The 71,426-nt window shown below is 39.6% G+C and overlaps 7 protein-coding genes across 19 annotated transcripts in view; 5 read left to right on the top strand and 2 right to left on the bottom strand.

The window, feature by feature from the left end:
* Positions 1-7,262: 7,262 nt before the first annotated feature.
* LOC111200066 (CLAVATA3/ESR (CLE)-related protein 2-like) lies at positions 7,263-8,279 on the bottom strand. Its single transcript, XM_022690743.2, has one exon. The coding sequence runs from the start codon at positions 7,684-7,686 to the stop codon at positions 7,447-7,449; it is 240 nt and encodes a 79-aa protein (XP_022546464.2). The 5' UTR covers positions 7,687-8,279; the 3' UTR covers positions 7,263-7,446.
* A 6,431-nt stretch (positions 8,280-14,710) lies between these two features.
* On the top strand, positions 14,711-16,966 carry LOC106360908 (adenylosuccinate lyase). The gene is given in 10 exon segments (XM_048749853.1): positions 14,711-14,812; positions 15,231-15,413; positions 15,506-15,714; positions 15,806-15,865; positions 15,867-16,037; positions 16,039-16,075; positions 16,150-16,180; positions 16,183-16,250; positions 16,327-16,395; positions 16,473-16,966. Coding segments are annotated over 10 exon segments (1,143 nt in total). The 3' UTR covers positions 16,686-16,966.
* A 2,571-nt stretch (positions 16,967-19,537) lies between these two features.
* LOC106358859 (ras-related protein RABA1e-like) lies at positions 19,538-21,227 on the top strand. 5 transcript variants are annotated; one of them, XM_048751278.1, is made up of 3 exons: positions 19,538-19,770; positions 20,136-20,252; positions 20,490-21,227. In XM_048751278.1, exons 1-3 carry the CDS (start codon positions 19,730-19,732, stop codon positions 20,914-20,916), a joined length of 585 nt encoding a protein of 194 aa, XP_048607235.1. In that variant the 5' UTR covers positions 19,538-19,729; the 3' UTR covers positions 20,917-21,227. The 5 variants fall into 5 exon arrangements, with proteins under 5 accessions (XP_048607235.1, XP_048607232.1, XP_048607234.1 ...); XM_048751275.1 differs by having other exon boundaries at positions 19,550-19,770; positions 20,046-20,252; XM_048751277.1 differs by having other exon boundaries at positions 19,555-19,770; positions 20,484-21,227.
* A 1,463-nt stretch (positions 21,228-22,690) lies between these two features.
* On the top strand, positions 22,691-25,699 carry LOC111212745 (protein DMP4). Its single transcript, XM_022714327.2, has one exon. It carries the CDS (start codon positions 23,747-23,749, stop codon positions 24,389-24,391), a length of 645 nt encoding a protein of 214 aa, XP_022570048.2. The 5' UTR covers positions 22,691-23,746; the 3' UTR covers positions 24,392-25,699.
* Positions 25,700-34,291: 8,592 nt separating this feature from the next.
* On the top strand, positions 34,292-49,752 carry LOC125583771. Of its 9 annotated transcripts, XR_007320847.1 has the most exons (12): positions 34,294-34,553; positions 34,652-34,706; positions 34,815-34,874; positions 34,973-35,075; positions 35,152-35,260; positions 35,348-35,430; positions 35,544-35,623; positions 35,706-35,809; positions 35,890-36,026; positions 49,077-49,159; positions 49,260-49,324; positions 49,408-49,752. XR_007320847.1 is itself a non-coding variant. In XM_048751268.1 (9 exons), exon 9 carries the CDS (start codon positions 38,098-38,100, stop codon positions 43,249-43,251), a length of 5,154 nt encoding a protein of 1,717 aa, XP_048607225.1. In that variant the 5' UTR covers positions 34,292-34,553; positions 34,652-34,706; positions 34,815-34,874; positions 34,973-35,075; positions 35,152-35,260; positions 35,348-35,430; positions 35,544-35,623; positions 35,706-35,809; positions 35,890-38,097; the 3' UTR covers positions 43,252-43,941. The 9 variants fall into 9 exon arrangements, 6 of the variants coding, with proteins under 6 accessions (XP_048607225.1, XP_048607228.1, XP_048607227.1 ...); XR_007320846.1 differs by having other exon boundaries at positions 34,652-34,874; XM_048751268.1 differs by lacking the exons at positions 49,077-49,159; positions 49,260-49,324; positions 49,408-49,752 and having other exon boundaries at positions 34,292-34,553; positions 35,890-43,941.
* An 11,026-nt stretch (positions 49,753-60,778) lies between these two features.
* On the top strand, positions 60,779-61,285 carry LOC106360913. Its single transcript, XM_013800589.3, has one exon. It carries the CDS (start codon positions 60,944-60,946, stop codon positions 61,133-61,135), a length of 192 nt encoding a protein of 63 aa, XP_013656043.2. The 5' UTR covers positions 60,779-60,943; the 3' UTR covers positions 61,136-61,285.
* Positions 61,286-70,541: 9,256 nt separating this feature from the next.
* LOC125583219 (meiosis-specific protein ASY2-like) overlaps positions 70,542-71,426 on the bottom strand; it is a 3,277-nt gene continuing 2,392 nt past the window's right edge. The window contains exon 5 of the mRNA XM_048749852.1: positions 70,542-71,426. This exon is cut by the window's right edge and continues 276 nt beyond it. Within this exon, the coding sequence (XP_048605809.1) occupies positions 70,542-71,426 (885 nt within the window).

The raw sequence follows: 71,426 nt of genomic DNA, 5'->3' as shown, positions 1-71,426 counted from the left end.
TTAAAAAAAAATTACGTTTTGAAACCCCAAACACTAGTTCGTCGGAATTTCCTCGGAATATTCCGAGGAAATTTCGAGGAAGAAGAGGGTTTCCTCGGAGTTCCCTCGGAATAATCCGAGGAAATTCCGAGGAAATAGGGTTTTTAAACCGAAAACAACGTTTTGCCGTTTGAATAACACCTATATAACCCTTATTAAGTGTCTTACGTTCATTATGAAGTCAAAATTTTGTTCCTTACCGTATAATTAACACTTTTCCGATTGTATGAACGAAATCTCGCAACATAAGAGAAACACTTATACCTTTTAATGAACGGTAAAGGGAATACTTTCAATTAGTTTTGAAATTTGTTATTTCATGGTTTATGCTCATGTATACAAAGAATCCTCAATGGTATGCATTACAATTGTATAAGAAATGAAATACGGCAAAAAAATTGATGTTTTGAAACCCCAAACACTAGTTCCTCGGTATTTCCTCGGAATATTCCGAGGAAATTCCGACGGATATTTTACTATCTGTCGGAATTTCCTCGGAATATTTTCATTTTACCGGGCAAATATTTCGCGAAAATTGAAATTAGAATTCCGACGGAATTCCGACGGATAATGTCCGTCGGACCCTAGGTTTTATAACCACGAGCCCCTTCTTCTTCCCCATTTCTCTCTTCTTCCTCTGCGCCTCCTCTCTTTCTCTCCGGCGATTTCCCCCTGAAATCCGACGATATCTCCGGCGATCTCCCTCTTCTCTTACACAAATCATGTAAGGACCCTATCCCACTCTCTTAGGTTCTATTTGTTAGGTTTTTGTGTAGTTTTGATAGATTTTTGTTAGGGTGATTGGTTAGGATTGTGATTTGGTTGTATAATAGGTTTAGAATTGTGATTTGGTTGAATAATTTGTTTTGTTGAATTGATTTAGAATTTTTTTATAATTTTTTATTTTTTGTATTTATAAAATCGATTTTTGTATATAAAATCGATTTTTGTATTTTACAAAACGATTTTTCTATATAAATTCGATTTTTTGGATTTTACAAAAAAAAATCTATATAAATTCGATTTTTTGGATTTTACAAAACATTTTAAATATCTATAAAACTTTTTTGTGATTAAATACTATTATTTGGGATTTAAAAATATTTTCATATATATATATATTATTAAAACTATTTTTTTGTAATTATTAACAATTTTTATTTATTAAAACTATTTTTTGTTTATTAGAACTATTTTTATATATTTATTAAAAAATTTAATATATATAAATCTTTTTCTGTGATTAAATTATTTGGGATTTTTTTTTAATAAAAAAATTAATTTATATATTTCTGTATTTATTAAATATATTTTTTTAATTTACAGGTCTCATGATGATCAGACCCGGCCTCGACAGCGTCGTGGTCGTGGTGGTACGGGGAGCCAGTCTCGGGATTCCAGCCATTTTCAGGATTCCCCTTCGCCCCACAGCTCCAACCATACATCTCCCTCTGCTGCACCCGCTCATGCTCCTCTCGCTCCCGCTGCTGCATCCGCTCCTGTTCCTCCGGGTCCTCCGGAGTGATGAGGGTTGCGGAGTTGGTTCAACAGCCCGGTCGTGACCATCTTCCGTATCTCACTCCGTATCCACATGGACGGGGTCAAACATGGTAATTAAACATTTTTTTTTCTTTAAATTTGGATTCATTATTAACCGTTTGTTCTTTTAATAAGGTTCAACCGATCCGGGAACGGGATCAGCGCATGGATCAACCGTATGATGTACTCGGCCCTCGACAGTGGACATCCGACTTTCACTCACTTCCCAACCGACAAGCAGGTTCTGTGGTTTCGTCAGTTTTGCGGTAAGTATTCTAATTTTTTACTTATATTTTTAATCTTTAATATAAATTTTCTACTAATTGTGTTTTTTTTCAGCAAGAGTTCAACTGGAATTCCGATGAGACGCTCTTTATCTATCACCACTTCGTCCATAAAGTAATGGACAACTATGGGAAGCAGATCCACGAGTGGAAGAAGAAGTGGGAAATCAATAAGGTTCGATTTAATTTATTAAACAATTTTTTAATTTATTAAACTATTTTTTAATTTATTAAACTTTTTCTTTTTTTTAATTAAAAGGTCCCAAAGTCGATGAACGACACGGTCTGGAAGGAGTTGTGTGCGCATTGGGATAAGGAGGAGACGAAAGAAACTTCTTCCACCAACTCCACCAACCGCAGGAGCGACCGTAAAGGGAAGGGCATCTACAAGCATAACTTGGGTGCTCAATCTATTGCCACTCTCGGAGATCGCATGGTAAGTTCAACCGCTTTTTCTTCAATTATTTGAGTTTCAGAATTTAAATTTATTGTGCATTTCTTCTAATTTCTAATGTTTCTTTAATTTTATGTTTTTTTTCAAGGCGGAAGAAAATGATGGCGAGCCGGTCGATGATCTCGCCCTAATGAGGAGGGCGTATACCAACAAGAAGACCGGCCAGATTGATGACGGTCTTGTGAGGGACGTGGTCGACCTGGTCCAAACTCAGGTGGTAGACGAAGTGTCTCAGCTTCAAACCGAGGATGACGCTTCGACGGCTTCGACCAACTTGTCCCGGTTTCGAATCAACGAAATCGTTGAATCCGTAAGTTCTTTTTTTTTAAAGTTCAATTCATTTATTTCTTGGTTTAAATTTCTAAATTTGGCTTTTTTCTATTCAGTCGGTTCCAAAGAAGAAGGGACGTTTGTTCGGTTTGGGTCGTCGCACCCGGTCGGTTCCTCCTTCTTCTGCACCACCGCCCTTTGTTGATCCAGAAGTACTTACGGCTCAGTTGAAGGACAAAGATGATCGAATATCTTTGTTGGAGACCCAGATGGCGGCTCAACAGGCGGGCTATGAGGCACAGAGGAGGCTGAACCAGCAAATGATGGAGATGATGCAGAGGATGTACCCGAACGAGGTGTTCCCGGACGTGCCAGACCCGTAGTTTTTTTTTTCCCCAATCTCGGAATGTTTTATTTTTTTTGTGAAACTTTGAATATTAATTAATATGATTTCAATTTTACTTTTAATTTCATATTTTCGAATTTAAATTTCAGAAATTTTATTTTTTCAAAAAATTAATATTTTTTACATTCCGAGGAAATTAATTATATTTTTCATCTAGATCGATCGATGCGTTTTTGAACAAAAACGCATCGATCGATCCGTTTTTTTTTAAAATATAGCGAGGGACATTTCCCTCGGAATTTTCCGAGGGACAACTCCCTCGGAAAATTCCGAGGAACGGATCCCTCCCTCGAATATACCGAGGGAACCTTTCCTCGGAATAAACCGAGGAAAAAGTCCGTCGGTATACTCCTTCGATCGATGTATATATGTCCAAAAAAAACACGCTCGCGTCGATCGGTGAACTTCCGAGGAATTATCCCGACGGAAGTTCTACCTCGGTATCGGGAGAACTCCGTTCGGATTCCGAGGACTTTTCCGACAAAATTCCGTCGGAAATTCCGTCAGAGGATTTCCACAATCGTTGGAGGTGGGTCTGCGGTATTCCGGTTTCCTCGGAATTCCGTCCCTCAAAGCGTTGCCGATGGGGGTAGTTTCTACGAAATGAAACAAGAAGATTTTTGGGGTTCCTAGGAATTAGTTCCGACGAACGAGTTGGTGTGGTCCGGGGGTACGGAAACAGGACTAAGGTGGCCTTACGTGTGAACCACCGGGGAAGATACATGGTGGTTCCCTGCAATGAATACCTTCAGGCTTGTTGGGCTTTGATGGAATGGGGGCTAGGGGTGTGGGAGGTGAGGTGTATGGGGTTGTGATAATTGGGAGGGTGACAGAACTAAATAGGGTTGTGGGGTATGAGACTACAATGATATTGACCTCGTCACTAAATATATGTGTATGAGGTTTAGGTTTTGTTTTAACTGTGAGTTTTATAGAATTGGATTTGTTAAATGAAGAGGGAAGTGATTTTAAAAGGGATATGAACTGGTGGGTAACATGGGTTTCATTGTCGGATGTTTGTTTTAGGTTGCTCTCTTGATAGAGATAGTGTTAGGGATTGTCGAACTGCTTGGTAAACACCGATGTGCAATATTTAGTTGCTCTCTTGTATTTAGTGGTTTTCTTTGCATAGTTGGATAGTGGTTAGGAGTTGTAGATTAATGAGACGGGGTATTTATTTATCATGGCATTCAGTCACCATTGTTTCTAGATTTTTATAAAATCTCTAGGAATTTACGTGTCTGGTTGGTTTTGTTTTGTAATGTTTTTTTTTGATAGAGTGTGTTAATTTGTTGTGTGTGTATTCTATGAATAATAGAAATGTTAGTGTTTTTTTTTTAAGATGTCATTCTATTAAAAAAAGCATTACAGTCCAGCTCATTTCAGTGTTTTCTTAGTTAAATCCAGGGAAGCCCAATTAGTAATCATTACAGCAGCCATTACAAAAAGATTACGAAAGTTAAAACAGATTTTGTTAAGACATGCAGCCAAGGCGGTGAAAGAAGAAACCAGAGAATCATGGGATGATCCATCATAGCGTCCTAGCGATCATCAATTAGTTTAACTGGAGAAATAGAGAATCAGAAAGCCTTCATAGTAAAGTGAGTGGCAGATCGAGCTTACAAAATGTTTTGTGTTTGGGTTAATATAGAAGCGGTTACTATCAATTCTTCAGTCATCCCCATCTTCTCCATCCTTGCTGCAGAGTTTCTTCTCCATGTTTTCTGCCTCTTCTTAATCTCTTCCCCCTGATTCTACTGCTTGTTTCTCCTGACTTCACCAACCACATCTGCATAGGATAGGGGGAACAAAGATTTTTTTACAGCAATACCAAGAGGACAGCGTTGGAAAAAAGGTAGGAGACAACCTAGTAACTCGGTGTTGGTGATGCAAGCGAGGAGAGCAGCTGGCCATAAGAACGGAACCGGAAGATCTCGCCAGGGAAAGGGTTGAGTTGTGCTGCAATCTCAGTGATTTGTGTTTTGTCGTTGAATCGGATGGAAACATGTATCTCTGTCCTCTTGGTATAAAGCCCTGGGCTCCACTCTGGGCTTCATGCACAAATATTATAAAGCCCAGTTCACACTTCCCTATCAGAAAACGTAAGAAACAAAACCAAGAAAAAAAAACACAGAACAATCAGGTGTTGACACGTGGCGCGATTTGCCCCTCCCTCCATGGTGATGTGGCGCAAAGAGGATGGAGAAAAGCCCCCTTTATTGTATAAGATAAGTGTGAAATGTTCGGTTACTCTTAATTAATTTCTGTCATCGGAATCTGTCTTTTTCACTTATGACCTATCATCCATGGGAGATCATAGTATTAGGTGTTTGGTTTACTGCAAAGCATGATTTACATATGATTTACGTACATAGGAATCTGTCTTTTCCACTCATGATCCAGCATCCATGGGTGATCATAGTATTAGGTGTTTGGTTAACTGTAAAGCATGATTTATCAAGATAAACAGACCTTTCGATAAATATTATTTTTAAATCTATTTTTGAATAACTGATGGACCAAATGCTCAGAAAAATGATGGACAGAACTTAAAGTCTGTATATAGACAATATAGAATATTAATTAAAATATATATGTTGTATTCTAAAAAGTTTATTCTTGCACTGGAAAAAACTGCATTTATCTTTATGTAAATCAATTTTCATATAATGTGTAAAAATTTTACGAAAGAAAAATCTAACTGAAGCAATAACAACAAAATAACATGGTTTTGTATGGTGTTCTCTGGTTTCATATCTTTCTTATTTTTGAAATGTGGTTATACTACATGCAGGCCGACTAATAGCATGAGCAAGTGGAGCGGTCGAACATGACCTAAATTTAAAAGTAAAAAAAAAAATTAAAAATAAATATATAAAATATAAAGAGAAAATGACAAAAATAACACTAAATCAAGTTTATGTTCCCAAACTAGCACTCAAGGTCAAAAGTCACAAAAATAGCACTTAATGTTTTATCAAAAGTCACAAACTTAGGGTTTAGAGTTAAAGGGTGGAGTTTAGGATTTAAGGTTTAGGGTTTAGGGTTTAGAGTTTAGGGTTTAGGGTTTAGATTTTAGGGTTTAGGGTTTAGGGTTTAGGGTTTAGAGTGTAGGGTTTAGGGTTTAGAGTTTAGGGTTTAGGGTTTAGTGTTTATGGTTTAGGGTTTAGAGTTTAGGGTTTAGGGTTTAGAGTTGAGAAATGAGGTTTTGGGGATAAGATTTCAAATTTTGAAAAATAAAAAAATTAAAATTTTCAAAGGATAAACTTAGAAATGTGCTATTTTGGTCATTTTAGTTTTTGAATGCTATTTTTGTGATATAAACTTAGAAATGTGCTATTTTGGAGATTTGCCCAAATATAAATTATGGTTTAAGGCTTTAAATTTCAGGTAAACTACTAAATTTAGAGTTTATCATTTCAAAAGAGACATCAAATATATAAAATTAGAACTATAAACTGTTAAACTATTCTATTACATTGTTTAATATACCAATAATAGTTTTTGAACAGGGCCATAAATAATTTGAGACGGCCTGACTACATGCTTATTCAAAAACTCTGCAGCGAATGTTCAGATTTTTTTTTATTATTAATATGTACTGGGAATTAGTTTTTTTTTTTAAACATTGTAATGGGAATTAGTTATACTATATATTCCAAACGTCTTTATTTTTCAATAAATCTAACAAAAATCTCACAGTCACTGCATGAAATCCATTGTTATTAACTTTGTTTTTTTAACATACTAGTCATAATCGACGTAAACAGATGTAATCATTTTTTTTTTGATAAGTATGTGAATTTCATTAAGGATAATGATGCAAGAGATATATTAGAATTTGAGTGAACAAAAGCTACTGCACCTAAGGTTTGTTAACAGCATGGGTCAAGGCAAGCCCCAAAAAAAAATAAAAAAGGCTTACAATGACAAAGAAGTTTACTCAGCACACAAGCGTGAGTAAAGCTTAACTAAACTAATTCCCTTGCACCTATTCGATTACCAGTAGACCAACGCTTGAACTTGGTTCCGGAACCTGAAACAAGAGCATTAGTCAAGGAACACGATGTAATCATACGACAGCATCCTACATGCATGACCATTTAAATCAACCTCATACCTTGCGTTTGCTATATACGTAAATGCACAAAATAGTAGTAGTAAAATAAAGACGGAAACTCTTTTTTATAAATTGTGGATACTGGATAATAATACGGTCCTTGTTTAGTCAAAAAGGTAAAATAACGAAATTTAGATATCTAACGTACGATAACGAAACTTCAAATATTATATCAACAGAACTGTTATACTTTGTAATAATCTTACAAACCCAAATTCATAATTCTATTACAAAAGAAAAAAACAGATTCATTGCAACCAAATTATTGATAAGAAATACAAATCTCAAAGAAATTGAGAACAACTCACTTGATTATAAAGGAAATCCTAAATAACTAATGATGTTGCGGGTCGGGTCCTCCAGGGCTTAACCGCTCTGGAGTTTTTCCATGGCTGCTGTTGCTGCTACCTAAAGCTTGACCATCCAGTGCAGTCGCGCTCTTAGCCTTAATAGAATGGTTTAGACCTCTCACCTGCACCCCTACTGGAGCCCGCTCAAGAGGACGGCTTCCCATGGCGACTGATGTTAGCAGAAGAAACAACAAGAAGCATAAGGAGAAGCTCAACTTAGCCATTACAGTTACAGTATGTTGCAACTAGTTTCTATGTATAGAAAGGCAATAGAAAGGGAGAGAGATGAGTTGCAATTGTAGTGTAGTAGATAACGCGGTGTGTAAGAGTGTATATGAGGAAAGAAGAGATCCAAGGAGGGTTTCTATTTATAGAGTTTTACTGGATGGGTTTCTAGTAATGGTAGTGGAGATGGGTTAAAGCTAGCTAAGGACTTGAGTGCTTATGGCAAGTGCAAGCGTGCGTTGTCACTGACGACGGTTTTTCTCGTTGCCTTCATTTTTCTTCATTACCAAAAACATCTATAATAATCATATCAATGCTGCAACCATCTTAGCAAGTGACTCTTGCGACTTTCAAAGTGCAAATTAGTGCTTTGAATAATATAAAATGATAAAGATCGCCGCATTACGGTATAGTACAAATATTTAATACGAACGACATCTTAATATATACTTATTGTGCTGGGGCCTATGACTGGTCAAGCCCTTTATAGACTCATGTGCGATCCATTTGTAAACACTCGTTGATTTTGTAGGTGGCCTTGTCTCTAGGATGGATTTTTATACCCCAAAAATTGTGTGGATAATCGCGCTTGGTGGTTAAAATGCACCAAGTGAGAATAGATTTCCTCATTTCCATGTAAATCACTAGAGTAAAACGACTGGTACTTACTTACAATCAATATGATAAATTTATTTTAAGCATTTACGTCGGAGTTCCGAATTGAATTAAGATCTTTTCACGGTGTGTCAATATTTGTTAAGTAATCAGCTATGAATATGATCATAAATACTCGCTATGTTGTTATCATGTTATGTCACCACGACTAACAAGTAGTTACAAAACCAAAAGTAATTAAGTAAACAAAACTAAACAATGAATTAATGGAATGTTGATTATTCGAAATAACCTTGAAGATAAAAGTCTATCCATTTATCCAATCGTTTTCCGTAATTACATCATCAAAGTAAGAAATATATCATGAATCTTATTTTACGAGAAAAAAGATATGAATTTATAATATAGTTACATTGGTCTATCAAAAAGAGCGATAAGAGCCGGCTTCGAGCGCTAATTATAATAAATTATATATGTCCATAAAGCAGAAATCTATAATAACAAAACTTACCCATCTCTAACTCGACCGTCCCTATCCATCCAGCGACAGTCATATAAATATGCATGCGCACTATGTATGAGAAGAGAGAGAGAGAGAGAGAGAGAGAGAGAGAGAGAGAGAGAGAGAGAGAGAGAGAGAGAGAGAGAGAGAGAGAGAGAGAGAGAGAGAGAGAGAGTTAATAATAATACGAGGTATTGACAAATTGACAATGGACGAGGAGAGTGATTCATGAAAATCCAATAAGATAGAAAAGAAAAAGGAAAGGAGTAAATATGAAAATGAAGTCAAAGGCTAAGAGCACTTAGGGTTTGTATTAGTTTGGGATTGGGGAGTCGGAGATTTTCGATATTTATATTCATTCATTTGATTCATCAGGAGATTTCATTACAAGGTAGTGACAAATTGACAATGGACGAGTAGTGACAAATTGACAATGGACGAGGAGAGTGATTCATGAAAATCCAATATAAGATAGAAAAAGAAAAGGAAGGAGTAAAATATGAAAATGAAGTCAAAGGCTAAGAGCACTTAAGGTTTGTATTAGTTTTGATTGGGAGTCGGAGATTTTCGATATTTATATTCATTCATTTGATTCATCAGGAGATTTCATTACAAGGAAGAATATTAAAATGAAGTTTCAGGCCAAAATAATCGAGAAAATGTATTATAATGTTTATTGCATTTGTCAGGGGATGGTAAGTGTAGCTTACGATTCCACAAGGTGAGGTTGAGTAATTTAATTGAAGGATAAGTTTCCAACTAATCACACTTGTTTATACTGTAATACGTTTTTGTTAACTGAAGCATTTTCTTATCCAAATCCAGGTTTCAACAAAAACGGTGTCAGCAGAATGTATGCAACACATCAGTAAATCACTACATCATGTTAGTGACATTTACATATGAAATAGACTCACTATCTGACAAAAAAATGATATATATATGTATATTTCTTTAAAATAGAGCAAAAACTGACAGAAAATACAAATAACATAACCACGCGTTAGTGGTGTAGTAGCAAACAAAAGGGTCACACTTTAGGGTTTTACCCGACATGTGCATAGTTTGAAACACGGCTACTAGTAGATTTGTGGTGATTATCTTGAGGGGTTTTTGGGTCTAATATGAAGAAGTCCATATATAAGCTGCGTGTGACAACTGGTGGATTAACATGAGGTGATCACTAGCTTCTCTGGATGCTTTCGGCAGACTCTTCGACAGGCTATACCCAGATTTCCGGTGGACGGTGGTCATTAGTCGATAATCAGATTTTTTTTGGAGACATCTGGATACCATAATCATCAAAAAATACAAATAACACGTTCATTAGTAAATCTACGACATATATACTACATAAACAAACAAAATATTTAAAATAAATAATCTACCAGCTGAAATAAGTCTACTACTCTTAAGCATTGAAAAGGTTAAAATAAGTATATAACTCTCATAAAATTATTGAATAATAATAATAATTCATTTTAAAGTAAATATATATATATATATATATATATCTAATAACTTATATAATTTGAAAATAATAATCATTTTATTTTAGTATATATATATATATTATCTACTGAAAAATTAACGACATATTAATTTACAGTTGAATTCGGTTGACTTCTCAGTTGGGTTGAAATTACAGTCACTAACTTTATCTCTATCTCAAATATTCCTGGTTAAACAATTCACATGTATATACAGTTCCATCTATCGAAGTTAGAAACATAATTATTCTGATGCTGTAAAATAAATTCTGCAAAAATAGTAAACCAGTATACTCATATGTAAGAGGTGGGCACGAAGCAAATAATAGCAAAATTTTCAGTCTTTGTGATTTGATTTGTATTTAAAGGATATATAAACTTCTGAATTGCTTTGCTCCGAAAAACTATGAATATCTAGAAAACCAGATATTCAAAAAGTTATGGATATTTACAAATATTTAAAGACATTTACAAATATTTAAAGATATTTCATTCACGTTACTTAATACAAGTAAATCTAAAAGTCGTTTTCAAAACATATTTTTATAGAATATAAAATAACAAGTAAAAATTAATGGAGGTATATGATCCGTTAATTTCAAAACTAAATCAATTTTTTAAAACAACAAAATTTATGAAAATGTAGTTTTATATTATTGTCAATTAAATAACTTTATATAATTTTGTTAAATAAATTAATATAAATTATATGTTAAAATATAAATAATTATATAAAATTATAAATTTTAAACTCTATATTTAATTATAGATATTCATTCATTTATTTGTAAAGAGACGAAGCGGAGCGGATATCCGCCTCCTAAAATTTATTATTTTCGATTTGTTCCGGTATTGATTCTTAATATTTGTTTTTGCTCCGGATAATTATAGATATCTAGATTTTTCGAATCGAAACGAATAAGAAATAGTATCAAATTTAAAGGATAAAATACCTAGAAAGACTCATGTGGAACTATATCTTGTGTGTTGGGTTCATGAATGTTAATGGCATGGTATCGATAGATACCAATTACAAAATAAGAAAATCATCTAAAATTTCTACAAGATAATTTAGAAGAAGTAGCAGCAGTCTTGAGACCAACACCAGATCTTCCCTTAATGCACTTGGGATCAAAATGATAGAGTGGGCGAAGAGGGCAATGGTGATGCTGAGACAAAGAGATTTGTGATGTCTTTAAGAGGTTGTCTTCTTCTGATTCTAATTTGGATTTTGTTTTTGTCAATGGATGAAGAAGAATCAAGAGGGACTTCGACAGAAATGGTGTTCATCTTTGAGTGTGAGACATTCTCTTTGTTGTTGTTTTGAGGTTTTGGATTTAGAACCGCCATTAATGTAAGAACTAGAGAGAGAAAGAAAGAGGAGAAAGATGGAATTGAGGAAGAACTGAAGAAGTGTATATGAAGTGTGTGAATAGGAGGGACTTTGAACTTGATTTGGAAGTGATGTATCTGAGATTTTTTAGAAGACTAGCTTTTTACGCGCCATTTGATTTAGAGTGTGCGGCAAGAAGAGGAGGGAACCACCACCAGGTTTTGTTTTTTTTTTCTAACAGAAATTCAATTTTTCAAAGTTGGGCCTATAATTACTAATTATATTGGGTATTATTTTCGAGCCCAAAATTGTTTTTCCAGGTAATGTACACTAATTGGTGGGACCCTAAATACTAGTGTGTATGATGTATTTATTGAAAATTCGACCATAAAAACACTGAATTTTGCGGAAATTGCCAAAAGAAACTTGGACATATGGGTTAGCCAATAAAACCGTGAACTTTTATTGACTTTTTTAGTTTATTAAGAAACTTACGATTGACTGACCAGATTAACACACCGTTAACCGAGTTAACAGATAAATAAGCGGATGTTAATTTTGGGTGTTAAAGTATACGACGCCGTTTCATCTCTTTGTCTGATTAGAGACAAACGACGTCGTTTATATAGGTTTGTTATTAAAAATATGGGTTTTCAACGGGTCGAACTCGTGTACTCGGGTTTGATGGTAGGGGTTTTTGCCACTGAGCTAGTGGACTTTGCAATAGATTTACGAACACAATTTCTTTTATTCTCTTCGACTCCGAGTTAAAAGACAAATGAATGAAACGACGCGTTTTATATAGCTTTTTTTATTAAAAAGATGGGCTTCCATCGGCTCGAACTCGTGCACTCGGGTTTAATGGTAGGGGTTTTGGCCACTGAGCTAGTGGACTTTGCAATAGATTTACGAACACAGTTTCTTTTATTCTCTTTGAATCCGAGTTAAATGAATCAAAAAGAAACGACGGCGTTTTCTCCTCCGATTGGTATAAACCCTAAATTCCCAAAATCATAAATCCAGTTCGCGATTCGAACTCGATTCTCTTCGATCTCGTCCTTAAGAATCTCGATTCTCACCTTTCCTTCTTCGAGTATCGCATGATGAGTTCGGGTTGTGAGGATTCGTCTGTGAATACGATGGGAATTCGTGGTATCCCGGAGCAATGCGGGTGTGGTCGAAGAACTGGGATATACACATCAAAAACGAAGGTCAATCCATGAAGAACTTTCTTTAGATGCCCAACGTTTCAAAATGTAAGTGTTTTAATTTGATTGCAATTGATTGTGTTTAAGAAATTGTTGAATATAAAGCTTCAATGGCTAGGTAGTGAGAAATTGTTTGAACATAAAGATTGTGTTCATGATTTGTGTCTAGGATCACTTGTATAAATGGGTAGATGAAGCTGTCTACGAAGAGGTTCAAGATGCATTGCCAAAAGTTGAGTGCTTTGCATCAGATCATATGCTATGAAATTAAAATGGAGATCGAAAGCATGAAAACCGTGGGAAAGAGTGAAAGAAGATGTCAGGAGGCGAGCAATGAACTTAAGAAGCCGAATGTGATCATGAAAGTGGGTTTTCTGGTTGGTTTGTTTAGGCGTTGTGATATGTCTTGTGTTGATCATGTTTGACAAAGCAGATGGGTTGTCTTCGAATAGCTACTAGGAGACTCTGTTTATGTAATGGTAATGGTTTCAATAAGGTTTTAAAACTATGTTTCAGTAAGGTTTATGTTTTACTTCTTGATTGTTTATAGAAGGACAAATGAACACAGCAATGAACATACCATCAAGATAAACAACATGATGAAAACACAAAGATAATAACCAACACTATCTTCATTGAGAGTTTCAAATTAAAACAGCAGGAAGAGAAAAAAAAAGGTAGTTCTTGTTCCAAAAACATTCAGACAGAAACACCATCATAAACGACACACAACAAAAGCATATTTAATATTGATCTAAAAGAACCAACTTCCCCACGCTGTTGTCTGTGATGGTTGCTTGTGAGGATTGGGGAACTTCCATCGTGATGGTTGAGCTTGTGAGGATTGACCTTGTGAAGATTGAGGAACTTCCCATGGTGATGCTTGAGCTTGTGAGGATTGAGTTTGTGAGGATTGAGCTTGTGATGATTGAGCTTGTGACTCGCTAAAATGTAGTCCCTGTAACATATAAATGAATTGTAAGACACAGTACCGATAGCTAAAAAACTAAGACCCTAACCAAGACCCTAACCTAATATTTCCTTGGTCTGCCTCTTGGTTTCTTAGGTGGGCTCTGAACAAAAGCCTTCCGACATGTATTCTTGTAGTGCCCTTCTTCTTTGCAATTAGAGCATGTCATTACCCTGTTCGCACGGCTCAGCTTGGTAGTAGACATTGTCTCATTGGTTCCCTTCTTTCGATCATGGTTTTTAGGTCTACCAGGCTTGCCATTTCGATTAGGTGGTGGAATCACACCTAATCTATTGGCATGAGGCCACTCTATCATCCCATTTACAGGTCTGATCCCAAAACATTAGGTTTCACGCCACTTAGAGGTTGTGTAGCAAGGAGCAACAAATTCAGAAAGTTTTCTTCCCACACCAAGGATGACCTTAGCAGCATGGATGCAAGGAATACCATTCATTTGCCAGCTTCGACATGCACAAGTCTCATTCTCCAAATTCACCACATATGACTGGTCTTTATCCTCCACCTCAGTCTCTGGCCCAATTGCCCAACGCAGACTACACTCTTTTGACTTCTCCTCAACCCTGTCTAACTCTTTATGTGTCTTCTGGGTGAACCTAGTCTTCCTGTACTTAGCCATCTTAGATCTATTATAGTTCCTAGTCATACATTGGCGCCTTATCTCCTCTAACATGTCTAGCAGAGGCTTCTTCCTAGGCTCCCTGATGGTCTTGTTGAAGGATTCACACAAGTTGTTCAGATTATCATTGTAGTAGGAGCCTATCTTGAAGAAAGCTTTAGACCAAGTCTCTGGCTTTGTCTTTATCAGAGATGCATGTGCGCCAGGATCATAGTTCTTAAGCTCGTCCATGTTGTAGTTGAACATACCAGGAGTGTAGCTCCTAGCAATGAACCAGAAGAACCTCTGTAACCTTAGATCTTTTCCACCTTTCCTTCAGTTCTCGTATATATGGCGACAATACTGTCTATGCTCAGCTTCTGGAAGGAGGGTATGAACTGCCTTCACTAATCCCTACAAGATCAGAAAAAAAAAAGAAATCAGAAAAAAGAATCAAACATTATAACAAAGCCGTTCCCATCTTCCAATCCCAAATCCAAGGCCAAACGCTTCACAAACCAATCCCAGTTTGTATCATTCTCTATCTCCACTACAGCCTAAGCAATAGGGACAATCCTATTGTCTCCATCTCTTCCAACCGCAGCCAACAACTGTCCCTTGATGTCTCATTTCAAAAAGGCTCCATCAAGGGCAATAACAGGCCTACAAGTCTTCTTCCATGCTTCCTTTTGTGCTTGGAAACATATGTAGAGCCTGTAGAACCTTTGCTTGCTTCCAACTGTGGCTCCTGTTATGGTCCAAGTTCTTACGGTTTGGGTTAAGTTTCTCTGTCTTTTGAATCATTTCAGGTTCTTGAGTTTTTTCATTTTGCTTGCACGTCGGAGGACGTCAACAATCTATCACATGGTTTGATGCTTCAAGAAGCACTTAGCTCGGTTATACTTCCAGCCATGGATGACCTGATCACGTCAATCTCTCTGATGGCTAAGGAGTTTGCATATGTCCCCATGCTTTCAAGAACTCATGGCCAGGTCAATCTCCAAAGATAAATACACCATTTTTTTCTACAGTAATTCGTTTTTATCCATCCCTTTGTTAAAGCAATGTCAAAACTATGATGCAGCCAGCTTCACCTACAACACTAGGGAAAGAAATGGCGATATTCGCTGTGAGGTTAAGTGAAGAGAGAAGATATCTTTCAGAAACTAAGATCAAGGGAAAATTTGCTGGTGCCGTTGGGAACTACAACGCTCACATTTCAGCATATCCTAATATCGACTGGCCTCATGTTGCAGAGGAGTTTGTTACTTCTCTCGGATTAACCTTTAACCCTACGTCACTCAGGTATATACTTACTATTAGTTTTTATCTTTATTTACATTTTTCCGCATATATCATTGACTGAGTGATTGGTTCTCATTGTTTTTTTTTTGCAGATTGAGCCTCATGACTATATGGCTAGACTCTTAATACAATCAGCCAGTTCACACTATCTTAATTGATTTCGACAGAGATATATGGAGCTACATATCTCTAGGTTACTTTAAGCAGATAACTAAAGCTGGTGAGATCGGATCATCCACAATGCCTCACAAAGTGAATCCTATTGACTTTGATAACAGTGAAGGGAACCTAGGTAAAGCTAACGCTGAGCTTATTTCTCAGCATGAAGTTTCCCGTTTCTCGAATGCAGGTTTGAGCATTGTATCCTTATGTATATCTCTCTAGAGCAATGGGAGCCTGATAACAAAATGTACAAATGTGCAGCGTGACTTAACCGATTCGACTGTATTGAGAAACATGGTGGAGCTTTAGGACACTCTCTTCTTGCTTACAAGAGCGCCATACAGGGAATCAGGAAGCTTCAGGTATTATTATTACCGTATCCCCTAAGAAAGGTTTTCACTTGTCATAATTGGGCTAAAAATGTTTCTTGGTTTATAGATTAATGAAGCTCGGTTAAAAGAAGATTTGGATCAAACTTGGGAAGTTCTCGCTGAACCCATACAAACTGTAAATCTCTCTCGATTCTTTTGTAACGATCTAGCTACTTCCATGTATCTCACTGATTCACGGTATTGTCTTTAAAGGTGATGAGGAGATATGGAGTTCCGGAGCCGTATGAGAAGCTGAAGGAGCTGACAAGAGGGAGAGCTGTGAATGAAGAAAGTATAAGAGAGTTTATAAAAGGTTTGGATTTGCCTGCAGAAGCAAAATCTCAACTTTTGAAGTTAACTCCACACACATATGTTGGTGCTGCTGCTGCGTTGGCTTTGGCCGTCGATGAAGCTCTGCACTTGTGACAGTGATGATGATCAGTGATCATATCGGTGATAAAGTTGTGCTGTTGTACTATTACTCTTCTCCAAATGAAATAGGAAGAAGTAGCGAAGAACAAAGAGTCAGATTGATGAGTTCTACGTTGTCGTTTTGAGTTCCACTTCATTTGACTGGTTTAGATTTTTTATAATCAAGTGTTTGTTAATCAAAATCCAGGCAAATGTAAAATGCAAAGAGTAGTTGAGTACATTGTCCCGTAAACAAAATTGATTAGGAATTTTTGTCATATTCAGAGTTTATAGTCATTCAGAATTATAACCAAACTATACCTCAAACTCGAACTGACCCAACCAAATTTTAAACTGAAATAACTGAACTAACGAAAATAAACCGAATTTATTTGAAATTTCAAGAAAATTAAACTAAATTTAACCGAAATCAAAATTTTCATCTAAATTTTCAAATTTTGGACTAACTGAATTCCGAACCAAACTTGATTTCGGATTAATTTGGTAAAACTTATGTCAACCGAATTAACAGAAAATCAAACCATCCGAGCTAACTGAACTCACATGCGTAATTCTATTTATTGTTACCATTTACATGAACACATACGTTTTACCATGTCTCATGTCAAATAAAGTTTACAAGATCTACGTAGTTCTATTTATTGTTACCATTTTTACATGTACACATATGTTTATCATGTCTTCTTTTTTTTTTTGTAACACTATCATGTCTAGTCTCAGAAAAAAAAATCATTAGGTTTATTTTAGAGTTGGTAGGATGTATATTAGGTCTCAATCCCTTCAATATTTTTAACAACAGTATTGTTATTTATTCATAAAAAGTACAAACAATAACCAGAAATACATTGAACATAATTAATCTGAAAGAACAAAAACACTTACAAAGTAAAAATTGAATAATACTTCTCTATAAGAGGTCTTGTTATCTGAGCTTCAAACAAATTAACTTGTTAGTTTGCTTCTGCATATTCACTCTTGATCCCATACGATTTTCAAGTTCGGCTATCACCCATAAGATGAAACTCCAAACTTTATATCATAACATAATCACTACAATACCAATTTTTTTTGTTGTATAACATTGGCCCACTCCAAATTTAGATCTAAAAGTATCTTTCTATAAAGAACCCAATGTATTAGTTCTTTTGAAAAGAATAAAAATTGAAGTTACCAATTTTCAATGGCTATAGAAACATCACCGTACAACAAAAGTAGTACATCTTCAGTTACGAACCGTTGTCTCCTCCATAGAAGTTTCCATAGTTTCATCAATAATTCAGTTTTGCTCATATTCATATACCACATATATTGTATCCAAATATGAGCATTAACCGATTCTTCCTTTCGTGTTGCAAGTCTCTTCGCTTGGCTATCAAACTTTCGTCATCAAACTTTAATAGCCAAAAGTAACAAGCCATCTTCAAGTCATCATATAATTTTTCTGACGGATTATCTTCCATCAGTAGAAGGAAGATGAAAACACGTTTAAGATAGCATCTCATAAGATTTGGAATCGATTTTCCTAAAATCTGATCCAAAAACCATAGAAATTGGCCATCGGTCATGGGTATAAAGACCACGTCGGAGATAGAAGATGCATAATGGATGCAACCGTGCAACATCTCACAAACCTAAGCCCGCGCGCAAGTAACGCGCAAGTAAATCAGCAAAGCAAAATTGGCCCCTAGAAACAAGAAAGGTACATCTCACCCGGATCAAAGATTTAGCGTTTCCAAATGGATATCGGAATAGATCTAGAATGATCTAGAATGATCAATTTACAAAACGGATCAAAAGACATCTCCAGGATCATCAACGGTGTAGAAACAATGTTGTATTCTTCATTAAACAATTCCGGTGAAGAAACAAAAAGTAATAGGAAAGACTGGTTCGTACGGAGTTGTTGGTACATACTCCCTCACTCATTTGTCTTCTTCCTCATCGCTTAAGACTAGGCATTCATTAAATGACGCAAATGGTAGAAAATCAGTGAGAAAGGCATGAATTGAGGCATAATAAAATCATTCCCTTTCTGATTGCAGAGCGTCTGGGCGTTCGGTTCGGATTGGGCATTTCGGATTTTTGGGTATTTCGATATAGAGGTGTAGAACCCGTTCGGGTATTTTTGAATTTCGGGTCGGGTTCGGGTATTTTTAGTTTGGATTCGGTTATTTCGAATCGGGTTCGGATATTTAGATTTTGAAAAAAATATTAAAATTTTTATTTTTCAAATTTCTTGTATTTAAAAATATAACTTTCACTTAACTATTTTTTTTATTTTTAATAGATTGAATGGTTAATAGATTTAGACATAACATTTTAAAACTAAAAAGACGTTAATTTGGTTATTGTTTTTAAATTTTGGATGTAACTTTTTGTTAATTCTTAAAATAAAAAGTTTGACATGCATTTTAAAGTGAATAGCAAATCATTTTTTCCGTAATGGTATGTATATCATATGAACTTAAAGTATGTGTAGTATCAATATAAATATTTTATATAAAATGAGAGATGTAAATTAACTAGAAATATAAGGTTAATTATACATATGTTCGGTTATCTTCGGATATCCATTCGGGTTCGGATATTACCCGTTCGGGTTCGGATATCCAATCTCTCCTAATTCAATACCCGTTCGGATATTTTGCTACTTTGGTTCGTATTTCGGTTCGGGTTTTTCGGATCGGATTCGGGTGCGGCTTCGGATATCGGGTAAAGTGTCCACCCCTAGTCTCAATCCATTCAATTATTCAACTAAAACACCAAAAGTCTAAAAACATGTGGCTATCAATAATCTCACATCTATTCCATAGTTCCTAAAACATTAAGTGAAAATGTCATAAAATTAAAACGACAATTTATTAGTACCATAAGTAACATTTTACAAAATATCTTCCTACATATTGCTATCATTTTATTTATGGAAAGTTTCCTAGTTATTTGATGTGACCAAAGCTATCAATTAAATTGAAAAAAAAATATTCGATACAACCATAATATATATTCTGCAAGTGTATTTGTTCTGCGTTTACCAATTCATGGCGGCCACAAACCTCGAGACATCGTCAAACTCAAACATGTTGTTCTCTAATCTTTCCAACGACTTTCAAAATATATATGCTTAGTCATTGCATTTTAGTAAATAACAAATCATTTCAATAAGGTTTTCGTCGCTACCCACCATCCCCGTGTTATCATTTCATTTCATTACAAAACACAACTACACATCAATCATCATATCGTATCATCTTTACAACATCTCTCTAAGGTTTTATTACATCGATCAAAGATTTCAGTTTTCTTATTTATTTCATTTCTGTGTTTCACAAATAAATAAAAAATGGGAGGGTACAGAGCCGACGATGACTATGATTACCTCTTTAAACTAGTCTTGATCGGAGATTCTGGCGTCGGAAAAACTAACCTCTTATCTCGGTTCACTAGAAATGAATTCAGTATCGAGTCAAAGTCAACCATCGGTGTCGAATTCGCTACGAAAAGCGTTCACGTCGACGAGAAAATCATCAAAGCTCAGCTTTGGGATACCGCCGGTCAAGAAAGGTTAATGTTTTGTTTTTTCTTTTTGTTCTCGTTATCAGAATCGGATTTGAGATTTATGAGACCATGATCAGTTTTAAGTTAATTTTAATAAATAAGTTCTATAATTTGGAGACCATGCAACTTATATATAATATTTATTTAAAATTCGCAAACTATTGTGAATCTTACATCCGATTGTGCTCAAAAACAGTCTTGTTTGTTATTGAGAAATAATGTTTTGTTGATAAATAGATACAGAGCTATCACGAGTGCATATTACAGAGGAGCAGTAGGGGCTCTTCTAGTATACGACATAACTCGACACATAACATTCGAGAACGTCGAACGATGGCTCAAGGAGCTTCGAGACCATACTGATGCCAATATTGTGATCATGCTTGTTGGAAACAAAGCTGATCTTCGTCACCTTCGTGCTGTTCCCAGAGAAGAAGCTAGATCGTTTTCTGAAAGAGAGAACATGTTCTTCATGGAGACTTCTGCTCTTGATGCTACAAATGTTGAGCAAGCTTTCACTCATGTCTTGACTCAGATCTATCGTGTTATGAGCCGTAAGGCTCTTGATGGTACTGGAGACCCAACGTATTTGCCTAAAGGACAGAGTATTGATATTGTAAGCAAGGATGATGTTACTGCTGTTAAATCCTCTGGTTGTTGCTCAGGTTGAGATTATGGTTTAAGGTTGGTTTTGGTACACAAACCGCATTTGTCTGGAATTAAACATCGGTCTGGTTAGTAAGGCCGTTTTAGTCTGAACGTAAACTGAACTGAACCGAAATATCGCGGTTAGAATTCAGTTATAGTTTTCTAGTACCGAACCTGAACCGAAAAACTTTGAAATGTGTATCCCTAAACATGTTACTTAAATTTGTACTAATGATTCTTTTTATTTGCTTGGTAGTACTTTGTTTAGCAATTGAGATCTTGTTTTCTATATAGTTTTGTATCTTTTGATTATGAGATTTTGTTGCAAACAAATACTTTACGTAGTTACCACTCAATCCTAATTATTAGTCTAACGAACCACGTATACTCATTTTATTTTATCAAATGTTATGCATGCATTGCAAAATAAAAGAGATAACCAAACCAAAGTGTAACCGAACTAATTCCGACTGATCTGAACCAAACCTGAAAAGAACCAATTCTGGTGACTAGCTCTTGGACTAAACATTCTGGTGTAACATGTGGTTATGATTTCTCATCCCACATGAACAGTCGACTTGAAATGAAGTTGAAACCAAGAGTTTGGTAGTAAGAAAACAAGGTAGTAAGAAAACAAGATACCTAATCGTAATGTAATGGGACATTATTGACTCGTCCATCAGGAACTCGGACATTTTTTTTTTTTGAAACACATTCATTTCATTAAATACACTCGCCAATGTTTGTTGGGGCCACTAATACAATTTCAGCACATAAAATCTGCTCGGACATTACCCGCGGTAAAATATAAGTAAAATAAATTTCTTACATATGCTTGCGGAATCTCAAATTCTACAATCCTAGATTTTTGGGGAAGATCATCTACGAGCTTCTAGCTACATTAAGTGAACATATAAAAAAAAAAAGAAGTAAGAAGTGAACATAATAATTTGCCAAACCCCGAAAAAAAGAAAGAAAAGTTACCTTGTTCCACACGGGGCCAAGTAGTAGGTCCACCGTTATGACAAGATCTTTCCTTCCAAGTCTCATCAATGACATTTGGATGTTTATTGTTTCGTACACTAGACAATTCCCATTTTCATAATATTCTGCTTTATATTCTTCTTCTAGTTTTTTTTTTGAGAAATGCTTTATATTCATGCGGATTTATTATTTCTTATGAAATGCAGCAAAGCGATAAATCAAGCAAAGATTAAATTATTATGGACATCGAAATAATGTGAAAGTTGAAAGTAAATGTCAGAAATAAAATTACTCAAATCGGTAGAATAATACGAGCAAAATATGTGACGTGCAGGTCTCAATGCGTGTCTTATATGACTTTCGTCTTTCGTAATCTGCGTTAGTTATAAACTATGCAACAATTATCTAATAATTTATTTGTTTCTACAGGGAGTTACACTTTGCGTTACCAAACAGTTTTTTTTGGTGCAACGTTACCAAACAGTTTCAACCGAGTAATAATTTATCTAAATTTTGTTACCCAGACGGCTAGACCTTACTTGACCTCCACGATGTAACTATTAAAAGAAATTACGAGATACTCGAAAGATTCTCAAGTCACACAAGCAAATATGATCATGATCGAAGTTATTAATATAAACCGAACCATGTGCTAGTGGTAGGGTGGCAGCATGGCGTTCCAGCGTCGCAAAGCGAACTGAGTTCGAATCCGACTACATTCAGATATTTCTAACACGTGGCCATCAGTGATTTAACATTCCCTCGCCGGGGAATGGTTTACCGTTTTTTTTATTAATATAAACTGTAGAATATATATTACTATACGACGCTCGCCTCACTGACATTTGACACAGTCCAAATAAGAATTGTTGGGCTTGTTAAAGCTCATGTTCAACTCTATATTATCTGATTAGTACGATATTGTCCACTTTGGGCCTAATTGGCAAGCACACATGAATTTACTTTTGGTTTCCTTCCCAAAAGGCCTCGTACTGTTAGAGTTAAACATCTCTTTATTATATATTAGACACTCTTTGTCTAATTCTCCAATGTATGATTTAGTTTGTTATCTCACATTCTTCCCTTCAAACTAATGATCACATTCATCTCGTGTTCTACAACTGATTTCCAGAATCTTTTGACTTGATCTCTGCCACACACCTCTCATTCATAACTCATAGGATACCATTCATCTCTCGAAGGGTATATTGGTCTTTTGCAGATTTCTCGTCAACCGCTCTGATACCAATTGTTGGGCTTGTTAAAGCTCATGTTCAACTCTATATTATCCGATTAGTACGATATTGTCCACTTTGGGCCTAATTGGCAAGCACGCATGAATTTACTTTTGGTTTCTTTCCCAAAAAGCCTCGTACTATTAGAATTAGACATCTCTTTATTATATATTAGACGGTCTTTTTCTAATTTTCCAATGTGAGACTTAGTTTGTTATCTCACAAGAATCCCACTATGATTTTATGAAATCAATTAATCTAAACATGAAAAGATATAAAAGATTTAGAAACAGGATCATCACACATGTCAGGAAGCTCCATGGAAACTCAAAATATTATATTCAAATACACGTATCAGAATACTAAATGATTATCTAAAACACGAATACTAATCTCATCTTAAATAAAAAAGGTTGTGCCAGATAAACATACTTCACTTATTAAACGAAGACTTTGTTAAGTCTCAAAGGTTACTTGCAAGGCAAAGAAAAAAATGCAAAGTAGCTTCTCGCACCTCTCTTATATATCCTCTACGAACTTAAATTTCATCATTATTCCTTTTTCCATCAGAAAATCATTTCCCAAGGCCAAAGAAAAACATAGAGAATTAGAAAAGCAAAAAGTTTTGAAGATATGGAGATCAAAGTTGTTGAAGATCATCAACTAAGTACTAAAGAAGATATCGAAACGCCACTTCTAGAAGAAAACAAAGACTTTCCCGATGTAGAAAGAACAACATGGATACAAAAGGCAATAGGACAAACATTTCAAACCACAGCCCATTTAGCTAATCTCTTACCAACAGGAACAGTTCTCGCGTTTCAGCTCTTATCTCCAATCTTTTCAAACGGTGGTCAATGCGATTTAGCTTGCAAGATCATGACATCAAGCCTAGTGGCGATATGTGGATTCTCTTGCTTCATACTTAGCTTCACAGATTCTTACAAAGACAAAAACGGTACGATTTGCTACGGATTTGCAACAATCCATGGGTTTTGGATCATTGATGGATCCGCAACGCTTCCTCAAGAGTTAGCTAAAAACTATAAACTAAGGTTTATAGATTTTGCTCATGCATTCATGTCGTTATTGGTGTTTGGTGCGGTGGTTTTATTCGATCGGAATACGGTGAATTGTTTTTATCCGGCACCGTCAGCGGAAGAGTTGGAGGTTCTCACGGCGTTGCCGGTAGGCGTTGGGGTGTTTTGTAGTATGTTGTTTGCAACATTTCCTACAACACGCAATGGTATTGGTTTTCCAGTTCCTGGTAATAAATGATACCAGCAACGTGTCTATTTATTTGTAATTTGTTTGATTCTTTCTTGAATGATCTCTTTACATTACAAGGACGCTTCTAAGTTCTAACAGAGATGTACTCAAGCTATTTAGAATTAATTTATGCTACAAATAACATTTATTGATTTTGAATATGCATAAAAAAAAGAGAGGTAATTTAGATTACCTCATTTGGGGCCTCAACAATGGTTGAGACAAGGTCACCAGAAAGTTCTGGGAATATAAATCTTTCCATATGAGAAAGAAGAAGCCGCACAGAGTTAACTCCGGCGCAGAATCACCAGATTATACTGGAAAGGATCACGAGACTTGTTGCTCGAAAGTTGGTACCAATATGGGGTATCGAACCCTGGTGGGAGTTGTTACTCAAGTGAGACTCTGCCACTTTGAACGGGCTCGAATCGGTGTCTTTAGATTTATTTTAAGTTTACTTATACCTTATATTCAATCGATAACTGCTTTTCTCGGTTTAGAATGGTTCGCTTATTATTTTGCCTTAACCTGAAAATTTTTGAGGTAAAAAATGTCATATAAATTTTTCTTTATTTCACAAAAAATATATTAAACAAACACATCGCGAGTTATATAATTGATTTTCTTATCCGCATAATGTTGAATCCTAAATCCGATAACAGGGACCTTAGAACGTTTCTAATCAAGTAATTTAAGAGATTTATGTGCCAAAGATTTCGTTAATATGAAGTGTAAGCTAAAAACCGAAAGGAGATACAAAGGATAATGAACTCGTTGTTGTAAAGATTAACTCGTCGTTAAAGCTATTTCTCTCTCCATCTCTCTCTTTTTTTTTTCTGTGCGTGTGTTTTTTCACCTGGCTTCCTCTTCTTTTATAGGTGCTTCGTTGCGTGGAAACTGCTCGACTTCCTCATTAGTGTCTGACTTGGAACAGTGATCAGCGGAGCAGTTGATACCTACATTCGGCGCCATCGTAGGTTTGGTAGGTCGGCTATCGTGACGCGACCGGGTTTGTAATGGGCCACATTTCTTTTCTGGGTTTCTTAGAACTGTGGGCCGAGTCGACTCCCAGACCATGATATTAATCGGGACCGTATTCAACACATAAAATAAAATCTTTTGAAAATTTTAATTTAGTTTCTTAAATTTTATCTTTAAAGATATTTTTGCTTCTTTTAGGGATCAAATGATAAATTTGTTTGAAGTTGAAAAAAATATTTTATTCTTTCTGTAGAAATTGAATGAAAAGAAAATAATTCTAGAAGTGTAAAAAGATTATATTAACTGTAGCCAAAATTTAATTGAAAATATGGTAAGTATCACGTAGTTTTAGTTATCAATTCATTCCAATATCAAACTGTTGTAGAAACTAGGGGCATTGCCTCCGCGCAAGCGCGGAGTTGTGCACAAAGTTTTTGTTTCATCTCAATATTTGCTAGGGTTATTGTAGTTGTGAATTTTACGTGTTGTTTTTAAAGTTGTTTATTGTTATAGGGTTAGAGTTGTGATGATGAACCGTGTATGCATTGTTCTCCACTTATGAAGGACTAAATTGTGTTAGTAATATGATTGATATAGTTCGTGGTGTCATTTGCTGTGTCACTGAGACTTATTGTTTGTTTGTCTTTTTAATTCGTTTCTTGTACTCTTGAGAGTACATAAATTATATTAAAGTTATTGAGAATACCTTTTTGTTTCTGGATATTGTTTCTTCAGTTTAGTTGTGTAAGTTGTGTGTATTAAGTATTAATTTTCATTATCCTTATTATGTTTGTTATATCTTTCTTTTTTAATTTTAAACATGTTTCTCTTATCGGACTTTTAAAACAAATACATGAAAACTTGTAGAAATAACTATAAAATGAGTGACATTTCTGAGTATTTAAGTCTTAATGGGTTTTAAACGAATTTATGTATTTCTTATAAGAAGACAATAGCATTGACCTGTTGACATTGTACATGTAAGCTATTTTTATAAGAAAAGAGGAGTGAGCAGGTGGAGATGTTGTTGTCGCCTTTGTGTCTGCCGGGATTGTCTCTTGTATCTTCTGGTGTGACTGTGTTTGTTTCTCTTTTATTTGATGGGTAAGTTTGTAAACAAAAATCATTGTTAGTTGTATTTATCAGAGTTCGTAACTTACTCTGCTTTTTGTTTAGGTAATTTCACTGATCTTGGTTATCGTCTTTGTCTTCTTCGTTGCGAAAGTAAGTTTGTAAATTATTAAATAGTTGGCCGTGTAGTTTGTATTTGTTTAGCTGACTCGATGTATGTGTCGTTGAGTTTTAGTTGAGGTCATTGGTTTGGTATATTTGTTTTGAAGTTTTTTTTCTAAGATTAGACAAAAAAGAGAGGTGATCATTAATGATTCGTCTTTTTTGGAATTCTAGTTTTAGGTGTTTGGGTTGTTGTGGTTTCTTTTAAGCTGTAAAATAAAGGTTTGTGTAAAATTAGTTTGATAAGTAAGAGAGATAAATAGACGATCACAAATTTCGGGTAGGAAATATTTTTGATTATTGATGTTAGCACAATATATATAATAATATAAAGGGAATTGGGTGGTTATTGTTTCTTACGAATTAGTGAGGAGACGGATAACGACTCGAGTTGTTTCTTTGGTAAGGTCAGAGCCCTGGACAGAACGGATTTTTCCAACCACATCTGCGAGTTTAAATATCAGTTATGATATCAAAACATAATATAAACTCAGATGCAATATGATAATATACCTGGGAGTTCTAGGTTTGTGTTCGCAATCACTTGGAAATTGTCAAACAGTCAAATTATGACCGGAGATTGATCTTAGGAGCATCTGTGATGACTTCATCAATAATAGTTGGTGAGATGAAACAAATGAGAAATGGATGATCAGTTATCTTGTACATGCTTGGGCACCTAGCAACCTCAAAACGATCGACTTTCACAATGGAACCGGCTTTCAAAGATGTCATGTAATGATTAGCACGTCCGGCGGGAATAAACCCATGAATCACAGAATCTGAAAATAATATTATTCAACAAAGAATCAGGAAATCAATTAAAAACAATTATATTAAATAAGTGTGATAAATAGAATATTAACTTACCTTTTTATCAAGAAAGATAACCATGATTCCCATAAACTCACTTTCTTTCTGACGGACGCCAGGGACGCCAGTTTGAGGAACTAGAAAGATAGAGAGACATTTTCTAGAAGATTGTTAAAGCTAAGAGGAATCAATGAATTTTGTGGAGATGCAGATTGGGTTCATCAAAGATGAGAATCATATATATAGGGTTTACAGAAGGTCTACAAATCAGGAACATTTATGATCAGACGATTTAAGATGAGGAGATGAAGAGTTCACCGGTGAAAAAATAGATTATGAACAGACACACAACGCAACTCTGTAACTCAGACTTGTCTGAGACAATGATGAAAAGAACCCTAACTCATGTTAAACAAAGACAGTTTACAATATGGGAAAACTATAATCGTTGCTTTTTCATATAACGTGATGAATCTCATTTAAAAATGAAACTCATAGTACACTTGTAGGCCCGACCCATAGAGAAAGCCGAAGAAGCAAGGGTTTCCGACTTTCATAAATATATATTAGTTTCAGCCATCAATGTACAAAGTATCATTTAGTTTAGTGGTATAAATGTTGGTGTTTATAACTCAATAACCCGAGTTCGAACCATGAGCTTGACACTTTTTTACATTTTTTAAAAGTGAGGTCTACAAAATGCTGACGTGGCGCGCTGACGAGAGAGCAAAAACTCAATCATTATAATATAGATTCTATAAACAAATATCAGACGAATTAATAAATACGGTAAACTAATAAATTTTATTGGTTTTTTTATAAAAAGTTTTTTTTATTAAATATTTTTGTTTTTAAAGGTGCAGAAAAGAAAAACATAAAACCAAATAGAAAATTACAGAAGGCCCAAAATAAAATTTTTTTTTGATGAAATTTTAAATTTATTGATCATCGCAAAAGAATGTATGTACAAGACCTAAAGCTTTTTAGGTTTTAAAGAATAGAGACCAAACTTAGAAAAAATAAAGAATATGCGCTTCAAACCATCTTCTCATCAGACCTTGTAGCCTTGGCTTCAGAGCATATCCAGTGGAAGTGATACGGTTCCTGACCGTTTTATCAATCAGTTTAGAAACATGATTGACAGGTCGGGCTGAGTTATTGTGCTTGCGGTCATTCCGCTCGCGCCATATATAGTAGATCGTAACCTGCAACACAAGCCGCAACAGTATGAACGTCAACCTGTCAAAAGATCCCGTGAGAAGATGCGCCATAGTTGTATCCCAGTCGGGATCAGGTTCTTGTCCAAACAGGTTCCCAACCACCTTAATCCAGAGCGTGAAAGTGTAGGGACACGCAAAAAATAAGTGATCTCTTGTCTCGTCAGGCTCACCACAGAAGAGACAACCTTGAGGATGGCCCCATTGACTCGTACGATGGCCAGTTGAGAGTCAATTCCTGATAGCTAACCAAGTGATGAAAGCAAACCGCGGTACACCCTGTGGGAACCAGATCAGCTTGCTCCAGACCACATTCTCCTTGCGACATCTAGTGAGATCCCAAGTAGCCTTAGATACAAACCGCTCTCCGTAGGTGTCCCCCCCCCCATTCCTCCATTGAACTCCATCTCGTACATTTTCCACCAAGCTGACCGGAAAAGCTCGAATGTCAAGAATTAAGTTTTGGATACGTTGGTCACGACAACGACGAAATCTCCAGTCTCCATCAAGAAAGACTTCACAAATCTTGGCATCTCTTCTTATAGCCAATTTTTGTGTACCTAGCTCCCAACAATATCAATGAGCCGGCCACACGGGTGCCACAGATCAGTCCAGAATCTCACGTCGAGTCCATCATGAATATTCATACGAATAAACTGCTTAGCAAGAGGGCGGTACCTCAGAAGCTTCCTCCAAGCCCAAGAGCCTATCGCCGTGTCCTTTGCATCCCAGAAAGTCTCATGTTTCAACAGGTTCTGCTTCACCCAAACTGCCCATAACGATGAAGACTGAGAGAACAACCTCCAAATAAGCTTCAGTACAAAGACAGTACTGACCTCCTTCACTCTCCTAATACCCAGACCTCCTTCTTCATAGGGACAGCAGACTTCCGCCCATGCAATCTTTGCGCGAGATGTAATGTTTGGTGAACCACTCCACAAGAAAGCAGAACACATACTCTCTATTTCATCAATACATGACTGAGGTAGGCAGAACGCTGAGCACCAGAAATTTGTAATGCTAGCTATAACAGATTTTATCAGTTGCAATCTCCCAGCATAAGAGAGAGAGCTTTACTCGTCCAGCAGAGAAAACGGTCTCGAATCTTCACAATCAGTGGCTCATAATCACTTCTGGTCATAAGCTTGGTGGTTAGGGGAAGTCCAAGGTACCTGATGGGTAAAGCCGAGACAGAGAGGCCTGCAGCAGCCGCTTCACTCTCCAGCGCTTTTTTTCCCCTACCGGCTGCAAAGACTGTTGACTTAGATACATTTATCTGAAGACCTGACATGTGAGCGAACTTTGCAAAAACGCCCAACGTTCCCTGAAGCGAAGCTGGCGTGCCGTCTGTGAAGACTACTATATCATCTGCGAAGCTCAAATGGGATAGCTGGACTTCCTCACACTGAGGGTGGTTTCCAATGTTTCCATCAACAACATCCTTGTTTAGGAGCTTGGAGAGGACATTACTTACAATAACATAGAGGTACGGGGAGAGCGAGCATCCCTGTCGAATACCCCTAGAACTGGTGAAGAAACCCTCTAACTCTCCATTAATAGAAACCGAGAACGCTGCAGTATCTATGCACCTCATGATCCAAGTAACAAAGATGTCTGGATAGTTCATAGCCCTCAGGGTTGCTTCAATAAAAGCCCAGTCGATGGTGTCAAATGCTTTCGCTATATCCAGCTTGATCGCAAACCGAGAGGATATGGACAGCTTGTGGTAATCCTTGACCAACTCCGTAGCAAGAAGAACATTTTCTAGAAGCAGTCGTCCCTCAACAAAAGCACATTGGTTCAGTTCAATCGCCTGCGGAAGCGTCGCTTTGAGTCTTCTTGCAATAATTTTCGAAATCACCTTATATATGACGTTGCAACAAGCTATAGGTCGGTAGTCAGTCAACTTCTCAACTTCTTGCAATTGACGTTGCAACAAGGCCCAAAATAATTAAAAAGCAGATAAATTGCAAAGGCCCAACATAATTACAAAAACATAAAAAAGAAGAAAATGCATCGGTTCTGAAATGAACGGAGGATATGACATAAACCAATAAATAATCAAATAATATTTTTAAAGAGAGTCTATGTAAATATATCGACCTATTAAATTATAAGTTAATAATTTATAGACACTATAAATTAATAATTTATATACATGTAGTAAATATAAACAAAACATTGTGTTGTTTGTTTTGTATTCACAATGAATTATATCTCTATTTTTTGTAACACTTCAAAGTATTTTTATATACAGTATATTAAATAATAAAATAATATAAAATTTAATTTACAAAGTTTAATTAATATACACTCTAAAATGAACTATTTTCCTATTTAAAAAAATCTAAAAATATATCTAAAATGATTTTTGTAAGCAAATTAAATATTATAGTCTCAGTATTACTAATTTATAGAGGTTTTATTTATTAGAGTCAAATAAGATCGAATTCTTTGTGATCCTATGGAAACAAGAAGCAAGACAGTCAAAAATATTAAAAATAGTATTTTATAAATTTCTAATATCATGAGTAATTGAGTATAACATTGAAAGTATAAACCATAACTAGATTTTGACCCGCGCTTAGAAAGCGCGGGTTTGTTTGTTTTTCATTTATTAATCGAAAACTGATTTACAAATTACCATTATTTTTCATTTTGAACCATAACAATTGAGTTTTTAGGTTTTTATCATTTGTTTTTTTTCTCTTCAAAATATGGTATTTGTTCGAAATATGGTAGCTGTTCTATAATAATGTTTGAGTTTTAAAATTTGTTTTCATATCTGACCTAGATTCATGTTTGAACCTATAGACCCGATACATTGTATATAATCTTGTTCGGATTTAATGAAAAATTTGTTAATTAAAAATCCGATATAACCCGGTAAAAACCTAAAAACTCACTATTAACCCGCGATCTGATACTATTGATCCGATAACAAAATATCTTATAGTACTTTTTTAAAAAATTGATTAAATTACTCATATATTTATTAATATTACATAAATTAGCGATTCCTTAGAATTTGATAAAATTTTATCATGTTATCTAAATAAAAAATGATAATATAAAATAACTTATTGATATGACAATATTAGTTTATTTTCGTTATTAATAACCTATTATAAGTTTGTGTTTGTATTTTAGATTTAAAAATTTATTTTAAGATAGTTTTTAAAATATTCTTGAACACTCGTAATTGCCATATTAATATTATGTATAAAATGACATTATACACTGAAAAATGATATTCAAATATGTATATGATATATGGTGTAGGATATACGATTTTGGTTTGTATTGAAAATATGTATAATATTCAAATGATCTATTTTGAATATTGATACGTATATTTAAGAAAATAATATTTTCATGTTTCTTAATTCATTTATTGTTCATAATATATTTTTACTTATATTAAATTTAAAATTAATATATCTTTTAAATATATATATAGGCCTATTATTTATAGATCCATTTAGGTGTATCTGTAGGCCCAAAACCAAAAGACTTAAATGCCATTAATGAATTTTATTAATTCTTTGTAAAAATAAGGGTATTTTTGAGAAAACTGCAATTTTCATTAACGATATAATTTGAGAATGATCCTCTTTTAATGGTATTGATTCTAGTAGTCTGCTTGTAGTAGAAGTTATGAATGGTGAATAGATTCCTCTTTTTGGATTTAATCTTGTTTATATAAGTTACTACTTACTAGTGGCAGGATTTATGTTACATTCACTCTTATCTGAGATATGCAAGATTCTTATTTATCTACAATTTTCTTTTTAACCCAAAAAAATGAGAAACCCTTGACACGTATACCGGAAGTCGGAGATCGGCTTCATTTTCTAGCTCGGCGGAATTACTATTGGGTAAATTTATGCCTAATACTATTAATTGAAGAGATAATTTGCTTAAAAACAATGGAAGTTGGCAAAATTAGGGCAATGTCAAAAACAGTATAACTTCAGTGCGCATGAGATTGAAACCTTATGTTTAAAGACGAAAGTACCCTTATTAAGCATTTAATGGACTTTCAGAAACTAGATGACGTTCAACTCTAGGCTGACAAAGAGATTCATAGATGCGGAAAGATTATGCAAAGATTTGGTTTAGATTTTCTTAACTTACGGTAAACGAAGACGTCCAATACGTAGCTCAATCAGCGCCGACGGGACCACTGTATATAATCCCACGAGCTCAAAGCCACCACCACTTCAGCAGTACCAACAAAACTCAGCCGGTGGCTTGAACTTGAACATGCCCGTAACGGAAGTGAGCGTGTGAAGAAGAAAAGAGGTAAACCAAGGAAATACAGACCGGAAACCGGCAAAGCTTCACTGGGTTTTGTTCCTGGACCTCCTTCTTTCACCGTTAGCCAACCTAGTGGATATGGTGGTGGCTCCGGTGGAGGGGGAATCTCACCTATTGTTAAGAAGATGAGAGAACGACCTACGTGTTCCAACAAAAGGCAAAAGCTTCAAATTTAAGTAAATATATATACATGTCTTTAATTGGAAACTTCTTCTTCCTCACATGATGGAATTGTAAAGTTCTGGTTGGTTGGATATACCATTTAGTTAAGTTTAAGAAATAATATATTTTGGGTGTAGTCCTCGGTTACAGAAAAAGTTAGTTGCTTAAGTTTAGTTTTTGATTGATAAACTTTCTTGTAACCGAAGAGGGATTGTTTTTACAAAACTGGTTATAAGAAAGGTTAGCATCGTTTGCTTTCCCATTTAGCTTGTTAAACTATTTTGTAACGATTGATGAAATATATTATCTTGTAATAAAATTAACTTACTATACAAGTTGTTGCCTATACCATTAAACTTTCATAAGACAATCATCCCCAAGCTTTTACAAGTGTGATTAAATTCAAACTTTAGTCATTTATCGGATTTCATTACAGAAAATATGGAAACTTGTTATAGCAATGAAACTTGTAATCGATGAGGGATAGTTTCTACAAAACCGGTTATAAGAAAGTTTAGCATGGTTTGCTTTCCCTTTTGGCTTGTTGAATATTTTACAAAAATATTCATATACTTATCAGATGTGAACTAACCCAAAGATCATAGTTAGTTGTTTTATATTTTGTTCAGTGACAGAGTGAACTAATCTTGTAACACAGGTTTGGAGATGAGCTTGAGAACGTCCAACTAATTCGTATTGGAGAGCTAATATGATATAGCAAAGGGATATGCTATGATAATATGATAATTGGACGGTTACAATATAGCATGGATGTATATATTAAATCTTAGCGTGTGTATAGAGGAATTTTAGCCGGTAATAAATGATTCAAATATTTTATTATTGAAAATGATGGTTATTTGAATTATAGCTTAGCCCATACATTGTAAATCCAACGAAAGGTTTTAGTCTATCATTTTTATTAGTTGAAGTAGTAGACGGCTAAAATATATGATGGCTAAAATATATGATGGACACATATATTAAATCTTAGATTGTGTAATACATATTTAGCGGGTTACAAATGATTCAAAATATCATTCTTGAAAATGATGACACTTTGAATTTTAGTTTAGCCAGACATAAAATAATGGACAGTATTTTATTTGCAACTCGGGGAAATTTGACAGTGCTACATATGCACAAGATACATAACAAAAATCTAAGAGCATCGTTATCTCTGTATCTTAGCGGATTATTAGAAAAAAATATGATTAAAAGAAAAAGAAAAAAAGGCAATTAAAACAAGAAACGTCTCGACAATAAGAGTCGTCTCTTAAGGATACATGTTGAGACATGGCTTTTCCTTCTTCCTCTTTTGATTTTCCTCTTGGATCAATCTTCGGGATGAATCGGTGAGTTCGGTTACGGAAGTTTCTTGCTGTGACTGATGGATCCTTGTTTGATGATGTTGCTGGTGATGTTTCTGGATTGGCTATTAAATGGTTTGCTTTCTTCTCTCTGTAGATTTGGCTTTCATTGTCTTGAGATTTTTGTAAATTAGCTGACTGTATTCGATCTTTGATGTATGATTTTCTTCTAGTCTCGCTCCATTGGTGAAGAAGGTTGGAGAAGAGCGTATTGCTGCTGAAGGGAAGGTTTTAATCTCATAAAGTTCGAGTCTTTTTACTGCTAAAATGTAGCTTTGAAGTGAGTTTATTGCAGACCCAATATGCATTTTGATCGTATTGTGTCTTGTTTCATAGTTATTCAAGTTGGGGACAGTCCACTTCATATGTGTATCTAATGATAACTCAGAGGAGGAGGTTCGTAAAAGTTACTTACTTTACTTTATTTATACTTGAAAGTGAATCTCGTTGATTATGTAATCAGTAATGTGTTTATTTTGTTGCATTTGGAACAGAGATCATTCTCTAAAGGAGTTAATATAAAGTTTGGAAGTGAGAAGGATAGCAAGGAGTTTTGTGATTCATTTGAGGAGTGGAGAAAGGATGCTCTTGTTCCAGGTGCGTCTTGAATCTGAAGAACCGGTTTCTCTTTGTGCATACTCATTGACTGTTCTTCTCATTCTTCTGTTTATAGGATCATCCACAGTTTCAGCTAGTAATAGCAAGTTTGACGATAAGATTGAGGCGTCCTCGGCAAAAATGTATTTCCATTACTATGGACAACTTCTACATCAGCAAATAAAGTACGGAATGCCACTATATGTTCTAAGAACTATATGTTGGAGATTGCTCTCTGTTACATTTTCATATTTTTTTCTTACTCTATGCAGGCTTTGTTTTGGCAACAACAAACTGTTATGGTGTTGATTTGACACCTCTGTTTGGTTCAGCACACCAAGGTTATTTTTCTCAGGTACATGTGTTTTCACACCAGCAAATACTAGTTTGTAACTGGTTCATTGTATTTGTTTATTCTCTAACTATCATAACCAAAATATTGATGAGTCATATCTGCGGATTGTACAGCCTGTGGTTGATGCATTTGATCCGAGGTTATTGGTAGCTCCCCCCCCATGTTTCATACGATTGATTTCACTCAGATGAAGGTATAATTACACTACTTACAACCGTTCTTTGGTTTTCTCTAACGTTGAGTAAATAACTTTCAGTCTCAATTTATTTTCTCAGGAAGAAGATTTTTATGAGATGGATATCCCATTGAAGTTTACTGCTTCTATGTGCACCCGAGTGCACGGACTTGCCTGCTGGTTCCACGTTCTCTTCGACGAAAGGTACTTTTGCTTCTTTTTTTTTGGTCAAGCCATGTCGTTTTCAAAGTGTACCTACATGGTTTATTCTTTTTTTCCAACAGCACGGTACAAAGATGGCTCACAACTGCTCCTGGTGCGCCTACAACGCATTGGTACCAGCCCACAAAATCAGCTCGCACACATGTCATCCATGGTTCTCCACAGCTACATTCTCTCCATGGTCTTCTCGGTGTTGCAGGTACTACATTTCATCTTCCAAATGTGTCTTTAGATGGAACCCAATGAATCTCCCTATATTAGCAACAATCTCCCTATCTTAGCTTCTTCACCCAATCGATTTGGAATGTAGAGAAAGATATTTGTATCTGTTTAAATTTTAATTTTAATAAAAAAAAGTTGAATAATTTTTTTTAATAACCTTTAAATAAGACACTTGCATTGGACCACCCAAATATACTCATCTCTTAACTAAGTCTCTTAAACTCACTTTTCCAACTAAAAATTATTAAAAAAATTAAGAACCCCTAAGTAAGTATTTGGGATAATGATGTTTTAATAGTAAAATAGAGAATGGTAGCTGACACATAGGATTACTATTAAGAGTAAAAAGTTATGTTCAATAGTAGCAGACTAGCAGTTTACGTTAAAACTTGGACAGTTAAGTTTCATTATGTCCACAGACTTGGATAAGATGCAACAAAGTTTCCGAACACAGATCCAATATCTTACAACACATTAAGGCCATGATTAACGGTGTTTGTTATGTGAGTATCTTAGTTTAATTAGGATTAAAAATAAAAGAAAAAGGAATTACCTCAAGGAACCTCTCTTAGTTAAGCTACACAAGAGACGGCTCTGGTTACAAGCTTCACCTTAATAGTCCTTTGGGATTTCTTTCAAGATCACATTCTAAACCAAAATCATTGCAAGCTTTTGGATTCGAGCTTCTTCCTCCACAATGACTCTCTCCCTCTGAATCGCTCCATCACCGGTATCTTTCCGTTACCCTCCGGCTTCGGCTTTCGGCGACAGCCTCCGGCGTAGGTGTAGGAGATGGATTACATCCCTCCACAAGGCCCATCGCACATCCCTCCACAAGGCCCATCGAATAACAGGCCCTAGCCCGGCAAGCTTGACCAGTTTAGTCGGCTTAAGCGGGTAAAGGTGTCGGCTCGACCCAGAGTACTTTTAGCCGATCAGCTAAGCCGACTAAATACGCTCGGCTTATAAAGAACAGCACCAAGTCCCGCATACTCGGCCTTTAACGACAGGGCCCAAAGGACGACACGATTAGGGCATCACGGACGGTTACACTATAAGAGGGGGATGAGGAGACAACGAAAGATTATTTTTGGACAACACATACAGAAGCGGTTAGATCTAGGGTTTCCTAATCATCTCTTTGATCCTGTTGCTTAAACCTTTGATCTTGTCTTTATTTCCCGTCAATCTTGTAACCTCTTGTTTGATTCTAATAAAAGCGTCTTTAGTCACCCCATTCCTACGTTCATTATTCTAATCAACCGAATCCTGCATAAACAATTGGCGCCCACCGTGGGGCCGACTAAAGTAACGTTCTAGATCTACATGGTTCAAAACGACGCCACCCTCGGCGCTCCAGGCGGCGAACCAACCCCAACGCCCGAAGCCGCACCGCCCATCACCACAGATTTCATGAGCTCTATCATGGCTCGACTTGCTCATCAAGACGAAGTCCAAAAGACGAGCAACGACCAGTTAGCTGCTCTGGTCGCAGCCCTCACAGCTCCCGACGGCCAAACAAGTCGTCCCCAGCAGATACGCCGTCGCCTCTTTAACACCAACCCGACGGCGACCGGAGGCAAACATCTCTCAGACGACTCCGAGCCTAACGAAACCCTTCTCGCCGACCACCCCCGGTAGGTTCTGATCTGGCAACCATACGCGAGCTCGCCGAGCTCAAACTCAGTTTCCAACAAATGAGCGAGAAGATCCATCAAGTAACCAGCGCGGCCCCGCAAATCGAGAGCGTCCTCGCCGCAACCTCACGCACTCCGTTTACTAGTGCTCTGACCAGCGTCCAACTCAGAAAAATAGAAAAACTGGGCCTGCCCGAGTACAAACCCGGCGGAGACCCGGTGGAACACATGACAGCTTTCAACATTGCCATGGCGCGGGCTCGACTCCCAGAATAAGAAAAGGACGCAGGCTACTGCCAACTGTTCGTCGAAACTCTCCACGAGCAAGCCCTAACCTGGTTTTCTCAGTTAGAAGAAAACTCCATCGGAAGTTTCCGCGACTTGTCGGCAGCTTTTCTCAAGACTTACATTATGTTCACCAAGCGCAGCGCTACTGCCTCTAGCTTGTGGAACCTCAACCAAACCAAAGACCAGAGTCTTCGCGACTACATGGAGAAGTTCAAAACCGTAGTCTCAAGGATTGACATTCCAGACGGTATCGCCATTGACGCCTTGCGGAACACGTTGTGGGTTCGTTCTAAATTCCGGGAGGATTTATACCAAAACCCAACTACGTCGCTCCAGGACGCTATCGCGCGATCTGACAACTTCATCCGAATGGAAGAAGATACTAACGCCATTCTCAGCAAGATGAACGCACCCAAAGCGCCAGCGGCTAAAAACGCCAACACGCGACAAGAACCGCGCCAGCATGCTCCAACCGACAAAAACGGCCGCAAAGACGGATACATGTATGTCGTCAACGAGAACAACGTGCCGGTTTCAACTCTCGTAGTCCGCGGCGAGGGATGGAACAAGTGGGTAAGGGAGCTCGATTCGCCCGACAAAACAGTCGATACTGTTTGCACCACCCAACCAACAGCCGGAGCCGGGTCAGCAGCGGGGTCTTCCAGGACCGTCGATCTCACCAAGCATTGCAAATATCACGACGTCAAGGGACATGATACCACAGAATGCAAATCACTCTACGCTCATTATCTCTCGTCACTTGCGAGCGGTGAATTTAAGTTCGAACCCTTGAAAGCTAAACCAAAGAATGGCAAGAGCTGGAGCAAGAACAAGGAAAGAAGAGCCCAGCGCAAAGCCACCGGCAAAGGTCGGCAAAACGACGCTCAACGACAAGACGACGAGGAGGAAACCCCGAAGGATAACGGTGGGGGAGACTCCTCCGCCGACGAAGAGCATCCTGCTAATCGCAGACGCATCGAGGTTATACTCTCTCAGCAATCTTTGTCGTCCGACGACGATAACGACGATGCGCCTGTACTCGGAGATCTGAGAGACGTCCTGAAGCGGAAGTTCGAGTCCGAAAATGATAGCAGTCCCAAGCACAAAGATCTACGGACGATGCTGGACACACGGAAGTCTCGTCGTATCTCGACAAGCGACGCTAACAACAACAAAGGGCCAATTACAGACCTCCGAGATAAACTCAACGCTGGCGCCTGCGACCTTCGCATACAGCTCAACCGTTCAAAACCAACAGACTTACGACGACAGTTGGAGCAAGCTAAAGGTCATTTTCAACCCCCAGCGCATGACACCAACATATCCACAGACCTCCGCACCTTGCTAGACTCTAAGCGAGTACAAACGGGACAGTCGTTGAATGTCATCATGGGAGGCTCCCCTCCTAACGGAGACACTGTCCGTTCTGTAAAAGACTATCGTCGACAGGTCGCGACTTCCCAGAAGTGGCCGACTAAACCGACAAGTCATCTTCCGATAACCTTCTCACCGGACGACGCTGAAGGAGTTCACGCTCCCCATAATGATCCTCTTCTCGTCGTCCTTGGAATTGGAGAGTATGATGTCACCAAGATCCTCATTGACACCGGAAGTTCCGTCGACCTCATCTTCCGAGGAACTCTACAGAAGATGGGAGTTGATCTTGACGACATAAAAGCGTCTTCCAGGACATTAACCGGATTCAATGGATCCTCCGAAACTATCTTGGGAACGATCCGCCTCCCGGTACGCGCGTGTGGCGTTACTCGAACGGTTAAGTTTGCCGTTGTAAGCACAAAAGCTCCTTATCACGCTATACTCGGCACCCCTTGGCTACACTCGATGCAAGCCGTTCCTTCCACCTACCACCAGTGCGTCAAGTTCCCTGGTACGGACGGAAGGATAAAAACGCTGCGAGGGGATCAAAAGGCCGCTAGGGATCTCCTAGTCGCCACAGTCAAACTCCAACGGTCATCTCTACCCGTTAATTCTGTGTCTCCCCCAACCTCAAAAGTCCGTTCCCAGGAAAGCGAGATTCTCGAGTTACCTATTGACGACGCCGATCAAAGTCGAACCGTAAGGGTTGGTGCATACCTTTCTGAGGAAATGCAGCAGTCAATTCTGAACTTCCTCAGGAAGAACGTGTCTACATTCGCTTGGTCTATGGCAGACATGAAAGGCATTGATCCGACTATAACGACTCACGAGCTAAACGTCGACCCGACATTCAAACCTATCCGCCAGAAGCGACGTAAGCTCGGCCCTGACAGGTCGAAGGCCGTAAACGAAGAAGTTGACAAGCTACTCGGCGCAGGTTCGATCGCTGAGGTCCGCTACCCCGAATGGTTGGCAAATCCGGTAGTCGTCAAAAAGAAAAATGGCAAGTGGCGCGTCTGCGTCGACTTCACCGATCTGAATAAAGCCTGCCCAAAGGATAGCTACCCTCTTCCCAACATTGACCGTTTAGTCGAGTCTACGGCCGGAAACGAGATGCTGACCTTCATGGACGCCTTCTCTGGATACAATCAAATAATGATGCACCCGGATGATCGCGAGAAGACAGCCTTCATCACAGATAAGGGAACCTACTGCTATAAGGTCATGCCGTTCGGTTTGAAGAACGCCGGAGCAACCTACCAACGACTTGTAAACAAGATGTTCGCAGATAAGCTGGGCATCACTATGGAAGTGTACATCGACGACATGTTGGTTAAGTCGCTCCATTCCATTGATCACCTCCGTCATCTTCAAGAATGCTTCGAAACTCTCAACAAATACGGCATGAAGTTGAACCCAGCAAAGTGCACATTCGGAGTCTCTTCAGGCGAATTCCTCGGCTACATAGTCACACAGCGAGGAATCGAGGCAAACCCGAAGCAAATATCCGCGGTCCTGAACCTCCCAAGTCCGAGGAACAGTAGAGAAGTACAACGGCTCACGGGCCGGATAGCTGCTCTAAATCGTTTCATCTCCAGATCCACCGACAAGTGCCTCCCCTTCTACGATCTCTTGCGAGGAAATAAGAAGTTCATTTGGGATGAGAAGTGTGAGGATGCATTTACTCAACTCAAGCAATACCTGACAACACCTCCAGTACTCGCTAAGCCGGACGTAGGTGATGTTCTATCTCTCTATGTCGCGGTGTCACAAGCTGCTGTCAGCAGCGTTCTGATAAAGGAAGACCGCGGCGAACAAAAGCCCATTTTTTACACAAGCAGACGCATGACCGGACCAGAGACGCGATACCCGACTCTGGAAAAGATGGCTTTAGCAGTTGTCGAGGCAGCAAGAAAGCTTCGACCGTATTTCCAGTCACATTCAGTGGAGGTACTGACTGATCAACCTCTCCGAACGATACTCCAAAACACCAACAGATCTGGCAGACTCACGAAGTGGGCCATCGAACTCGGCGAGCTCGATATTACCTACAAGAACCGCACAGCGGCGAAGTCCCAAGTCCTCGCGGACTTCCTGGTCGAGTTGGCCCCAGAATTGGAACAAGATCTTATACTCCCAAGCTCAAACTGGACGCTGCACGTCGATGGATCATCGACCAACAAGGGAGCAGGAGCCGGAGTCCAACTACAGTCCCCGACCGGAGAGCTAATCAGGCAGTCTTTTAGCTTTGGCTTTCCCGCGTCAAACAACGAAGCAGAATACGAATCTCTGATCGCCGGACTCCGCTTAGCAAAAGCCGTAAAAGCTAAACGACTAAGCGCCTATTGCGACTCTCAATTAGTCGCCAGTCAGTTCAGCGGCGACTACGATGCCCGCAACGACCGAATGGATGCCTATCTCAAAATAGTGCAAAGCCTGACAGCAGAGTTCGAGTTCTTCGAACTCATCAAAGTTCCCAGAGGCGAAAACGTCTGCGCCGACGCCCTCGCGGCCCTTGGCAGCAAGCTTCGTGATCAAGTTAAACGAACCATCCCGATACATCGTATCGAGAAACCAAGCATCGATATTCCTACCGACCAAACCCTCGTTGCCCCGGTCATCGAACCCGCTACTCCAGATGACGACGGATTTGGTCCTGATTGGAGAACTGAGTTTATCGACTACCTCTCGAAGGGAGAACTCCCAAACGACAAATGGGAAGCTCGCCGACTAAAAACACGCAGCGCCCATTACGTCGTTCTTGACGATGAACTACACCGCTGGACCGCGAGTAAAGTACTCCTAAAATGCATTCATGGCGACGAGACAGCAAGGGTTATGGCAGAGACGCACGAAGGCGCTGGCGGAAATCATTCGGGCGGACGTGCATTAGCAATCAAAGTAAGGAGCTTGGGCTTCTTCTGGCCAACAATGAACGCAGATTGCGAGTCTTACGCGAGAAGCTGCGACAAGTGCCAACGGCACGCACCTAGTATCCATTGTCCAACCGAAATGTTGCGAACAACCACCGCTCCATACCCGTTCATGCGATGGGCAATGGACATCATTGGACCACTTCCCTGTTCCCGCCAAAGACGCTTCATCCTCGTCCTCACCGACTACTTTACCAAATGGATCGAAGCTGAAGCATACGCTCAAGTCACGGACAAAGAAGTCCGCGGTTTCGTCTGGAAAAATATTATTTGCCGCCACGGTTTACCTTATGAGATCGTTACCGATAACGGATCGCAGTTCATGTCAGGCAACTTCAAGGAGTTCTGTGGCAAATGGAACATTCGACTAAGCCCCTCCACTCCTCGTTACCCGCAAGGTAATGGCCAGGCAGAATCCTCCAATAAACTCATCATCGATGGCATTAAAAAGCGCCTGGATCTGAAAAAGGGTCACTGGGCCGACGAGCTCGATGGGGTCCTATGGAGCCATCGCACAACGCCGCGAGGATCGACTAAATCGACACCTTTCTCCCTCGCCTACGGTGTAGAAGCCATGGCTCCCGCTGAAGTCAACGTTTCAAGCCTCCGACGCTCCAAGATGCCTCAATACGTCGAACTCAACAAGGAAATGCTACTCGACGCCCTTGATGAGATAGAAGAACGACGAGATCAAGCTCTGCTGCGCATCCAGAACTATCAACACCAGATCGAGAGTTACTACAACAAAAGGGTCCGTGCCCGACCTCTGGAACTCGGTGACCTCGTCATGCGCAAGGTGTTTGAAAACACTAAGGAGCTAAACGCCGGTAAACTCGGCGCCAGGTGGGAGGGACCTTATAAAATCATCAAAGTCGTCAAACCCGGAGTATACCGACTTCAAACTTCACGTGGCGAAGAAGTTCCCCGATCATGGAACTCGATGCACCTAAGACGTTTCTACTCGTAGGTGTATCCCAAAAAAAAAAAAAAAAAAAACCCGAGTAGATGCACCCCGTGGTCACTTCTACTCGACCGAGTAAATGCGCCACTCACGGCCACTTTTACTCGGGAAAAACGAACTACGAATGGCTTGATCCTCAACCGAGGTACGTAGGCAGCCTTAAACAGGTCCAGCTGTAACAAAATCAAAGTCAAAATCTTGTTCTTTGTCTCAACTTCTACTGAGTGGATGCCTGTTATCAAACCCAACGGCTCCCGTGTCTCCAGCAGAAGATACGCGGACACTATCGTTCCATTTCCTGGCTATGTCCTGATCAGACACTTAGCCTGAGGACCCAACAGTCGCTAGTCACCTATGCCCAAGGAGCATTGACCGACTAAACGGAGTGAATCTTTAACCTTTCCTCGACTAAACGCGTAATGGACTAGCTACCCAATTACTCGATTGTCATTGAGGAAACGGACGAAAGAACCTTCCACTCTTAGATCCAGTCCCTTGTTTTCGATATAGAACGATGCGCCTAAACGTCGTCTCGATCGAAACGCGACAAGAGCTGAATAAATCCCCTAGCGGTTCGTTTCCTTATCTATTTGCAAAAGCCAAAGGTCGGGAATCTATTGTTTCTAAGCGAACACATCGCGAGACACTAAAGATACTGACATTTACTTTAACAAAGTTTGCAAGTACAGATGAGAAACACAACCCACAAATTTAAAGTCCGCTTAAAACAGCGACTTGCCAAAAAAAAAAAAAATAATAATAAAAGCATGTCTAATCGTACAACAACAGGGTCTATCAAGACCACAACAGATAAGAACATAAGTGAAACGTCAAAGAACAGAATCTTGATCGTCAGGACCCTTGGTAGCGGCAGCAGTTGGGTCCTCCGCCCGAGTAGGAATAGAAGCAAGAGAGTCTACAACGGGACGTGGAGGAACATCTGTATCCCCAGCTTCGTAGATCGTCTCCTCCTCAGCGGGACGTGGCAGCGACGCCTCCTCGATCCCATCGTTATCCTCCTCCCCATCCTCTCGTCCTTCGGAGGAAGAATCCGAGACGAGCACAGGATCCTCGACACCCACGTTCTCGGTCTCTCCCTCTCGAACCAGAGTGTCGCCTATCTCGAGGCCGTCCTTTCCAGGAAACCCCTTCAGATTCTCATTCTCTGGGCGCTCGTCAAAACCGCTTCCCACCGGGGACTTGACAGGCTCGGTAGGGATAGACGTGACATCAACAAGTGGCTCCTCTGACGGCTCCTCAACAACTTCGAGCGAGGTAACGAGCCGAGAAGCCGTCTCTGGCCCGATCAAATTTACGTTCGACCCATAGGGATCGAATGACGTTCTGAACCGGTCCTCGGCGAAACGAGAAGGAAGGACCAGCGGAGAAAGTGTAAGGTCACTATCGGACAGCGGCTCTACTCGGAGTTTCATAACCTCCGCCTCGTAAAGTTTCTCCTGCTCAGCGAAGACATCGATCATTTCTTGGGGGATCTCCGTCCCACTCGCCTTTATAACCTCGAGGCACTTCTTCGTTCCCGAAGCTTGACCATACAGGTTCTTCGCCTTCTCAAAAGCCTCCAGACGAGTAAAATGGTCGCGCACGCGATCAAAACGGCGACTTGCCTTCTCAGCCATAGCAGCCTCGACTCTTTCCCTCTCACGAGTAACCTCCAAACCCCGGGAGTCCCTCAAGCGTTGCCTCTCTCTGATTAGTTTGTCTACCGCGGCATCTCTCTCTTCGACTAGCTCGGTCTTCTCCTTCTCCAGGTTCGCAGCCGTTTGCTCCAAATGACTTTTCTCTCGAACGAGCTCTTTCCTCGCCGCGCTGGAAGACTTAAGCTTGCCCTCCAGTTCTTCGAACTTTACTCGAAGAATCTCTTTCTCCTCTGCGGCCTTCTCGTTGGCCTTCTTATGCTCCGCCCTTACTCTCTCGATGACCTTCAACCTCGTCTGGGCAAGCTTCTCCGAAGATCCCAACTGGATCATCGTCTGTTTCAGAGCACTATCGTATTTCTCAACGAGAAAGTTCATACTCCCGTCACTCTGCAAAAACGACAAACACAGACCACGTGAGACGAGTAAACCCGACGAATCGAATAATGAGATAAAGTATGAAGGGTAGCGCAGTTACCCGAGCTCTCGAAGAAGCAGCGTCTATGTATTCATTCCTAAAGTAAAGGTCGTCCAACTGTGGCATCTCCTTCGTCCCACCACGAATTTGGCGCGTCAGCTCCGCGCACCTAAGAGGATTAAGGATTAGGGGGGTCGTCTCGTTGTAGGAAAACTCGACGCGATCGGGGAACTCGATCTTCTTCCTCCTCGCAGTAGAACCCTCTGAACGAGACCCTTTCCTCACAGACGGATCAGGAATATATCTCTCACCCGTAACAGGATCGCTGCCCCGCATTGAGACCTCTCTCTCCTCAGGAGGGGTTTCAAGAGAAACGTCTTCTCCCGCGACAACTTCGACGAGGCCCGTCTCCGCATCAGAAGGACGCGGCTCTGCCTCGACGGACTTCTTCTTCTTCTTCTTCTTTCTGGAACGATCTTCAGGCGCCGCTTCGGAACGGTCAGACTCGACGGAACCCCTTGTAGCGCCTTCTTGTCCTACTGCTGGCGCCTCGCCGCGATCAATGGAGGAAGTATCCCCTTTGTAAGGTCTCTTCCTTCCTCTCTCTCCCTTCCTTGCTTCCAAACCCTCGGAGGTTTCGTCGAGAGAAGCGATCTCTTCAAGAGGAAGCTCTTCGGTTGCTTTCCTCCTGGGTTTCTTGATCTTCTTCTTTTTAGGACTTGAGGCAGGAGGCTCCGCCCCAACGTCTTTGTCGACTAAACCAGGAGCTCCTTCCTTGGAAGCTCGGCCTGCGTCAGAACTGGTCGACCCTTGCACATCGGCAGGAATCAATTTCTTCGAAAGCAATTGCAGCTTCCCCTTCAACAGTGCACTCAAATCCGGCACTCCGTCCATCTTCCTAGCTTCGTCCAGAAGTTTCTGCTGTTTCCGAGTAAAAAGGGACAGACGCGACTTACGGGGCCCGAGCACAACAGGAAGCCTCGATTCCCAATCAGCTGTAAAAAAAAAAAGAGAGAGACTAAGTTGTTGATAGAACTTCTCGGAGAAAGATCGATGAACCCACCTCTAGCAATCCGAGCTTCTTGGCGTCTTATCCACTCTCGACTAAGATCAGGCCAACGAAGATGACTGTGAGCCGCGATCCCCTGAGCACTCTCGAAGAATTTCTCCGGGTATGCGATCGTATTCGGGTGACAAACTGGAACAACAAGAAACACGCCGTTAGGATACTCGAATAAGGCATGATGACAACGAACACTATCTACCAAGCGTTTTGTTCCATAGAACGCGGTAGTCGTCCCCAGGTGGCTCCGAGAAGGCATGCTCGTCAGATTTGACGTAAAAATATGAGCGCTGCCAGTCCTTCGTCTTGTTCGGGTGCCCTGACAAGACGTTGTAGCTCGAGCGCATCTTCACTGAGAATATCCCATGTGGCTCCGCCTTCGTAAAAGTTAACTCTTCGAATACTCTCACACTCATCGAAACATCTATCTCCGCTGCCATCACCATTAACATAACCGCGATGCGCAGCGACCCGTTAAGCAACTGACAGATGGCGATGTCCCGACGGAATGCGTACGACGTGATCAGTCGGGGAATTGGAAACCAGAGCTTCGTATGGTCTCCAAAATAAGACTCATAGACACACTGATAGCCAATCGGAGGCGACCAAGGACGCTGTCCCTTGGAAGGAATGATGTATGTAACACCGGCACCTCCACTTCGCCTCAATAAATCCCTCACCGTCTTGTGGGAGGAGCAAGAATCGAAGACATTCCCCCACGACTGAGCCCGCGGGTCACGAAGCAATTCGGACGGGAGTGGGCCGAGTTCTTCGAAGATCCCACCAGGATGATAGATCGTGGGTCGGCAGTCTATCTGGTCGAAAGGAATCTCCCGACTAGCTCGTCTCAAAGACTTGAGGCTTGGCTAGACGCTTCAGAGCCGCTACCGCTCACGTCACTGCTCCCGACTTCAACGCGATCCGCGCGTTCGTCACGGATCATCTTATGAGCATCAGCGACCAAAAGGCGTTGAGATAGGGTCATATTGTCTAAATCCCGAAGAGCGTCGCGATGAATCAAGTCGAAATCATCCAGCGGGCTGTCAGCTGCCCGTTCATCTCTGGTCGGACTCGGAGAATCTGCGACGCCCTTCCCTTTTTCTTCTCGCGACAAACGACCTCTCAGAGGCATGATCCTGGATTTAGGGGACGACTACAACCGCCGGACGATACCGACAAACCTGTGTGAGGAGAAACGTACCTAGAGAGAGAAAGTAAAAGTAGAGAGAAAGTAAAAGGAGAGAGAGCGGAATACCTGAACTTGCAGAGAAGAATGACGAAAGCGAAAGGGAGGAGCCTATTTATAGCAAAAACAAGGGCACATCCTCCGAAGCGCAATCATTAGGTCTAAAGAAACCTAAATGGGCCTCAAAGGCCGCCTAAATACCCAAAGGCTTACTCGCGACGGTTCGGTTTCTCGTTCAAACCGATCTCTAATCGAGATGCCAAACCGAAATTAATCCCTGATTTCGGTCTAAACCGGTTTTCTAACGAAAACCGATGAGATAAGCTTGAACTCTTATATCGAAGTAAATCGCCTACCGAGTAAAACGTGCCTCCGTGACAAAAACCTCGGCTAGCAAAGTAGATCATGAAGAAGTACTACTCTAAGCGACTAGAAACGTCAATAAAGCGGCATGCGACTAAACACGCTAGGACCTGATATACGAACGAACCTGACCCACAAATTCACTGAGACCTCTACGCCGCTCACAAGTGAACTGGGGGGGGACTTATTGTAGGAGATGGATTACATCCCTCCACAAGGCCCATCGAATAACAGGCCCTAGCCCGGCAAGCTTGACCAGTTTAGTCGGCTTAAGCGGCTAAAGGTGTCGCCTCGATCCAGAGTACTTTTAGCCGATCAGCTAAGCCGACTAAATACGCTCGGCTTATAAAGAACAATACCAAGGCCCGCATACTCGGCCTTTAACGACAGGGCCCAAAGGACGACACGATTAGGGCATCACGGACGGTTACACTATAAGAGGGGGATGAGGAGACAACGAAAGATTATTTTTGGACAACACATACAGAAGCGGCTAGATCTAGGGTTTTCTAATCATCTCTTTGATCCTGTTGCTTAAACCTTTGATCTTGTTTTCTTATTTCCCGTCAATCTTGTAACCTTTTGTTTGATTCTAAAAAAAGCGTCTTTAGTCACCCCATTCCTACGTTCATTATTCTAATCAACCGAATCCTGCATAAACAGTAGGATTGCGTCCTGCGAAGCAGCGCTGCCGGATCCCGAACTCAGGCGTCGCGGGGGTGAGGTGACGGAGGTTGACAAGGACACGTTCTGGCCAATCGTTAAGGTGGAGAAAGGAAAACCCTTGTGTTGCTCTGGTTCATTATTACCGTTGTTTTCTCTGCCTTTCACTCACTCATGTTTAAGCTCTTTACCTCGACGCTGGCGGACGCAAGAGTCCAGTTAGACGGGGGAACATAATTTTATTTCATGATATTTAGTTGTAGGTTTAGAAGATCATTACATGGATTGTATAGCTTATGAAAGGAAAATAAAAAAAGAGACGGGGCACGTGACCCCGTATGTCTTCACCTACGTCCGCCCCGACGACGCTGCATCTGTGAAACTCTCTCTACTTTGTATATGGACTTTAGCACAAGGATTAATTTTGATATATGGCGTTTTCTCTTGCAAAGTTCCTTGGATCATACAGTTCTTTTGTTTCAGTTTATTAAGGTGATAAGAAGTTGTCGTGGGCTCAGAAAGGAGAAGTGTTTCAGACTCCCAAATCCAAAAGCTTCGAAATTCAAGTTAGGTTTTTCTAATACAATGTTCTGTCTCTACCAACTCTGTTCTTGTTTCATAACCTAAAAGAAAAACAAAAAACTCATCTTCTAGAATCAACAACAGGCCACAGACGGTACTCAGACCACTAAAACGAACAGCATAGTTTGTCAAAAATGTAAAGGGAAATGGTAAGTGCATATCTTAGTTTCTACAACTGAGATCTTTAATAAACTTTAACAAATATTTTGTGTGCAAATGTGTTGTGTAAAAGGTGCGGTGGCATGTTCCCAATGCAAAGGAGGTGGTGTGAATTTGATTGATCATTTTAATGGGCAGTTTAAAGCTGGTGGCCTTTGTTAGCAAATCAGTATTCGAGCATCTCCAAAAAAAAACTATATTATTCCAAATATATAGTTTTTCGTTCTCCAAAAATGAACTTCTAAACTTCAAATTTGAAGTTTTGAAGAGTGATTCACTTTTCAAAACTTCAAATTTGAAGTTTCATCTTTTTATTTGCATTTTGGTCCTTACAATTATACATCATATTTATAATTTTTAAATATTTTTTTTTGTTTATTGTTTTAATCCTTAAAACTTTTATATCTCATAAATATTTCAAATTTGTTTTATAAATTTAAGTTTTACACATGAAATTAATTAAAAAAATTTAAACAAGATTTATAATATTTAAAACTAGAATTAAACAGCAAGAATATTACAAAAAACCATAATAAAAACTTATTAAAAAGACACATGAAGACATAATTATTACTCAAATTTAAATATTATAACAACACTAATAGTCTGGTAAATTTGCTCTGGAACCTCCCAAATCTCCAAAATATTGTCCACACAAATTTTGTGTAACCGAAGATGATTGTTGTTGTTGCTCTTGACGCCTTTCTCGTACGATTTTTTCTTGTTCAGGTCGAATGTATTCATGAATATTAACATCATCGATAGAAGCTAAGTTTTTTTAGCAATATTTTATTTTCCTCTTTTACTTCTTTAAAAGCTAACTTTTTTGCTTCATTTTGCAGTCGTAATTCAATCATCTCATGATCTTTTTCCCTGCTTGTTGTACTTTCGTTTAAAAGATCAAAGATTTTTTCGTTTGATGCTATCAAACTATCAGTGGCCATATTATGAGGATATCCGATTTCAACAATTTTTGGCTCGTAATCTACAAATAAAAAATAAGGAGAATCATTTCTTACTTCGAAATGCACTAGTTGATCATATATGAGAGCATTATGGAAATAATTTTATGGAAAAATGTAGTATTTGCTTGCAGTTTAATATTTAATTATGTACTTTTATTTATAATTTTATATTTTAGTGTAAGATTTTTTTAATTAATATTTCTGTAATATTTATATATATGTACTAGTTATTTATAGAAGTTTTATGAATTTACATCAACTATGACAAATATAAGGACCATAGTGTAAAATATAAATAATTTTGAAGTTAGGTTTGAAGTTTTACTTTTGGAGAAGAACACATTGAAACTTCCAATATAGAGTTTTGGAAACTTCAAAATAGAATTCCTTTTTGGAGATGCTCTTAGATGATAGCTAAAAGCTTCAACGAAGACAACAAGTGATATCTTGCATATTCACATTGTTTTATCCATTTATTCATGTGCTTTTTCATCATATAGATTAGGATTTAGCCATGTCTAGGTTGTATTTTGCATACATATGTCTCTATTAGCTATTGGAGTACCACATGGAGTTCCTGGAGACATTTGGGTACATTTGGAGCTCAAAGGAGGTGATTAGAGTGATCTTTGGACGAGCACTTCCCGGAGCGACTACATGAAGTCACTGTGACACACATCCCAGAGCGACCTGGCCAGAGCGACGTAGAGAGGTCGCTCGCGTTTCTATCGGGAGACACCCCGGCCGGAGTGACTTGGACAGAGCGACATGAAGAGGTCGCTCGCATTTCTATCGCGAGACACCCCTCCCAGAGTGACTTGCCAGAGCGACATGAAGAGGTCGCTCGCGTTTCTATCACGAGACACCCCTCCCAGAGCGACTTGCCAGAGCGACGCTCCAAGGTCGCTCGCGTTTCCATGGCGACGCGAGCGACACCCAACGAAGCCCGGAGCGACCTCTCAGAGCGATCCACTGAGGTCGCTCCCGAAGGCCGGAGCGACTTGTCGAAGCGACATGCCGAGGTCGCTCCGCGTCTATTTGCCTGTCGAACTCATATTTTTCTAAGGGCTTTTTGGTCATTTCATAATGCACGTTTTTACTTTTCAAAAACCTATGTTTTAAGAACCTTGGTAAGCCACCAAAAAGACAATCTCTTTTCCAGAGAACAACTAGTAAAACTTCTTTTGATTCAGATTTGATTGTTTTCATCTTGTGTTCTTGTCGATTTCTTATCTATTTCTCTACATGATTAATCTGAAATCCAATATGGGTTTAAGAGGAATCATGGAGATTAGTGAGTAATCACCTTTTTGAATTCATGGGTTAGGGAGATCAAGGGTGATTAGGTTAGTTCTAGGATGTTTTAGTATAGATCATTCTTGTTCCTTGCTAGTAGAGTATTCATAATGCATCTTCTGAGTTGGCCACTCAAAAGTTGATCAATAGGCATTTTCCAGCCAAAAGGTGTTTGATGAAATGCCTGAGACAATTCTCCTAGGCTTTTAGTATACTTTGCCAAAGACATTTGTTGTTAAAGATGCTAAGATAGCTAATAGAATTGTTAGTAATGATTGCTTTCACATTATTCAACCAAAGACATTTGATGTTTGAGATATGTTAGCAAATGAGCATTCATCTAGACATAGAGCTTGCTTAGAATTGTGTCTAGGCTTAAGGTTGATAGTTTGATTGATCGTTTGTCATCCTTAGTTCGAAACTTGATCACCCAAGGTCTAATCCCTATACCCATGAGTTCTCTTTTCCGTCATTTCATTTATCATTAATCATTAGTTTAAAAACCTCTTAAATTATCGGTTGCACTTAGATTAAGTGAGTACTTGCATCCTCGGTGCTTTGATATCCCTCAGAACTGGTTCGACATTCACTATACTACAACGTTTGTCTTAGGAGCCTTGAAAACTCCTAATATCAACAACGTGTGTTCTTTTTCCTTTATCCTAGTTTCACTTGTTTCTGAAGTCTTAACACAAAAGTCGTGGAAACAAAACAAGAAAAAAACTCTTGGTTGCAGCCAGTGGCAACGGAACTAGGAATTACAGTGGTTCCAACCTTTAAGATCTTGAAGGACGGCAAGGTGATAAAGGAAGTGGTCGGGGCAAAATTTGATGAGTTACTTGCCGCTATTGATGCAGCGAGGTCAGGCTAAGCCTCCTCGTCTCTCTCTATATATCACTCACTGGGGTAGAGCATTAGGACAATTCTCCATCAACATGTAATTGGTTTGGTACTATGTAAAATTTTTTAAGAACCCTTAATTAAGAAACTATCAGGAACACAAAATTTAGGTTTTTTAACTATATTTTATTACTTAAATAGTCAATAAGAGACCCTAATAGGGTTCCTTGGTTAATGATGCTCTAAAAAGTCTTACATGGACCAGTTAACAAAATAAACACAAACCCATATGAGAGTATATGAATGAAAAATTTTACATTAAGACTATACTTGCATCTGAGTAAGTCATTTCTTGACCATGGAGACGATGAGATGACCAAGAATTGTCTTAGCATCTTCTCTCACTCACAGAGAAATCCAAATCAAACAGATACGTTAAAAAATAGAAAGAGAAAAAAAAAAGTTCCAAGACTCATGCTTGTAAATATCAACCACCCCAATTGCATTGAGGCTTACCGTTTTACCCAAAACCTTTCTCTTCAATTAATAGTTCATGAATTCCTCACCAGTCGGATGAAATCGAAACGCATGAGCAAGCGACGTCACCGCCACAGCAGTTGCTGGTGCAGTCGTAGAAGGCGGCAGGGACTCAACAGCCGTAAGATTTTGCAACCCATCAAAGCAAAGACTGTACTTGTTTCTAGGGTTTCTCTCTTCTCCAAACTTCAGTAGTTGAACACCCAAAGAAAGTTGTTTCTGCCTAGGATAGATGAGAGAGAGACAATTGTTGAGATGCAATAGCAACAGAGATTACGATTTCAAATTTGAAAATTGTGGGAGAAAAACTAGACTTCTCTTAATTTTCTATCAGAAAAAAGATATGAATAGGTATGCTGTCAGCGTATAAGATCTTCGTGAATCTCTCTATAATATTTTGCCTACTATTCTACTCTTTCCTTCTCTGTTGCTTATCATGTAGGGGGTATCAGAGTTGTATACGACTTTGTACAGTGTGCAAATAGTGGTATTTATTATATTTCTAAATAGCAGGTAATGTGTTGGTAGGAGTCCTAAATTCTCTTAATTTATTATGATCTCATGATATAGTTTCATATAGTATTTCTATTTTAACAGAATAAATTATAATTTTAAAATTTATTTAAATATACAGAATTTTTATTTTTGTTTATAAATAAAAACTTAATTAATATCATATATTATTCTAATAATAATTATGAAATTAATGAAATGTTTTGTACAATTTGAATTTCTATAAAAATTTTATATCTTTTTCTCAACAGATATATTTAAAAGATAGTAAAATAAATTATGCTAGAATAACATTAATGATGTTCACATTTGTTAACTTGGATATTTAAAAGTTTTAAACTATTAACTATGGAATTTTGATCCATTTCTCAATGTTAATGTTACGAACTTACGATGCATAATTTTCTAAATATATGATTTTATATATTTTCTCCTACTAGAGAAGAGAAGTAATATGAAGACCAATTAAGCTCCTAATAAGCCCAATTTAATAGAACAAAACGAGTCACAATGCCAATACCTATACTATATAGCTCCACGGCTCCACCTTACTGGAGAATCTGCAGAACACAATAGTCGAAAAAGAAAATTATCTGAATCCTAACACAAAATGAATATTAGCGCAATCGAAAGTGCTACTGTTACCGCATCCAATGTAAAAATTAATATGAGAAAATAAAGATCGTATCTAGATGGTCTTGGTTCTCAGGCTTCCAAGTCTCTGTTTCCTGGAGAATAACTCAAGTTCTTGGTTCTCTGTTATATTGGTCGCGTCCATAAATCATCATAAGATCATAGAGACATAAAGAAACTTGAAAGTAAGAGACGAGATCTGTCAAGAATAGCTTTCACATGATAAATAAACACAAAAAGAGAGGTAATTTAGATTACCTCATTTGGGCCTCAGAAATGGTTGAGACAGTGTTGATTCACCAGAATGAACTGGGAATATATCTTTCCACTGTTGTAAGCTTGAAGGAAGCTTGAATATCAAGCAATCCTAGTCCTAATAAGATTGTGATCTTTAGAGATAATGATCAAGATTATATTTAGGAGTTATCTAAATATATGTTTACAATTAGGATTAGGATAAGTGTGGTCTTATATAAAGACAATGTCGAGTTAGAGCATTGTGTGTGTGAGTTTAGAGAGCTTAAGTTTTGTGTAAGTTTCTTAAGCAATAAGAAGAGTGAGTTCTTATTATCTTTGAGTTCATACATACATTCGAGTCTTACAAACAATAATTGGTATCAGAGCTTGAGGCTCGATCAATTATGAGTGATCTTGTGGTAGCGTCAGCTTCGATAAAGAAGAAAGGAGGATCTTCCTCTATTAAGTGCCCGATATTGAATGCAACAAACTATACCGTATGGGCTATGAGGATGAGGATTCTTCTCAGAGTACACAAGGTATGGGAGATCGTGGAGACTGAAGCAGAGGATGATGAAAAAAACGATATGGCTATGGCGCTCTTGTTTCAGTCTATACCGGAGTCACTTATCTTGCAAGTTGGGGAGTTGAGCACGGCAAAGAAAGTGTGGGATGCAATCAAAGGTAGGTATGTAGGAGCAGAGAGAGTAAAGGAGGCTAGATTGCAGACACTTATGGCGGATTTTGATCGTCTCAAGATGAAAGACACAGAGACAATAGATGAGTTCGTTGGAAAGATGTCAGAGATATCTTCAAAATCCGCTGCTTTGGGAGAAGAAATCGTAGAACCAAAACTAGTAAGAAATTTCTTAAGTGTCTTCCCCGAAAGAAGTACATTCATATTGTGGCTGCATTAGAGCAAGTACTTAATCTCAAGACAACAAGCTTTGAGGACATTGTTGGGCGTTTGAAAGCATATGAAGAGTGTGTAGCGGAAGAAGAAGAAGTTCAAGATGATCTGGGAAAACTGATGTATGCAAACCAGGAAACACAATCTAACCGAGGCTTTGGTAATGATTATAGAGGAAGGGGTCGTGGGGGAAGGAACTACTATAACAGAGGACGAGGCAGAGGCAGATACTACACCCCACGCGATCCATCTAAAGTCACATGTTATCGTTGTGATAAGCTAGGACATTATGTGACTGATTGTCCTGACCGTCTATTGAAACTTCAAGAAGCAGAAGAAACTGAGAACACTGAGACTCAAGAAGCAGACGAACTTATGTTACATGAGATCGTGTACTTGAATGAAGAGAAAGTTGTTCCAAGCAAATATGAAGGTGATGTCGGAGAAGATGATATTTGGTATCTCGACAACGGAGCAAGCAATCACATGAGTGGAGATAGGAGATACTTTGCGAGCATTGATGAGTCTATCACAGGGAAAGTGAGATTTGGTGATGACTCGCGTATTGATATCAAAGGCAAAGGGTCCATAGAGTTCATGGATAGAAACGGTGAGCCAAGAAAGATTGTCGATGTATACTTTATACCGGACCTAAAGAGCAACATAATCTCGTTGGGACAAGCTACAGAGGCGGGATGTGATATAAGAATGAAAGATGAACATCTTATTATGCACGATCGTGATGGAAAGTTGATTGCGAAAGCAGTGAGATCGAAGAATCGTTTGTATAAAGTCCGTATGAGAGTTAAAGACACAATGAGCTTATTGACGACTGAGATAAGTGAAACAAGCCGGTGGCACGCGAGGTTAGGACACATTAATCAGGATACAATGAGATCAATGGTGCAAAGAGGACTTGTCACAGGGATTCCAACGATCAATATTGAGAGGAACGTATGTGGTTCATGCTTACTTGGCAAACAAGCAAGACAGTCTTTTCCGCAAGCAACAACTTATAGAGCTTAGAAACTGTTGGAGCTCATTCATGGCGACCTATGTGGCCCCATAACACCTAGTAAAAGTGCTGGCAACAGATATATATTTGTGTTGATTGATGATCATTCTAGGTATATGTGGACTGCGTTACTAAAAGAAAAGAGCGAAGCATTCAAGAAGTTCAAAACCTTCAAGAGTCTAGTGGAGGAAGAGGTGAAAACCAAGATACAAAATCTTAGAACTGATAGGGGAGGAGAGTTTGTGGAAAAAGAGTTCAACGAGTTTTGTGAAGCGGTAGGAATCAAAAGACATCTTACGGCTCCCTGTAGTCCTCAACAGAACGGTGTTGTTGAGCGCCGAAACATAACTTTATTGGAGATGACCAGGAGCTGTCTGAAGCATATGCTGGTTCCAAATTACCTATGGGGAGAAGGGATCAGACATTCAACATATCTTTTGAACCGAATAGCCACTAGAGCTCTTAAAGATCGAACGCCGTATGAAGTATTGAAGGGAAGAAAGCCCAATGTTGCTCACCTTCGGACGTTTGGATGTATTGGTTATGCAAAGATCGACTCAAAGTTCTTAAAGAAGCTCGATGATATATCAAAGCTTCTAGTACATCTCGGGATAGAGCCTGGATCCAAGACGTATCGTATGCTGGATCCACGGACCAAAAGAGTGGTAGTCAGTCGTGATGTAGTGTTTGATGAGACAAAGGGATGGAACTGGAAGTACGATGTCTCTGGGAAGTTGTTAAGCGGGAGCTTCAAGGTTACATTGGGAGACTTTGGCAATCATGGCATACAAGATATCGAACAAACTGAAGCAGAGCAAGAAGAGGTCAATGATGATATTGTTAAGAACGAAATCATAGACGTAGACGATGGTAACACAACTAGTGAGGACGAGCACGAGTCAACTGACAGTCAACAGGTGCTAAGAAGATCGGAGAGACAGAGTATTAAGCCAAAGTACTTGGATGATTATGTTTTGGTTGCTGAATACGAGGGAGAACAGTTGTTACTAAGCTTGAATGACGAACCAAGATGTTTTGAAGAAGCAAAGGAACTGAAGGAATGGATTCTCACATGTGAAGATGAGATAAGGTCTATCACCAAGTTGGATTGGTGGAGTCTAGTTGAGCTGCCTCCAGGAGTCAAACCCATCGGTTTAAAATGGATTTTCAAAATCAAACGTAATGCAGATGGAAGCATCAACAAGTACAAAGCTCGTCTAGTGGCCGAAGGATATGTTCAACAATATGGTGTAGATTTTGAGGAAGTCTTCGCACCAGTGGCTAGAATTGAAACCATAAGACTATTGATCAATCTTACAGCTTCTAACGGATGGGAGATTCATCATCTTGATGTCAAAACCGCATTCTTACATGGAGAGCTGAAAGATACAGTATATGTTACTCAACCTGAAGGATTTGAAGTAAAAGGAAGTGAGGGCAAAGTCTACAAGTTAAAGAAGGCGTTGTATGGTCTTAAACATGCACCGAGAGCATGGAATCATAAGTTAAACAAGTGTCTATTGGAGCTTCGATTCGAGAGATGTCTGAAAGAACCGTCTGTGTACCGAAAGATCATGAGTGGTGAGCTCCTTATAGTTGTTGTGTATGTAGATTATCTTTTTGTCTCTAGAACAAGCTTAAGAATGATTGAAGAGTTTAAGAAGGAGATGGCTATGAGGTTTGAAATGAGTGATCTAGGGAGACTCACCTACTATCTCGGTATTGAGGTGAATCAACATGCAGAAGGCATAACACTGAGTCAAAATCGTTATGCTAGGAAGATACTTGAGGAGGCTGGAATGTTAAACTGTAACTCTGTTCATATACCAATGGAAGCGGGTCTTAAGTTGGCTAAATCCGAGGCAGAGAGAGTTATTGATGCGACTAACTACAGGAAGATCATAGGTTGTTTTCGTTATCTGTTGCACACTAGACCGGATATGTCTTATTGCATAGGAGTGTTGAGTAGGTACATGGCTAGTCCAAAAGAATCGCATGGAGTAGCGGTAAAGCAATGTTTACGTTATCTACAAGGCACAACTACGTTTGGTTTAATGTTCTCTCGAACAAACGATGCGACAAAGTTGGTGGGCTATAGCGATAGTAGCTACAACACAGATCAGGATGATGGTCGAAGTACAACAGGCCATATTTTCTATTTTGGAAGGAGTCCAATAAGCTGGTGTAGTCAAAAGCAAGACACGGTTGCTTTGAGTTCTTGTGAGGCTGAATTCATGGCTGGAACTGAGGCTGCAAGGCAAGCTATTTGGCTGCAAGATCTTCTTGGTGAGATCATGGGAACATCATACGATGGTACAGTTCTGAGCATTGATAATCAATCGGCAATATCGCTTACAAAGAATCCGGTGTTCCATGGTCGAAGCAAACACATTCATTCAAGGTATCATTTTATTAGAGAATGTGTTGAAAGGAAGTTGATTGAAGTCGAGCATGTGCCCGGGAGTGAACAGAAGGCAGACATTTTAACAAAGGCTTTGGGAAGAATTAAGTACAAGGAGATGAGAGAGATGATTGGAGTTCAAGATTTGAAAGACATGAAGTTCAAGCTTAAGGGGGAGAATGCTGTAAGCTTGAAGGAAGCTTGAGTATCAAGCAATCCTAGTCCTAATAAGATAGTGATCTTTAGAGATAATGATCAAGATTATATTTAGGAGTTATCTAAATATATGTTTACAATTAGGATTATGATAAGTGTGGTCTTATATAAAGACAATGTCGAGTTAGAGCATTGTGTGGGTGAGTTTAGAGAGCTTAAGTTTTGTGTAAGTTGTGTAAGTTTCTTAAGCAATAAGAAGAGTGAGTTCTTATTATTTTGAGTTCATACATACATTCGAGTCTTACAAACAATATCCACATGTCACATGTGCACACGTGGAAGAAGAAGCCGCGCGGAGTCACCCCGGCGCAGAAACACCAGACTGTACTGGGAAGGGTCTCGAGACTTAATGCTCGGAAGTTGGTACCAATATTTATCGAAGCCTGGTGGGAGTTGTAACTCTTGGGAGACTCAAGTCACTCAACTACATTGAACGAGCCTGAATTGGTGACAGAAGCTCTATTTTAAATTTACTTATAACTTCTATTATATCGAATTTCAACCGGATTTTCTTATTTCGCCTTAACCAGAGGATTTTTGAGGTAAAAAATGTTTTCTACCTATTTATTTACCAGAAAAGTAAATCTAAACAAACAAACCGTGAACTGTATAATTGATCTTCTTATCCACAAAAAGTAAAGAATTTTGTGAAATCTAATTGAAATTTTAGAAATAAATTTGTGTTACCCTTTAAAGATATTTTTGGGTTTTTTTTTTTAATTTACAATCTGGACGTATTTCGAATTTAAAGAATGGTTTAGGCTAATTTCTAAAAGAAAGTATAGTCCATGAATAATTTTTTTCTCCCAATATTCAAATGAATACTAAGTAATAGGTTCATATTTGCGTAGCCACATGATATGATGAAATGTATAGAGAAGTTTAGCTTTTTTGTGCTTCTTTCGGAGAATCTAAAGAGTAATTTGTTTGAAGTTGAAAAGAAATAAAGTTATATTTTATGTAGAAATAGAATCCGAAGAAAATACTTCTAGAAGTTGTAGAAGATATATTGATTGTACCCAAACTTTAATTGGAAATATGTCATGTGTCTCTCGTCCAAGTAGAAATACATCTAAACAGACAAGGCTTGCCAAACAAAAAATGCGATAGATACAAAGAACTAGTTCAACTATTCGTACAGTTCTCCGAAATTTCTTCTCGTGTCGTATTCTCCGTAATTCAAGCTGTGAGATTATTTTGAGAAATTATTTTATTTGTCTATTAATACCTTTTGAAAATGATATCTTTATATGTTTATGATAAAAAAATTGAAAGGTTTAAGAAAATACTAAATATCATACCGACAATATTATGATATTTATAGCTAACATGTGAATGAATGATATAAAGTTATAAAACTATATATATATATATATATATATCTTTATATATTCAACTTATGTATACTATTCTCTTTAAAAAATAATTATGTTTTGAATATAGGAAGTGGATACATATCCAGTCGTTTTCGAATTGATATAATTTTATCCATAATCAAGCTTTTTAAATGTATATTAAATGTCTAGTTCGAAAATTAAGCTTTTTATGAACACCTAACCCAAGAAAATAAGTTAGAATCATTGGTTGTCCGTATATGAAATTAAACTCGATCAATTTTAAAAATCTTGTTGTTGTGTTTATTTTTGTGTGTGTGTGTTTGTTTCGATGCATCACTAAATAATGGTGGAAACTTTGTCGTTATTTTACAATATCTAATTTTGTCGATTTCAAAAGAGTTTGTACGTGTGTAGTAACACATACCACTAGCTTAATTTGAACCAGAGACAGCCGTTGATCCACACCTGTTTTCTTTTCTCAATTTTTTTCTCAACAAATAAAAACCGTGTTTTCTAAAAAAAAGTTGTTGCCGTGCATTAGACTCTATATATATACCAATAATTCACATCGAGAATAATTAGAATCCAGATACTTTCATCACGACTCTCTCTTCAAAAAAATTCAAGAATAAGAAGAAAAAGTTGAAAAGATCAAGTTATCATGGTTATATCAGAACTAGGAAGAAGAAGCTTTTTAACTTGAGCTGAGATGGTACCGGCTCCGATGATTTCTCGCCGGAGGTGTTCAATGTCTCCGACGCTAGAGACCATTTTCGAAGAAAGGTTTGATGATTTAAATCATCAAGAATATTCTTCTAAAGTTGTGGTGGGACAAGGACACCGTCTTTTTCTCCTCGTTCCGGCGATCATATCGGCCGTTTCTTTGTGTTTTGTTGTATAGACATGATCGTGTTGTTCGATTTTCTTGAAAATATTTACATATATGTATAAGCATTTCAATGTAACTTGTGTAAAATCAGAAGAGCCTTTTTTGTTGTGTGATAAATGTATAAGCAGAAGACTTTTCTATATATAATCTCATGCCTAGTGAGTAGTGATTAAAAAACATCTTATGCCTCTGTTTCAGTTCATGGTGCTAATGTTTCCGATATTATTCTTCAGAAATTGTTATAACGTTTTTTTGACCTATACAAAATAAGTTCTCTAGTAAACAAATCAGGCTTTTTCAAGTTCTAACTCCTCCATTGAAAATCATGGAGATATTTTGTTATTCAAAATACATCCAAATTACAAGTCAAAGAAGCACATGATAGTCTTTGATAGCCTTGTACGTACATCACGAAGTACAAAATCACTGAGAGTAATAGAGAAAGAAAAATCACAATCCGTTTTGGCGCCTGAACTGCAAAACTATCAAAACTTTCTTCAAAAATAGTTTCCAACTTAGGCTGCGAAATGCTCCTCGATAATCTTCTTTGTTGAATCCGATGAAATAGTGAAGGTGCTACCTCTCCCCATGTTTGAATAAACCTCACTTCATTCGCCATGATGCAGTCTTTTAAGAGTTTTGTTACGAAAGATAAGGGTTTTACTTGTCTTGTTATTACTACTGGATGGGAAAACGGGAATGTTATTTTTTATATAGAGAAGATTAGAAGATTTTGTTTACAATTTTTTAACAAATTTTCATACAGTTATATGATATATACGGAAAAATGTCAGTATCCAAAAATATCAAGAGTCAAGACAATGACATGCTAATCTCTAAATAACATATTTTCTAAATTTAGAAGATGTTTTAGAAAGTAAAAAAAAAAAAACAGTTATATACTAATATACATGCCCCCAAATAATCAAGTTGTACTATTTTAGGTGGTGTTTAACAACAAAATCTAGTTATTGAATCTTATTATATATATTTTACAGTGCAATCCGCTATATAGTAATATGTGATGGTTTTTTCTTAAAATGACATAAATTTGATGTGTTGTATATTATATAATTCGTAATATTAAAAAGTTATATCCAAGTTTAGTGAATTAGATCATATGCTTTTTAGATTTTACCTGTTAGCCTATTAGCCTTTTTTAGGAAAGCATAATTATTCTCCACTGTTCCATCCAAATTGTTTTCAGTTTCCTACATTTGAATCAATAGTTGTAGTAAAATTGTGTTTGTATCTTGTAAAATACTTATGATATCAATAAAACCTCTATAGATTAATACTCGATAAATTAATAATTTCTATAAATTAATAAATTTTGTTGGGCCCAATTTTGGACCGGTTTAAAATTTGACAAAAATAGATAAAAAAATAAGATAATATTTTTTAGAAAATTCTATGTAAATATATGATCCCATTAAAATTATAAATTAATAATTTATATGTATAAATATTTTATATAAGTAAAAACCTATTATTATATTGTTTGTTTTATATTCACAACGGAAGTATCTTTATATTAACTTAACACTTAATATATTTTTGATGAGATTTAGTAATATTATATCTAAACCCACATTTAAGTTCTATGCAATATATATTATATACACCAAATAATATAATAAAACTAATATAAATCTCAAATTTCATAAAATAACAATTAATGTCTATACACCAAAATTAAATATATTTTTTTATCTTAGAATAAATATATCTTAAAACAAAAAATCTAAATAAGAAATTTTTTATAAATTAATATCTTTATAAATTAATAAAATTTCAAACTACCAACATTATTAATTGATAGAAATTATATTGTATTCTGATTTTGTCGAAAAGGAGACACTGGTATTTTGGTTTAAACTATGAGTAAATTAAAAAGAAGATGTTATAAATTATAGTTTTCAAATTAAATAAAAACGCCTGTATTAAAATAATTTAAATTAAATAAACCACAGTGAAAAATAGAAATAAACGGTGTCTAGAAGAAAGAAAAAAACGAATGGTAAGTGATCAGCAGTTGTGTGGAAAAGAAACCTGAAATTCCATCAATGGCGGAAGAAGATGTAGGAGATGGATTGCATCCCTCCACAAGGCCCATCAAATAACAGGCCGTAGCCCGACAATTTCGGTTGAGTTTAGTCGGGCTTAGCGGCTAAAGACGTCGGCTCGATCTTAGAGTACTTTAAGCCAATCGGCTAAGATGATCAGCCGTACTCGGCTTAGACGAAATAATACCAAGGCCCGCATACTCGGCCTTTGGTGAGAGGGCCCATAGGATAAGTGCGATTAGGGCATCACGAACAGAGGCGCTATAAGAGTGGAGGAGGAGGCAACGAGCAGAAGACTTTTGGACAACCTACACACTAAGCGGCTAGATCTAGGGTTTCTAAACGATCATTCTGATCTTGTTGCTTAGACCTCAAATCTTGTCTCCTTATTTCCCATCAATCTTGTAACCCTTTGTCGGATTCTAATAAAAATGTCTTTAGTCACCCATCTTGAAGTTCATCATTCCGATCAACTGAATCCCGTACAAACAATTGGCGCCCACCGTGGGGCGACTAAAGTAACGTTCTAGATCTACATGGCTCAAGACGACGCCGCCTTCGGCGCTCCGGGCGAGGAACCGACGCCTACTCCTGCAGCCGCGCCACCCATTACCTCAGATTTCATGAGCTCCGTCATGGCTCGACTCGCTCGCCAAGACGAAGTCCAAAAGACAACCAACGACCAACTCGCTGCGTTGGTCGCGGCGCTCACAGCTCCTGACGGACAGACGAGCCGTTCCCAGCAGATACGACGCCGCCTCTTCAACACAAACCCTACGGCCACCGGAGCCGACCATGTCTCCGACGACTCGGAGCCCAACGAAGCCCTTCTCGCAGATGCTCTCCCAGCAGGTCCAGATCTCACTACAATACGCGAGCTCGCTGAGCTCAAACTCAGCCTTCAACAAATGGGCGAAAAGATCCACCAAGTAACCAGCGCAGCTCCGCAAATAGAGAGTGTACTCGCCGCAACCTCACGTACTCCTTTTACTCGCGCGCTGACTAGCGTGCAACTCGGGAAGATAGAGAAGCTGCGCCTACCCGAGTATAAGCCCGGCGGAGACCCGGTGGAACATATGACAGCTTTTAACATCGCGATGGCGCGAGCTCGACTCCCTAACGACGAAAGGGACGCAGGTTACTGCCAGATGTTCGTTGAGACTCTTCACGAGCAAGCCCTGACTTGGTTCTCCCAGTTGGAGGAGAACTCGATCGGATGTTTCCGCGACTTATCAGCAGCTTTTCTCAAGACTTACATTATGTTCACCAAGCGCAGCGCCACTGCCTCTAGCTTGTGGAACCTCAACCAAACTAAAGACCAGAGTCTTCGCGACTACATGGAGAAGTTCAAAGCCGTAGTCTCCAGGATTGACATTCCAGACGGTATTGCCATTGACGCCTTGCGAAACACTTTGTGGGTTCGTTCTAAATTCCGGGAGGATTTATACCAAAATCCAACTACGTCGCTTCAGGACGCTATCGCGCGATCCGACAACTTCATCCGAATGGAAGAAGATACCAACGCCATTCTCAGCAAGATGAACGCACCCAAAGCGCCAGCGGCTAAAAACGCCAACACGCGACAAGAGCCGCGCCAGCACGCTCCAAACGACAAAAACGGCCGCAAAGACGGATACATGTATGTCGTCAACGAGAATAACGAACCGATCTCTACTCTCGTGGTTCGCGGAGAGGGGTGGAACAAGTGGGTAAGAGAACTCGAAACATCCGACAAACAAGTCGACACTGTTTGCACCACCCAACCTACGGCGGGAGCCGGATCAGCAGCGGGGCCTTCCAGGACCATCGATCTCACCAAGCACTGCAAATATCACGACGTCAAGGGACACGATACAACGGAATGCAAATCTCTCTACGCACATTATCTCTCTTCTCTCGCGAGCGGCGGGTTTAAGTTCGAGCCCTTGAAAACTAAACCAAAGAACGGTAAAAGCTGGAGCAAGAATAAGGAAAGAAGAGCCCAACGCAAAGCCACAGGAAAAGGACAGCAAAACGATGCTTCGCGACGAGATGACGAGGAACAAGCCCCGAAGGATAACGGCGAGGGAGACTCCTCAGCCGACGAAGAGCACCCGGCTAACCGCAGACGCATCGAGGTGATACTCTCTCAGCAATCCTTGTCGTCCGATGAAGAGAACGACGATGCTCTTGTATTCGGAGATCTGAGAGACGTCCTTAAACGGAAGTTCGAATCAGAAAACGAAAGCACTTCCAAGCACAGAGATCTCCGAACAATGCTGGATGCACGGAAGTCTCGACGCATCTCGGCAAGCGACGCTAACGACAACGAAAGACCAGTTAGCGATCTCCGAGATAAACTCAATTCCGGCGCATGCGATCTTCGCGTAAAGCTCAACCGTTCAAAACCAACAGACTTACGACGACAGTTGGAGCGAGTTAAAGGTCAGTCTCAATCTTCACCACCCGAGACCAGCATATCCAAAGACCTCCGCGCCCTACTGGACTCTAAGCGAGTACAAGCGGGGCAGTCTTTGAACGTTATCATGGGAGGCTCCCCCCCTAACGGGGACTCAGTCCGTTCCGTGAAAGATTATCGTCGACAAGTCGCGACGTCCCAGAAATGGCCGACTAAACCGACAAGTCATCCTCCGATAACCTTCTCACCAGATGACGCTGTGGGTGTCCACACGCCCCATAATGATCCACTCCTCGTCGTCCTTGGAATTGGAGAGTACGATGTCACCAAAATCCTTATCGACACCGGAAGTTCCGTCGATCTCATCTTCCGAGAAACCCTGCAGAAGATGGGAGTCGACCTCGATGACATAAAAGCGTCCTCCAGAACGTTAACCGGATTCAACGGGTCTTCAGAAACTATCTTGGGAACGATCCGCCTCCCGGTGCGTGCATGCGGCGTTACTCGAACAGTCAAGTTTGCCGTCGTAAGCACGAAAGCTCCGTATCACGCTATACTCGGTACCCCTTGGTTACACTCAATGCAAGCCATTCCTTCCACTTACCACCAGTGCGTCAAGTTCCCTGGCACGGACGGGAAGATTAAAACGTTGCGCGGGGACCAGAGAGCCGCCAGAGATCTCCTAGTCGCCACAGTCAAACTTCAGCGGTCGTCATTATCCGTAAACTCAGTATCTACTCCAACCTCAAAAGTCTGCTCTCAAGAAAGCGAAGTCCTAGAGTTACCTATTGACGACGTCGACCAGAGTCGAATTGTGAGGGTTGGCGCGTACCTTTCTGAGGAAATGCAGCAGTCAATTCTGGATTTTCTCAGAAAGAACATTTCCACGTTCGCTTGGTCTATGGCAGACATGAAAGGCATTGATCCGACTATAACGACTCATGAACTAAATGTCGATCCAACTTTCAAGCCCATCCGCCAGAAGAGACGCAAACTCGGTCCCGATAGGTCTAAGGCTGTAAATGAAGAAGTCGACCGGTTACTCGGTGCAGGTTCGATTGCCGAAGTCCGCTACCCCGAATGGTTGGCGAACCCAGTAGTCGTCAAAAAGAAAAATGGCAAGTGGCGCGTCTGCGTCGACTTTACCGACTTAAATAAAGCCTGCCCAAAGGACAGCTACCCTCTTCCCAACATCGACCGTTTAGTCGAGTCTACGGCTGGAAACGAGATGCTAACCTTTATGGACGCTTTCTCTGGATACAACCAAATAATGATGCACCCGGACGATCGCGAGAAGACAGCCTTCATCACAGATAGGGGAACCTACTGCTATAAGGTCATGCCGTTCGGCTTAAAGAACGCTGGAGCAACCTACCAACGGCTCGTAAACAAGATGTTCGCAGATAAATTGGGTATCACCATGGAAGTATACATCGACGACATGCTGGTTAAGTCTCTCCACGCCACTGATCACCTCAGTCACCTGCAAGAATGCTTCGAAACTCTCAACAAGTACGGCATGAAGCTGAACCCGGCAAAGTGCACGTTCGGAGTCTCCTCTGGCGAGTTCCTCGGCTACATTGTCACGCAGCGAGGAATTGAGGCGAACCCGAAACAGATATCCGCGGTCCTGAACCTCCCGAGTCCAAAAAACAGTAGAGAAGTACAACGACTCACGGGGAGAATAGCCGCTCTAAACCGGTTCATTGCCAGATCCACTGACAAGTGCTTGCCTTTCTACGATCTCCTGAGAGGAAACAAGAAGTTCATTTGGGACGAGAAGTGCGAGGAGGCATTTACTCAACTCAAGCAATACCTGACAACACCTCCTGTACTCGCTAAGCCGGACGTCGGTGACGTCCTGTCTCTCTATGTCGCAGTATCACAAGCTGCCGTCAGCAGCGTCCTGATAAAGGAAGACCGCGGCGAGCAAAAGCCCATCTTCTATACGAGCCGGCGCATGACCGGGCCAGAAACGCGATACCCGACTCTGGAGAAGATGGCCTTAGCAGTCGTCGAAGCAGCGAGAAAGCTTCGACCCTATTTCCAATCGCATTCGGTAGAAGTGTTGACTGATCAGCCTCTCCGAACGATACTCCAAAACACCAACAGGTCTGGAAGACTCACAAAGTGGGCCATTGAACTTGGCGAGCTCGATATCATCTACAAGAACCGCACTGCAGCAAAGTCACAGGTTCTTGCGGACTTCTTGGTCGAACTGGCCCCAGAGTTGGAACAAGATCTCGCACTCCCAAGTTTGAACTGGACGCTGCACGTCGATGGATCGTCGACCAACAAAGGAGCAGGCGCCGGAGTCCAATTACAGTCTCCGACCGGAGAGCTAATCAGACAGTCTTTTAGCTTTGGCTTTCCCGCTTCAAACAACGAGGCAGAATACGAATCTTTGATCGCCGGACTCCGCTTAGCAAAAGCCGTAAAAGCTAAACGACTAAGCGCCTATTGCGACTCCCAGTTAGTCGCCAATCAGTTCAGTGGCGACTACGATGCCCGCAACGATCGAATGGACGCCTATCTCAAAATAGTGCAAAGCCTAGCAGCAGAGTTTGAGTCCTTCGAACTCATCAAAGTTCCCAGAGGCGAAAACATCTGCGCCGACGCCCTCGCAGCCCTTGGTAGCAAGCTTCATGACCAAGTTAAACGAACAATCCCGATACATCGTATCGAGAAACCAAGCATCGATATTCTGACCGACAAAACCCTCATCGCCCAGGTTGTCGAGCCCATTGCTCCAGACGACGACGGATTTGGCCCAGATTGGAGAACTGAGTTCATCGACTACCTCTCGAAGGGGGAACTCCCAGCAGAAAAATGGGCAGCCCGCCGGCTAAAAACCCGCAGCGCCCATTACGTCGTTCTCGACGATGAACTGCACAGATGGACGGCGAGTAAAGTCCTCCTCAAATGCATCCATGGCGATGAGACAGCAAGGGTTATGGCAGAGACGCATGAAGGCGCTGGCGGAAATCATTCGGGCGGACGCGCGTTAGCAATCAAAGTAAGGAGCTTAGGGTTCTTTTGGCCGACAATGAACGCTGATTGCGAGTCATACGCGAGAAGCTGCGACAAGTGCCAACGACACGCCCCCAGCATCCATTGCCCAACCGAGATGTTGCGCACAACCACCGCCCCTTACCCGTTCATGCGATGGGCGATGGATATCATAGGACCGCTTCCTTGTTCCCGCCAAAGACGCTTCATCCTGGTCCTCACCGACTACTTCACTAAATGGATCGAAGCTGAAGCATACGCTCAAGTCACAGACAAAGAAGTCCGCGGTTTCGTCTGGAAAAACATTATTTGCCGCCATGGTCTACCTTATGAAATTGTCACCGACAACGGATCGCAGTTCATGTCAGGTAATTTCAAGGAGTTCTGTAGCAAGTGGAACATTCGATTAAGCCCCTCCACCCCTCGCTACCCGCAAGGTAACGGACAGGCAGAATCCTCAAACAAACTCATCATCGATGGCATTAAGAAGCGTCTGGACCTGAAAAAGGGTCACTGGGCCGACGAACTCGACGGAGTCCTATGGAGCCACCGCACAACCCCGCGAGGATCGACTAAAGCGACACCTTTCTCCCTCGCCTACGGAGTCGAAGCAATGGCTCCTGCTGAAGTTAACGTTTCAAGCCTTCGACGTTCCAAGATGCCTCAATACGTCGAGCTCAACAAGGAGATGCTACTCGATGCCCTCGATGAGATAGAGGAACGACGAGACCAGGCTCTGCTGCGCATCCAGAATTACCAACACCAGATCGAAAGCTACTATAACAAAAAGGTTCGAGCCCGACCTCTGGAACTCGGCGACCTCGTCATGCGCAAAGTGTTCGAAAACACTAAGGAGTTAAACGCCGGCAAACTCGGCGCCAGGTGGGAAGGACCTTACAAAATCATTAAAGTCGTCAAACCTGGCGTATACAGACTCCAAACGTCGCGCGGCGAAGAAGTCCCACGTTCATGGAACTCAATGCACCTACGACGCTTCTACCCGTAGGAGTATGTCTTAAAAAAAAAAAAAAAAAAAAAAAAAAAAAAACCGAGTAGATGCACCCTATGGTCACTTCTACTCGACCGAGTAAATGCGCCACTCACGGCCACTTTTACTCGGGAAAAACGAACTACGAATGGCTTGATCCTCAACCGAGGTACGTAGGCAGCCTTAAACAGGTTCAGCTGTAACAAAAAAAAACCGAGTAGATGCACCCTATGGTCACTTCTACTCGACCGAGTAAATGCGCCACTCACGGCCACTTTTACTCGGGAAAAACGAACTACGAATGGCTTGATCCTCAACCGAGGTACGTAGGCAGCCTTAAACAGGTTCAGCTGTAACAAAACCAAAGTCAAAACCTTACCTAGATCTCAATCGAATAGATAATGGCTTTCATATCGAATGGCTCTCGTACCTCCAGCAGAGGATACGCGGACGCTCACACTCCTTTGCTTACAAGCTATGTCCTGATCAGACACTTGGCTCCAGGACCTTAAACAGTCGCGATTCACCTATGCCTAAGCATTGAACCGACTAAACAGAGTGAATCCTTGCCTTTTCTCGACTAAAATGTAACGGCTTAGCTACCCGGTTACTTAATTGTCACTGAGGAAACGGACAGAAGAACCTTCCACTCTTATACTCAACTCTTTGTTAGCAAAATTGGACAACTTGTTATGAGTAGATGCGCCCCCGTGGTCACTTCTACTCGACCGAGTAGATGCCTTGGATTTAACTCCAAATCGAAACATGATAACAGCCGAGTAAAACCAATTACCGGTTCATCACTTGTCCATTTGCAAAAGGTTAATGATAAAAATCTGATGTTTCCAAACACTACAGATAGGCCGAAAGCACGAAGAAAAAAGAGAGTCTAAAAACACAACAACAAGGTCTGTCAAGACCACAGAAGAAAACATCCTATTATTACATACAACGAGATCAAACGACAATGTCTTGGTCGTCCCTGCTCGGGGCAAGCGGTTCAGCCGTTTCTTCTTCAACGGCTTGAGCGTCAAGGTCTTCAACCTGAGCAGGAGGGTCTGAAGCTGACAAATCCCGGACCGTCTCTTTGATAAGTGCCGGCGACGACCTGTTCTCTTCCTCACCCACCTCGTCCTCTTCTCGCTCCTCGGACGAAGAAACCAGGACCGGATCTTCGGCGGCTACATTCCCTGTGTCTGCTTGAATCGCGTCCCCGGTCGCCTTGAGATCGTTCCCGTCAGGACGCTCCTCGGTGGGAGTTCCTTCGGGAACGACCATACGCTCCGGCGGAGCGGAAGTGATGTCTATCATCGGCTCATCGACTGGATCTTCGGTCGCCTCGCGGGAAGTGATCAGCTGGGAAGCCGATTCGTGGCCAATCAAACCAACGTTCGATCCGTACGGGTCGAGTACCCCCATGAGATCTTCACTTACAAATCGAGAAGGGAGGTTGAGAGGAGAGAGAGCAAAGTCATCCTCGGAGAATGGCTCAAGACGGAGCTTAGCGACCTCAGCCTCATGCACCTTCTCCTGTTCCGAAAAGATGTCGATCATACTTTGCGGGATCTCAGTCCCGCTATCTCTTATCATCTCAAGGCACTTTTTCGTCCCTGAAGCCTGCCCGTACAGACTCTTGGCCTTCTCTAGCGCGTTAAGGCGATCCAGATAACCCTTCATCTTATCAACGCAGCGAGTAGACTTGTCCGCCATAGCCGTTTGAACCTTGATCCTCTCGCGGGTGACCTCCTGCACCCTAGAGTTCCTCAGACGTTTCCTCTCCTTGATCAGCGTTTCAACGACAGCCCCCCTCTCTTCCTCGAGCTCGGCCTTCTCTCCCTCAAG

This window comes from Brassica napus, chromosome C3 (genome assembly GCF_020379485.1).
Source record: "Brassica napus cultivar Da-Ae chromosome C3, Da-Ae, whole genome shotgun sequence".
Lineage (NCBI taxonomy): Eukaryota > Viridiplantae > Streptophyta > Magnoliopsida > Brassicales > Brassicaceae > Brassica > Brassica napus.
The sequence above is the reverse complement of the archived record's forward strand: the minus strand, read 5'-3'. Positions and strand labels throughout refer to the sequence as shown.

What these genes read in the sequence shown, in the direction of transcription:
- LOC111200066 (XM_022690743.2), bottom strand. Translation starts at nt 7,686, where the DNA reads ATGGCTAAGTTGAGCTTCTCCTTATGCTTCTTGTTGTTTCTTCTGCTA.
- LOC106358859 (XM_048751274.1), top strand. Translation starts at nt 19,730, where the DNA reads ATGGCGGCCACAAACCTCGAGACATCGTCAAACTCAAACAT. An exon ending in ACATCGTCAAACTCAAACAT is followed by an intron (nt 19,771 to 20,045) that starts GTTGTTCTCTAA and finishes GGGAGGGTACAG; the next exon opens with AGCCGACGATGACTATGATT. An exon ending in GATACCGCCGGTCAAGAAAG is followed by an intron (nt 20,253 to 20,483) that starts GTTAATGTTTTG and finishes GTTGATAAATAG; the next exon opens with ATACAGAGCTATCACGAGTG.
- LOC111212745 (XM_022714327.2), top strand. Translation starts at nt 23,747, where the DNA reads ATGGAGATCAAAGTTGTTGAAGATCATCAACTAAGTACTAAAGAAGAT.
- LOC125583771 (XM_048751268.1), top strand. Translation starts at nt 38,098, where the DNA reads ATGTTCACCAAGCGCAGCGCTACTGCCTCTAGCTTGTGGAACCTCAAC.
- LOC106360913 (XM_013800589.3), top strand. Translation starts at nt 60,944, where the DNA reads ATGGTACCGGCTCCGATGATTTCTCGCCGGAGGTGTTCAATGTCTCCG.